Source organism: Loxodonta africana, chromosome 8 (genome assembly GCF_030014295.1).
Source record: "Loxodonta africana isolate mLoxAfr1 chromosome 8, mLoxAfr1.hap2, whole genome shotgun sequence".
NCBI lineage: Eukaryota > Metazoa > Chordata > Mammalia > Proboscidea > Elephantidae > Loxodonta > Loxodonta africana.
The window spans coordinates 30,441,201-30,513,289 of NC_087349.1; positions in this window are offsets into that span (position 1 = coordinate 30,441,201).

Genomic DNA, 72,089 nt, shown 5'->3' on the forward strand with positions numbered 1-72,089 from the left:
ATACATCATATTAAAAAATGTTCAAAGAGAAAGAGAATATCTTGACAGCAGTAAGAAAAAATCAACTCATCACATAAAAAGAAATCCAAAAAGTTTAACAGGTGACTTTTCATCAGATACAAAGCTATAAAGTAGTGCTAAAGTAAAATTTGTCAACCAAAAATCTTATATACAGAACAACTACAAAACTATTTTAATGTGTAATTTCAAACTCAAGTTTGAAAAGTTTGGAAGTGTAAACAAATAATTCATGGTAATTAAAAATGAGCAAGACCAGCATATTGAAAACTACAAAACATTACTCAGAGAAACTGGAAAATACTTAATAGAGAGGTATACTGTGTTCATGGGTCAGAAAACAACGATGTTAGATGTCAATCCTCCTTCCTCCACATGTTTTATAAATTCAATAAAATCTCATCTGAAATCTCAACAGGCAACTTACATACATTAACAAAATGATTCTAAAATTCATATGAAAATGCAAAAGGAACTAGAATAGCCAAAATAACAGTGAGAAAAAAAAATTGGGGACGAGCACTACCTGAAACCAAGATTTGTTAAAAAGGTACAATAATCAACACAGTGCGATGCTGACATAAAAAGAGACAAATAGATCAATGGAACAGAACAGAGATACATATTTGAGAAGGATTTAGGACAATTGAGTGGATAAAAAGTACTCTTTCAAAAAATGGTGCTGTGACAACTGTTTATACATGCACCCCACCCCCTGGGGATAAAAGACAAAAATAAAACTCCAATCTATACATCTCATCATATCCAAAAATTAACTAAAAACGGATCCTAGATCTAAATGTAAAATCTTAACTATAAAATTTGTGAAAGGAAACGTAGAAGAAAATCTTTGTGACAACATATTAGGCAAAGTTTCTTAGATGTGATATAAAAGTACGGTCCTTCAAAGAAAATTAGTGATGATTGGGCTTTACCAAATTAAAAACTTCTGCCTTCAGAAAGACATCATTAAGAAAATAAAATGGCAAGTCAAAAACAAAGAAAATGTTTGCAAATTATATATCTGATATTTTGTATTAAAACTATAATATAAAGAACCCTCAAATGGCTATACACAAATCAACAACCAAATGTAAAATGGCCAGAGAATTTGATGATCCCCAAAATATCATTAAAGAAAATATATGAAAGGTCAACAAATAAAAAATGCTCAATAAGTGGCATAAGGAAACTTTTGGGAGCGATGGATCTTATTACAGTCATCCTGAGGTATCTGCAAGGGATTGGATCTAGAACCACCCCCATACCAAAATCCATGGATGCTCAAGTCACTTATATAAAATGGTGTAGTATTTGCACATAACCTACATATATCCTTCTGTAAACTTTAAATTATCTCTAAAAGAAAGAGAGAGAGAGAGATTATCTCTAGATCACTTATAATATTAAATACAATGTAAATGCTATGTAAAATAGTTATTAGTGCTTACACTTAACACTTAATGCTCTCAGTCTTTGCCAGCTCAAACAAGGAGTGCTGGAGAGAGGATGAGGATCTGTGAAATGGCACTTCAGTGTAGTGCTCAGCACATAGCAAATTCAAGTTTTGCTTTTTGGAACTTTCTTTTTGTTTTTTTCCACCTGAGTATTTTTGTTATGCGGTTGGTTGAATCTGTGGTTGCAGAACCTGTGGATATGGAGAGCAGGCTGTGTTTTGTTTGCAGTGATGTTTCCCAGGTGTATACTTATGTCAAACTTATCAAAACATACATTTTAATATGGATAGTTACAGATCGATTATTCCTCAAAAATCTTATAAAGTCAAATACAAATATAAGGGAAACCATCAAAAGAATAGGTACAATATCATCTATATCTTCCAAACCAATAGAATGAGGAAAAGAAAATACAGAAACATTACCAATATACCAGAAAGCACAAAAGAAAAAATTAGTGAAGAAAAAGTATAGTCAACATAAAATTAAAAAGATTATTTAATTTTAAATGCATATCAATCTATCACTGTATCCAATCAATAGTACTGCTAAAACACATCTATGTATCTATGTTTTTGTGTATCTATCATCTTTCTGTCCATCTTTCTAACATCTATCTATCTATCTATCTATCTATCTATCTATCTATCTATCTATCTATCTATCTATCATCTCTCTATCTATCTACCTACCTACCTACCTACCTATCATCTGTCTATCTATCTATCTATCTATCTATCTATCTATCTATCTATCTATCTATCTATCATCTCTCTATCTATCTACCTACCTACCTACCTACCTATCATCTGTCTATCTATCTATCTATCTATCTATCTATCTATCTATCTATCTATCTATCATCTATCTATCATCTATCTATCTACCTACCTATCTACCTATCATCTATCTATCATCTGTCTATCTATCTACCTATCATCTATCTATCTATCTATCTATCTATCTATCTATCTATCTATCTATCTATCTATCTATCTATCTATCTATCTATCATCTATCTATCTATCTATCTATCTATCATCTACCTACCTATCTATCTATCTATCTATCATCTATCTATCTATCTATCTATCTATCTATCTATCTATCTATCTATCTATCTATCTATCTATCTATCTATCTACCTACCTACCTACCTACCTGCCTACTATCTATCTATCTCATCTACCTATAATGAGATTTTCCTTTTTTCTTTCCCCAGAAGATCACAGGTAATACAGACTCTGAGTTTATTCACCTTGGTAAATTTCTCTATTTCCAAATCCAGCTCTTAGAAGAAAAATAATCTTCTAACTGATGGGGATTTGTGAATTTCATTAAATTTGGAATAGGACATCTATTCTGTCTCACTCTAACTCTCAAAATAATTGTACTTTCTATATAAGAGATCATACAGTCAGCTTTTCAAGACATTTGGCCCTCAGCTAGCATTTATTATTTTCTAAATTACCAGAGATCTAATTTTAGGCTTTAAGCAGATGTCATGTCCTTAGGTTATAAAGTAAAAGTGACAAAACTAAAACCTGATTTTCTGGTTCTTCAACTTGTTAGTATTTAATAAAATATTTTATTGTGTTCCATACTGAAGTCAAAGTTTGATTTAGTGAAGAGATTTATAAAACTGTTTCAGATACATATCTAAACCCTATGAGGCAGGTCTGCTGTGTCATACGGGGTCACTATGAGTTGAAATAGACTCAATGGCACCCAACAACAGGAACAACAAATTAGTCTTTTCTATCATGATGACCTAGGTCAAATATGCCCAAACCTGCAAAAAATGGAAATATTTTTTATTACTTTTATAGCAGAATTTTATTTTCAAGATAGCTTGATACAGTCTCTGACTGCATCAAAATTTAAAGAAGAAATAATTTTACACTAGAAAGTATTAGTTAATAAGCCAACAAAAATTAAAATGTTCATTTTAACAAACAAAAAGTTAGCTTTTGTCAATGAAGAAACCTCACTTTTTAAATTCTTATTTAGACCGGTTCTACTTATGTTCTTTGTGAAAAATACCATTTCTATAAGGTTAAAAAGACCATTGTCTTAAAATATGTGTAGGTTAATAGCAAAAATATTGATACCTTTAATATTATTAAACTTAATTATACTACTCCAGTAATCATAGCACCATAAACAGATATTAAGGAGACATTTATTATATGGAACAACTCCGTATATGTAATAAACACATTATAATATACATTTACTACAGAGAAAGTCAGACCTGCTCTGTGCTTGTATTGCTTCTGAAGTCTCTAACAAAGAAAATTTTCTTCAGATTAGTAAGAATAAGGCAAACTTTAGGCTGAAGAAAACTTCTATTGAGCCAATTTAATTACATATTCAACAAATACTATTGCCATGTTCTTTTCTAGATATAAAGAATGTATCAATAGCACAATAATATGTTCTCTCATAGATCATATATTCCAAAGGGCATAGATTTAGAATTTTAACTAGGGTATTACGGGAATGATCAGACATTTGGTCTTAGATTTTTTACATCTATTAGTCATCAAATTGGACTTCTTGAGATATTTAGGTCTGGTGATTAGTGGCACATTCTACTCAAGCAGTATAAATTTTGGAGTCATCAGCATAGATGGCTGAGATTTGGAGCCATGAGACTGGTGAAATCACTGAGGGAATGAATGTAGAAAGACAGGATATGTCTGAGGACCAAGCTCCATGGGACCCCAAAGTAAAACATCAAGTGGTGGTGTTGTTAGCTGTCTGTTGTATTTTTCACTTGCTAAAATGTCTATACTACATTAGAGCTTTAAAAAACTCCAAGATAAAAATAACAAGAAAAAAAATTGTCTAATAGAGATGCATAAAAAAGATACATCTCACAGCCAATATTAAGCTACAAACGTCAAAACATGAGGAAGGATTTGATCTCACCTAAGCCCAAGAAATCCAAGAATCATAGTTGCTCGAAAACTTAATGAAGCAGTTATTATTGCTCTTTAAGAAAAAAGGAGGCTTGCTATCCAAGACTAGCACAAAGAATATGTCAACAGCTCTCCAGATTTATTTAGCCTTTGCCACACTATGCATATGATCACTGTTTCTCATTTTGAACTGTATAAAAACAAACAAACAAAAAAACCTGTTGCAGTCGAGTCAACTCCGATGCATAGTGACCCTATAGGACAGAGTAGAACTGCCCCATCAGGTTTCCAAGGAACACCTGGTGGATTTGAACTGCCGACCTTTCAGTTGGCAGCCATAGCTCTTAACCACTACCCCACCGGAGTTTCCTTGAACTGTACATTATATTAAAATTGAAGGCATTCATAAAAATCAAAGGGATTATTTCAGGAAAAAAATTATATCGAATGAGAAAAAAATTAGATTTAAAGCTGGTAAGCTTAGAGACATACAGACTCAGAAGACACTTAATGAGTTTCCACAAATATTCAAAAAGTGATTAGAATTTCACTTACATGTTTTCATTATTTTTCATAGAGAAAGGAAAACAAAACCAAAACCACAAATTAGTTAGACATTGTCTTAGTTACCTAGTGCTGCTATAAGAGAAATATCACATGTGGATGGCCTTAACAAAGAGAAAATTAATCTCCCATGTGTCTGTCAGTTTGTCGTACTGTGGGGACTTGTGTGTTGCTGTGATGTTGGAAGCTATGTCACTGGTATTCAGATACCAGCAGGGTCACCCATGGAGGACAGGTTTCAGCTGAGCTTCCAGACTAAGACAGACTAGGAAGAAGGACCTGGCAGTCTACTTCTGAAAGGATTAGCCAGTGAAAACCTTATGAATAGCAGCGGAACATTGTCTGATATAGTGCTGGAAGATGAGCCCCCCAGGTTGGAAGGCACTCAAAAGATGACTGGGGAAGAGCTGCCTCCTCAAAGTAGAGTTGACCTTAATGACGTGGATGGAGTAAAGCTTTCGGGACCTTCATTTGCTGACGTGGCACGACTCAAAATGAGAAGAGACAGCTGAAAACATCCATTAATAATTGGAACCCGGAATGTAAGAAGTATGAATCTAGGAAAATTGGAAATCAGCAAAAATGAAATGGAACACATAAACATCAATATCCTAGGCATTAGTAGCTGAAGTGGACTGGTATTGGCCATTCTGAATTAGACAATCATATAGTCTACTATACTGGGAATGACAACTTGAGGAGGAATGGTGTTGCATTTATCGTCAAAAAGAACATTTCAAGATCTATCCTGAAGTACAACGCTGTCAGTGATAGGATAATATCCATACACTTACAAGGAAGACCAGTTAATACGATTATTATTCAAATTTGTGTACCTACCAGTAGGGCCAAAGATGAAGAAATAGAAGATTTTCATCAGCTGCTGCAGTCTGAAATTGATTGAATATGCAATCAAGAGGCATTGATAATTACTGGTGATTTGAATGCAAAAGTTGGAAACAAAGAAGAAGGATCAGTAGTTGGAAAATAAGGCCTTGGTGATAGAAACAATGCTGGAGATCAAATGACAGAATTTGGCAAGACCAACGTCTTCTTCACTGCAAATACCTTCTTTCACCAACATAAACGGCAACTGTACACATGGACCTCACCAGATGGAATACACAGAAATCAAATTGACTACATCTGTGGAAAGAGACGATGGAAAAGCTCAATATCATCAATCAGAACAAGGCCAGGGGCCGACTGTGGAATAGATCATCAATTGCTCATACACAAGTTCAAGCTGAAACTGAAGAAAATCAGAGCAAGTCCACGAAAGCCAAAATATGACCTTGAGTATATTCCACCTGAATTTAGAGACCATCTGAAGAATAGATTTGACTCATTGAACACTAGTGACCGAAGAACAGATGAGTTGTGGAATGATATCAAGGACATCATCCATGAAGAAAGCAAGAGGTCATTGAAAAGACAGGAAACAAAGCAAACACCAAGACGGATGTCAGAGGAGACTCTGAAACTTGCTCTGGAACGTCGAGCATCTAAAGCAAAAGGAAGAATTGATGAAGTAAAAGAACTGAACAGAAGATTTCAAAGGGCAGCTCAAGAACACAAAGTAAAGTATTATAATGACATGTGCAAAGAGCTGGAGATGGAAAACCAAAAGGGAAGAACACGCTTGGCATTTCTCAAGCTGAAAGAATTGAAGAAAAAATTCAAGGCTTGAATTGCAATAGTGAAGGATGCTATAGGGAAAATATTGAAAGATGCAGGATGCATGAAAGGAAGATGGAAGGAATACACAGAGTCATTATACCAAAAAGAATTAGTCAATGTTCAACCATTTCAACAGGTGGCATATGATCAGGAACCGATGGTACTGAAGGAAGAAATCCAAGCTGCTCTGAAGGCACTGGGGAAAAACAAGGCTCCAGGAATTGATGGAATATCAATTGAGATGTTTCAACAAACAGATGCAGCACTGGGGGTGCTCACTTGTCTATGCCAAGAAATATGGAAGACAGCTTCCTGGCCAACTGACTGAAAGAGATCCATATTTATGCCTATTCCCAAGAAAGGTGATCCACCCAAATGTGGAAATTATAGAACAATATCATTAATATCACAAGCAAACAAAATTTTGCTGAAGGTCATTCAAAAACGGCTGCAGCAGTATATTGACAGGGAACTGCCAGAAATTCAGGCTGGTTTCAGAAGAGGACATGGAACCAGGGAGATCATTGCTGATGTCAGATGGATCCTGGCTGAAAGCAGAGAATACCAGAAGGATGTTTACCTGTGTTTTATTGACTATGCAAAGGCATTCAGCTGTGTGGATCATAACAAATTATTGATAACATTGCGAAGAATGGGAATTTCAGAACACTTAATTGTGCTCATGAGGAACCTTTACATAGATCAAGAGGCAGTTGTTCGGACAGAATAAGGGGACACTGGTTGAAAGTCAGGAAAGGTGTGCGTCAGGGTTGTATTCTTTCACCATACCTATTCAATCTGTATGCTGAGCAAATAATACAAGAAGCTGGACTATATGAAGAAGAACAGGGCATCAGGATTGGAGGAAGACTCGTTAACAACCTGTGTTATGCAGATGACACAACCTTGCTTGCTGAAAGTGAAGAGGACTTGAAGCACTTACTAATGAAGATCAAAGACCACAGCCTTCAGTATGGACTGCACCTCAACATAAAGAAAACAGAAATCCTCACAACTGGACCAATGAGCAACATCATGATACATGGAGAATAGATTGAAGTTGTCAAGGATTTCATTTGACTTGGATCCACAAGCAACAGCCATGGAAGCAGCAGTCAAGAAATCAAAAGATGCATTGCATTGGGTAAATCTGCTGCAAAGGACCTCATTAAAGTGCTGAACAGCAAAGATGTCACCTTGAAGACTAAGGTGCGCCTGACCCAAGCCATGGTATTTTCAATCACATCATACGCATGTGAAAGCCGGACAATGAATAAGGAAGACCAAAGAAGAACTGACGCCTTTGAATTGTGGTGGTGGCGAAGAATATTGAATATACCATGGACTGCCAAAAGAACGAACAAATCTGTCTTAGAAGAAGTACAGCCAGAATACTCCTTAGAGGCAAGAATGGCAAGACTGCATCTTACATACTTTGGACATGTTGTCAGGAGGGATCAGTCCCTGGAGAAGGACATCATGCTTGGCAGAGTACAAGGTCATCAGAAAAGAGGAAGACCCTCAAGGAGGTGGATTGACACAGTGGCTGCAACAATGAGCTCAAGCATAACAACAATTGTAAGGATGGCTCAGGACCAGGCAGTGTTTTGTTCTGCTGTGCATTGGGTCGCTATGAGTCAGAACAGACTTGACGGCACCTAACAACAACATCAACATAGTTTAGGAGGCTAGAAGTCCAAATTCACAGTGCCAGCTCTAGGGGAAGCCTTTCTCTTTTGCCAGTTCTGGGAGAAGGTCAGCACAGGGAATACAAGTCCAAAGGATGTGCTCTGCTCCTGGCACTGCTTTCTTGGTGGTATGAGCTCCCCGTGTCTCTCTGCTAGCTTCTCTCTTTTATATCCCAGAAGAGATTGATTTAAGACACAACCTAATCTTGTAGAGTCAGTCTTGCCTCATTAACATAACTGCCTATAATTTTGCCTCATTAACATCATAAAGGTAGGATTTACAACACATGGGAAAATCGCATCAGAAGACAAAATGGTGAACAATCACACAATACTAGAAATCATGGCCTAGGCAAGTTGACAGATATTTTGGGGGGACACAATTCAATCTATGACAGACATGAAGTACAATTTCTTCACTAAACAATTAACAAATGAAAGAAGCTAATTAAGAAGTTTATGAAATCATTATTCCTAATAATAAACTACACAATCCTTTATGTTAATATAAGCTAACATGTATATTACTTATTACGTGTTGCATTGTATTTTCATTTTGAAATTCTGAAGTACTCCATGTATCAAAAGGCAGCATTATTATTATCTCCATATAATTATTTTTGTATTGAACAAAGTGATGTCAGGAACTGAGCCCTAATTAAGATAAGAAGGAAGTGAGCATGTATGTAAGAATTTGTGTGTGAGTGTATATGTGAATGTGTGTGTGTGAGTGTGTCTTTATTTTCATAAGAGAAGAAAAATTATCTAGGCATCAGATTACAGTTTAAACACTAAAATAAAATGCTATCCATGAGGACAGAAAGGGAGAACAAATGTTTTAAGTGACAAGAAAGCTATTATGAAGATGGACAACTTTTCATATAGTCAAAATATTAAAAAAATTAAAATATAGTGCTGCTCTCAGCTATTTGAAATATATATAAACCCAGGATAATAGAGACATTGCAAACATTGTTAAAAATATTTTTCTGATCTTGACACACAGCAGGGTAGGTGTTGTCTAGTTCAAAAAACAGTGGTTAACACCCTCTCTGTGACTGATACCAATAAAAATGTTGTCTTATGAGGGTCCCCAACAGAATGAATCCTAATATAATCAAATCAAGATTTTTCTCTGAGGAAAAAAAAAAAAAAAACGCTAAGTCCTCAACCACAACACAGCAGCCAATGTTCTGGTTGAATATCAGACACTAGCATCTGGTCAAGTCATTTTAAAGTCACCTCAGGTTTTTAGTTTCACAGCAGTGCAGCAAAACAAAGGAAAAGACTGTACAACAAACACGTAGTCACTGCCTCTTAGTGATAGAAGAATCTCCATGTCAGTGAAGAAATCCCTTGTACAGCACCCATAAGAAATGGTCATTAAAAAAACAAACAAAAAAAACCCAAACCCATTGCTGTCCTGTCAATTCCGACTCACAGCAACTACATGACAGAGTAAAACTGCCCCATAGGGTTTCCAAGGAGCATCCGGTAGATTGGTCTTGCCTTAAATGAGCCCCATGGTAGAGAGTGTGCTGTGGACAGAGTCCCTTTATTTGAAAATCTATTACAGAAAGTTCTTTTTTATTTGGAGTGAAAACGTACCTGCCAATTGTCCTGGTTCTACATTCTGAAGCCACTCAACACAAAATACATGAGCTCTTTCTTCTCCATGAAAGAATTTCAGATATTTTATGATGAAATGATTTCTCAGGTTTATCTTTTCTTTCTCAGGCTGACCCTTCACAGCTTCCTTAAGTTGTCCCTCACATGGACCCTCCATATCCTGGGGAAATTTGTTGGAGAATATTAATTTGTCAATCTTCTCTTTAAGTGTGGCACCTACAATGGGATATAACGTACCATCTGTAGAATGACAATGACATGGTCAACTGCTTTAAATGCGACTGAATGTGTCTAGTTTTACAGTTTGCTTCTGTTCATCAGACACACCACAAACTTGTCTTGGAGCCTAACAAAAACCTCTTGTGGCCCAGATTTTAGCTCATTTTACAAGTGTCTGATTTACTTTTGAAAATCAAAATGCAAAATTTTATATCTAATCTATCTGCATATGCTTTCTGGTTTCCACTCATCATTACAACGCCTTATGTCCTTCATAGCCCAGGCATACCTAGCCTTCTTCACATGGGCACATATCATGCTCTCCTCTTCCCCAAGACCTTTGCTTTTATAATTTGTTCTCTTGGCCAACCCCACACCACCCTCACACACTCTTCTTAACTCCTTTCACCTAGCCAGATAACTTTTGCTTATTCTCCAGCTCTGATATTAAACATCCTCCTGCAGAGCCCTGATGAACACACAGTTGTTATTTATAAACTGAAGTACCCCTTGATAACACTCAGTATTCATGTTAAATAGCCAACATTTGATGTCTCATGTTAAGTAGAGCATTCCATGAGTGCAGGTGCCATGTTTGTGTTCTCCCCTCCCGCAACCCGTGTTTCTATTAGTGCTACTTGAAAGGACATGAAAATACTTAGACGCAACATCTTGGGTATAGAGGAGACAGGATAGGAACTTCAGAATCAGTCAGATCATTACTAACCTATGTAGTTTAGAATACGTATTACTTTTTTTACCTGTAAAGTAAAAATATTAATATACCCATATCGGAGATTTTTGTGACAATTAAGTAATATATGTTAATAGCTGTCACTACCTTCATCAGCTCATGGTCCTATATTAATATTCAGACAACCACTTACCTAAAAATTTATCCTGGAAATTTACAAAGCATCAGTATTAAGATTACTACCACATAATTTACAGAACCAGTCATTAAAAAAATGAAGAACAAAAAATAGCATTCTCCAGAATTCTAGCTCCTCTTTCACTGTTTTATCAGAGATTACAAAAGCAGATTCAAAACCACTTCACAAAGTTTTAGAATGCGAAAAAAAAAAAAAAAAAGTCTTAGTCTAAGCCAGGGCTTAGCCAGCTTTTTCTCTAAAGGACCAGATAGTAAATATTTTCCTCATTGCAAGCTGTACAGTCCCTGTCTCAACTTTTTTAACTCTGCCTGTATCACAAACAGATATAGGCAATGTATACACAGATGAGAGTGGCTGTGTTCCAATAAAACTTTATTTACAAAATTAGGTGACTGGCTGGATTTGGCCTGCAGGCAATAGCTTGTTGGCCTTTTGTCCAGGATTTTAAACACACCTAAAAGTGGTGATATGTCCTCATATCTTCTCTGCTTCTTTACTATGCAAATGCTTACGGTGTTTACTATGTAAACAGTGATCTATTAAAAAAAAAAAAAGAAATACAGAAGTTGTGCAGTTCTGCCTTTAAGCTAATAAATCAAGTTATATAGCTTCATCTTTTCTTTGTTCGCTGTATTACTCCCAAGGCTACAAACACAGTTTGATGCTTTTAGCATTTTTCATAATCCCTGATTTGTGCCTTAGACCTCCTGAGGCTAGTTTTAAAGACTCACAACCAACAATGCAGAATATTTTTCAACATTTATGTCTCTCTCTTCTGAAATTTGAACAGTTTCTTTAACAATTTAAGCTTATCAGGAAGCCTCAAGAATTTCTTTAGTTGACTCTCTTTTGCTTCCTAATTGGAACTGCTCTTGATTATAGAGTTGGAATTGTATTTTATAAATTATCATTATTCTTCAGCTGTATTCCTTCTTAGAACTTATGATCATAATACTTTACCTAAATCTTTAAAGGAATTAAAGAAAAGTTTCTTGAAATATAATTTACATATTGAAACTGAGCAAATTATAAATGATTGTCTCAATCTACTTTCACCAAATAAGGACATGCCTTATTTATCTTATTTATCTTCAGGTCAAAATGTAGAATGAGTCTAGCATCCTAAAAACCTTCTTCCAGTCAATACATTCCCCAAAATAAGCATTATCCTTACTTCTATTAGCATAGACTAGATTTACTTGTTTTTGTACTTTATAAATGGAGCTGTACATTATGGATAGCTTTCTTTGGTCAGCATTATGTCTGCAGGATTCATTCATGTCATTGGGTATAGCAGTAGTTCATTCATTCTTTTTTTTTTTTTTTTGGAAAATACAACACAAATTATTTATGATTTCTAAAGTTCATGTGCATTTATATTGTTTCCAGTTTGTTGTCATTTCAAATAGTGTTTATCTGAGCATTCTTTTGAATTTCTTTTGCTAAACAAATAAATGAATTTCTCTTGGAAATACACCAAGGAGAGACACTGCTGGGTAACAGTTTATGTGTAAATTCAGCTTTAATAGATACTGCCACAGCTTTCCAAAATGTCTGTATCAATTCACACAGGAGTCTTCAGCGTATGACAGTTCTAGCCACTCCACATAGTCATGCAAAAATTGGTGTTATTATTATTTTAATTTGGAAAGCATTCATGCGTTTTTAATCTAACTCTGATACGGCAATTTCTCTCTCTTTTTCTTTTCCTTTTGTTGTTCTTCTACTTACTGACTTCTTGACATTGCCTTCGATTCTTTTCCCTTCATCAGTGTTGTTTTCCACCTGGCTTCCTTCCTGAATGAATATTTGCGAAGATAGATTCATGTTCTTCAAGCCCTTTCATCCCCTGCTTTAGCAGGAAAACTGGTATTTGAAGAACACACAGTAGGTTACTTCAGTGGTGACTATGCCAGAAAAATTTTCTTCATTAGAATTCTTCTCTACCTTTCCCTAGCAGAAACATGAAACTCAACAAATTGACAAGTAAAAAAAATACCATTTCCAACTGTGTGACAGTGACAACTTTCTACCAGTTCAAGTGAAACAAGCAGAGCCTTGAATTACACTTCAGGCTATAAGCATTAAGTGCAACACACACTGAGATAACCACCCATTTGGCATTTAATTCATATACAGTCTAGTACTGTTGCTTAGCTTTACAGTCTGAAGTGTGATACCTCAAGGAGAGTAACCACTTCTTGTGTGTCTTTACATTTCTAACTCCCTAACACCAGGATAAGCTGCTCAGTGCTTGTTATGGATTACTTGATGAATTGTTTAGTAAATTTAAAGCCATATAGATCTTCAAATATAAAGTGTATTATGCTTTTCTGAAACATACACACGAAAAATGCTGAATTGGCAAATGTTCTGTATTATTTATATATGTTGTTGTTGTTAGGTGCCTTCGAGTTGGTTCCAACTCATTGGGACCCTCTGCACAACAGAACAAAACACTGCCCAGTCCTGTGCCATCCTCACAACTGTTGCTATGCTTGAGCCCATTGTTGCAGCCACTGTGCCAATCCATTTCATAGAGGGTCTTCCTCTTTTTTGCTGACCCCCTATTTTACCAAGCATGATATCCTTCTCCAGGGACTGGTCCCTCCTGAAAACATGTCCAAAGTATGTGAGACGAAGTCTTGCCGTTCTTGTTTGTAATGAGCATTCTGGTTGTACTTCTTCAAGACAGATTTGTTCGTTCTTTTAATAGTCCATGGTATATACAATATTCTTTGTCAACACCACAATTCAAAGACATCAATTCTTCTTTGGCCTTCCTTATTCACTGTCCAGCTTTCACATGCATATGAGGCAATTGAAAACACCATGGGTTGGGTCAGGCACACCTTAGCCCTCTAGGTGACATCTTTGCTTTTCAACACTTTAAAGAGGTCTTTTGCAGTAGATTTGCCCAATGCAATGCATCTTTTCATTTCTTGACCACTGCTTCCATGGGTGTTGATTGTGGATCCAAGTAAAATGAAATCCTTAACAACCTCAATCTTTTCTCTGTTTATCATGATGTTGCTTATTGGTTCAGTTGAGAAGATTTTTGTTTTCTTTATGCTGAGGTGTAATCCATACTGAAGGCTGTGGTCTTTGATCTGCATCAGTAAGTGTTTCAAGTCCTCTTCATAAGCAAGGTTGGGTCATCTGCATAATGCAGGTTGTTAATAAGAATTCCACTAATGCTGATGCCCTGTTTTCATGTAGTCCAGCTTCTCAGATTATTTGCTCAGCATACAGATTGAATAGGTATGGTGAAAGAATATAACCCTGACATGCACCTTTCCTGACTTTAAACCACACAGTATCCCCTTGTTCTGTTTGAACAACTGCCTCTTGATCCATGTACAGATTCCTCATGAGCACCATTAAGTGTTCTGGAATTCTCATTCTCCACAATGTTATCATAATTTGTGATCCACATGGTTGAATGCCTTTACATAGTCAAAAAAACACAGGTAAACATCTTTCTGGTATTCTCTGCTTTCAGCCAGGCTCCATCTGACATCAGAAATGGTATCCCTGGCTCACGTTATTCTTCATACAGTCCAGCTTCTCTGATTATTTGCTCAGCATACAGATTGAATCAGTATGGTGAAAGGATACAACCTTGACACACAACTTTCCTGATTTTAAACTATCCAGTGTTCCCTTGTTTTGATTGAACAACTGCCTCTTGGTCTATGTACAGATTATACAGAAGCACAATTAAATGTTTTCAAATTCCCATTCTTCACAATGTTGTCCATAATTTATTATGACCCACACAGTCATAATAAGTCACAGACTATTGCCTTTGCATAGTCAATGAAACACAGGTGAACATCTTTCTGGTATTCTCTGCTTTCAGTGAAGAGTCATCGAACATTAGCAATGATATCCATCATTCCAGTCCTCTTCTGACTCCAGCCTGAACATTTGGCATTTCCCCGTCGAAGTACTGCTGCAAACGTTTTTGAAATATCTTCAGAAAATTTAACTTGTGTGCGATATTAATGATATTGTTCAATAATTTCCACATTCTAATGGATCACCTTTCCTTGGAATCGGCACTAATGTGGATCTCTTCCATTTGGTTGGCTAGGTAGCAGTCTTCTAAATTTCTTGACATGGACTAGTGAGCACCTCAAGCACTGCATCTGCTTATTATCATCCCCCTTTTAAGTCACTTACCAAAGGAAACCGTGGTGGCATAGTGGTTAAGTGGGACCAAAGATCACTGAGGTGTCAAGTAGAAAACTCAGAGATCTGATGTCAAGGTCTATGATCTTGATTACCTTGTTATATTGTCTATTCTACTGTATTTGAAACCATCAAATACACAGCTAATGTGTTCATTTCAAAAAAGGAATCTTCTTTGCCTTGCTAAAATATTCTCAATGATATTGCTGTATACTGGCCCCACAACAGTAATCTTTTTAAATACAAGCTGAAACTCCTACCAGCAGTTCAGCCTTTTCATTTTTCTCTCGTAATTATCTCTGGCTCCAAAATCCTTCATCCTAAAGCGTGCGGTCATCCTAAAGTATCTAAATGAAAACCCACTGTCTGATTAGTGACAGCAGTTTGTTAACATCCCTGTCCTTTGTCTTCCCTCTCTCTCTGACTTGTTCCTTGAACTGAAAGAGGTTGAATGATCAGCAAGGCGTAGAAACATGAATGTACCAGGTCTGATTGAGCAATGAGATGGCAAGGAGGGGAGTGTTTACAGCAGGGTTCTCCCATGTCTTCTTCAACCTTGCACTCAAACTGTACATAAGAACTGTGCTCTGGCTGATAAAGTTATTTCCTACAAGGGAACAGGTTAGCAATTCTGATACCGCTATACATGCATACTGAAATGGAACAGTATAATAAATGGATGGCATAGGTGGGACCCAGATTTCTAACTGTCAGGGTGAAATATTACAGATAAGGACGGGGTGGGGCTAGAATGATACACATGGCAATGGATTAGAGTTGGATACATCAGTATGAACTTATGTTCAGGTTAATGTGGACACAGGTATTTACATATGGAAATAATTATAGATATGTGTATATACACTGGTTAGTTTAAACACATATACTATTTGCACTATAAAATAAGAGGGCCTAGAAGCCATGGAACCCCAATATTAATGAGCAAACCTAACACCCAGATCTTGGATTCTAAAACTACTCTCTCCAATAAAAGGAGCCAGGGTTCCATGGAAAAATGGCTGATTCTAGGACTCAGGTGGGAAATAGACAAGATCAAAGATGTGGTGAAGCCCATGTGAAATTGCTCACTATAGATTAGTAAGTAAGAACAAATAAGCCCCCGCTTACCCTGCTTACTGGGTCACCTGCCCCTTTCCAGGATTGTAAATTTCAAAAGAAGTTTTGATTTTGTAGGAAGCTGCTGTGGGGTTGCAAGAGAGACAGATGCCAGTCATACCTAGAAGCAGCCTGAAGCATCTTTTAATGACAAAAAGGAACTAAGTGCTGAATAAGAAAGGAAGGAAGGAAGGAAGGGAGGGAGGAAGGGAGGGAGGGAGGGAGGGAGGGAGGGAGGGAGGGAGGAAGGAAGGAAGGAAGGAAGGAAGGAAGGAAGGAAGGAAGGAAGGAAGGAAGGAAGGAAGGAAGGAAGGAAGGAAGGAAGGAAGGAAGGAAGAAGGAAAGAAACAATGAAAAGAAAAACAAAAAGCCCCTCATGATGGGATTGTATCAAAGGGACACAGGAACTAACTTAACTAGCTCCCGGAGGCCAGTCCAGGAATGATTTGAGCAACAAAATAAAAAAAAAGTAGCATTGAATTATAACTCAAAGTATGAGACAAATATCCATGAGTCCCTATTAATACAAACAAATGATTGAATAAGTAAATAAATAGGAGCCCTGGTGGTGCAGTAGTTAAGCACTTGGCTGCTAAATGAAAAGTTGGTTCAAACCCGTAAGCCACTCTGCAGGAGAGAGACCTGACAGTCTACTTCCGTGAAGATTACAGCCTTGGAAACTCTATGAGGCAGTTCTATTCTGTACTATAGGGTGGCTATGAGCAGGGATGGATTATCCAATACGCAAAGTAGGTATAGTACTTACTTGCTTATTGGTCATCTGCCCCTACCAGGGACAGAAAATTTGAAAAGAGGCTTTGATTCTCTAAGAAGGTGCTGTGGGGTTGAGAGACAGACAGATGGCTGCCGTGCCTAGAACCAGAATCTTTAATGTGGTGAAAAAATGTGAAATTGTTCACTACAGATGATCTGGTAAGCAGGGTAAGCACCACGCTTACCTTGCCTATTGGATAATCCACCCCTGGCTATGAGTCAGAACTGACTCAAAGGCAACAGGTTTTAAGTAAATAAATTTATTTAAGTAAAATAAATGAGGTTGACTAACCTGTACAAAAGAATTCCAAATAATTTATGTAGGTTCTCTGCTTTCAAGGAGGTGGAGCGTAATTCCCCACTCCTTAAATGTGAGCTGTACCTAGTGCCTTCTTTCCAAAGAGTACAATGTGGAAAGTGGAGGAAAAGGATAACTTTACCTGATGAACACTACCTCAGCCAGGTGGTCAAGGTTAATATCAACAGTGATAAGACATGTAGATAGCGTGTACCCTGGATATAATACAATGAGAATGACACTTTTCCTCTGTGGTCTTTCTCCCTAAAACCTATGTAATCATGAGAAAAACACCAGGCAAATCTCAACTGAGGGGAATTTTTTAAAATATCTGACCAGTAGTCCTTTAAAGGGTCAAGGACATCAAAAACAAAAATCAAAGAAATTCTTAAAGCCAAGTAAAGGCAATGGAGACATGAAGAATACATGTAATGAGGTTTCCTATATAGGATCCTAAAAAGGACTCTAGGTAAAAACTAAGGAAACCTGAATAAAATACGAACTTGTGTTAATAAAATGCATCTCTTTTGGTTCATGAATTGTGACAAATGTATCATACTAAGATGTCTATAATAGGGAAAATGAGTATTGGGCATATGAGAACTCTCTGTACTACGTTTGCAATTTTTCTTCACATCTAAAGCTATTCTAAAATAAAATGTTTATTAAAAAAAAATAGGATGAGAAGTAGATCTTAACCAAAAGTCTGAGATATGTGCAGGGAGGGAGATATAAAAAGTTCTCAGGACATAAGAGGTGCTTTAAGCAATTCTAGCTCCTCATACCAGTGACCTGCCAACTAATATTATGAGAGAAATATACTGGCCCTAATTCTTGGGAAGAAAGGAAATATGGAAGGAAAGAAGAAAGGAAGGAGGAAAAGAAAGAAGGAAGGAAAGAAGGGAGGGAGGGAAGGAAGGAAGGAAGGAACAAAGGGGAATGAGGTAGGGAGGGAGAGAAGAAAATAAATCATTTAGTTTCATCTCTGCTGATTAGAAACACAAGGTCCCAAGCCAGCCCACATATAACAGGAGCTCAACATACAACTGGGGTAAAGATAGGTGGGGACTGCTGTCCTTTCTCATGAGCAGCCTCAAACTTGGTTAGGAAAGAAAGCAAAAAAGGTTTAGAAATGAAATAGTCAAGCAAGTCAATATACAATATTAGTTACAATTCATTGAGCACCTACTATGTGCCAAGAAGCATTTTAACTGCTTTACATACCTAATCAAATGTGCAACAACTCAGTAAATTAGACATTATTGTCTTTGTTTTATGTGTAACTGGGACCCAGAAAGATCAAGCAACATGCTCAAGGACATGCCCACACAGGTGCTAAGTGGCAAACCTGATGTGTGAATGTAGGAAGCAGGTTGGGCCCTTGCCCTTGACCACCAGGGCATGCTGGCTACCCATATACAAAATTAACTACCAAACAAGTGACACAGAAAACATGTGCTACCAGAGTCACGATGTGTAAGTAATTTTTTCCTTATTATAGGGTAATGTGAGTATTCCTTGCTCAGTAAGCAGAAGAAGCACTTTTAATACGTATACAAAGGCTACTCAAGGGTCTATTTTGGCCTTGCTATTTTTTTTTTTTTTTTTTTATTATTGATGGGTAAATGGATGAGGTCTTGAACAGCCAGAAGCTGAAGGTCAATTTGGGTTAACTGTGAACCCCTGGATGCAATGGTTCTACCTTCCTTTACTTCCCAGTGTGAGCAAGGATAAAGTTAAATGATCTAGGACTAATGCTGGCATAAGTTTCCAGCAGCTACACAGCTATTTGCAAACTGCTTGTCAGGAGAGCTTTGATTTTCTCACCCTACTTCTCTCTTAATCTCAACCACTGACTATATCTTTATGTTGTCATGCTTCACAGTGAGAAAAACACAGCAAACTGGAACCAATTCATGGAGTTCTTCTCTGCACTCCAGATGGTTGATGTGTGCCAGGTTTGAGAAATCCAGTGACTTAATAGATACACACTGCTAGATAGCTTGATCTTTACCCTACAGAATGACCTTGGGAGATTCATCTAAAAAGTTGTACATAAATTGCATGTTGTTCTATCAGATTTTAGGAAGTTTTTGTTCTTGGATCCCCATTAAAAAAAAAAAACACTAAATTATGAAAACAATATTTACATAATAAGAAAATAAAATGTGGTGGGATGCTTGTACTTTATGGAGTATGGTCTTAGTGATATCACCCAGTTAAGTTTTAAGAAAATAGTTCTATTTGCAAAGATATATCCGAAGGCACTCCAGATATGAGGGTTATTTTGTTCTGTTTAAACACAACACTTTCAGATAAAGGTATCTAGAAATCAAACCATATAATAAATAATAAAAGATAGGCCTATTTGGTCTGCATAAGAGAACATGAATGGTCAAGTTACAGCCCTCTTTAAACATTTGAATATCACTTCCATTCACTTCAATCCACAGGCAAACTATCCTCTTCAAAGTTCACATTCTTTTGTGTTAGATCTTCATACTTCTGTCTCCATAGGAAACAGCTGCTAGTCTAGTCAGAGGCCTTTTCCTCTATGAAGGCTTTCTTAATAGTCAACCTCACACTTGAGACAAGACCCCCTTTTGTTCAGCTTCTATAAGAACTCTGGCCATACTGCCATCATAGCATTTGTCATATTGCCTAATGACTGATGATTTGACTTACTCAATTTTCAGGGATAGAGATTTTTTTTTATTCATTTCTACTCTTAGGATTTCATACAAACTTTAGTCATTAGATATGTGATGGATGAATGAATAAATGAATGAATAACCTATGGAAGAAGTAGACTTTCACTCTGTTCCTCTCGTGTGCCCTTCATCCTTCATCCATTCTCTGTGTAATTCACAGAGAAGAAGATTTCAGCTCAATACAAGAAATAAATGACTTCTAGGACTGTCAAACACGACGCAGCCATACATTTTGAGGTAATAAGCTGATGGTCTTCAGTGTGTGGTCATAAAATGGGTCTCAGAGGTGCTCTGGATGAGATCCTTGTATTTGGAGGAATTCGGACTAAATAGCCTCTAAAATACCTTCTAATTCATTTTTTATTTCCTTCTTAATGAACAGGACATTTTGATAAATGTCTGCAGCAGATTTGTCTAGATATTTTGAGAAAATATAGTCTATATTCAAATTATAGTCCATATTCAAGCAGTTCTTTTCAATATAAAAGGAGTACTCTCTAATGATCATGTAACTGCTAGCTTCTTTTTAAAAGATTACTGTAAACTACAGTGCATGAAATGACATTGATATGTTTTCTAAACTTTTAGGTTCAAGTTAATCAAAAATACTTTTCACGAAGCAATTTTTATTCAAACCCTTCACAGTTAAGAAGTCTGGCATTGCTTCTTAATTCTAATTCCACCTCTGTCCTCAATTGGTTCGTTCTTTGTTATGTCATTTTCTAAGGCTATGAAAGTTATTATCTGACTTGCCTGAGTAATTCTGTGAATAGTTGGCCTAAATTTTCTAAGTTTACTCAAGATATGCAATGATATGTAAAATGCAAAGTCGTCGGTATTATTACAATCCTGTTGGAATTCACATTAAAAATTCTTCTTTCCTTGCCTTGACCTTCGCTTTTAACCACATGTACTTTCAGAATAGGCTAGTAAGTTCTAAGTAAATTAACCAAAAGAAAAATTAAAAATCTACTACCAATTAAATTACTAACAATGAAAAATTAATGGTAATGACATTGTGACACCAAATAAAATGATAGGGCTACATGGAGTTTAATTAGTTACCAAACCACCATTAATTTTACTAAAAAAAAAAATGGACCTTGGTAACAATAAAATTACATACTGTTTCAGAATTCTAATAGAATAAATGTGATATGCTCAGAAAATAAACAGATATAAAATGCCTTTAGAGATATTAGTTTATACCATATGAAACCGCCAAGAGTCAACCATTTTCACCTTTAAAAAAAGGGCAATTTTAATTTCCTAAGTTTCAATATAAGTTACCATTTTATGAATTCACATAAAGAATGTGTCTCATTTTTTTTTTTTTTTTCAGAAAACGGTTTTTGTTTACATAAGTTTAGCTTTCTACCTAAATTCAGGATAAGTAAGATTTTAGGTATAAAGGTCTTTAAAGTATTCTGAAAATAGAGAAGATAATAGTGCAATGTCTGTTGCATAATGCCTATTAAATGAGCATTAATTTATAAAGAAAAAAAGGGAGAAGCTAGGACTTTAGTTTACTGGCATAGGCTTAGACTTATTGTATGTAAGATGCCACCACAGCTCTGCTGTTCCATTAACTAATGTTTACGAAGCACTCACCATGTAACAGGCAGGATTCTAAGTGCATTAGACTACTTAATCCTAAAAACAACTCTACTACCAATCGAATTACAGAAGAGGAAACTGAAACAAGAGCATAAGTAATTCGACCAAAGTAAAAAAATTAAGAACTGGAACCTGAGAAAGTCAATGGATTCAGCCTGCAGAGCAATCCCTTTCACCACTACGCTTCCTGTCTTGTGTAGAAAGCAATCAGTGGGAAAGCCCCATTATTATTGCCAGAATATACTTGAGTCTTCCTATAATTTTAGTTTTAGTTAAAATTATTAATGAATCAACAGACTTCTGGCTTTCCATTAGAATATAAGCAGCAGAAAGGAGCATCATTCCTACCTAATAACAAGAAGGTGATAATAATTAACAAAGTCATAACGTTTCTTGAACTCATTAGAGAGCTGAGGTCACAGGCTAGCCAACTAAACTGAAATGTAAAGCCAGACAGTGCCTTTGAGGAGAGACAGGATGACTGATTTATCTGTGGCAGAACGCTATGGAAAGCAGGTAAGAACAATTCAGTGGATCACTAAATCGAAAGGGTAGTCTGCTGTGAGTGTACAGAAGTCTTGGGAAGCAAAAATACAAAAGGAGTTTGCCTTCTTCTGGCAGGGACATGGCAGGGATCCCCACTTTGCACCCAGAAGAAAACGCAGTCAGTGTGGGGCTGGAGGAGTGGAGACGCTGAAGTATGAAAAGGCAGGAAGACCTCTAGATTTTCCTCCCAGTAGAACAAAAGCCTTGGACCACAGGGAAAAGAACAACAAACCCTGTTGTCCCAGGGCGAGAAGATCCACTGTGGCTCCTGGACAAGAAAATAATAAAAAATAAAACAAAAAATGCTCTACTCCTGAAGAAGCGGCAGGAAAGTGACCTGCTCTCAGACCATTAGAAGCCCTCCTTTACTGGTGGAGAGGAAAAGGAGGCTTGTTAGCACCAAGTTCTGCCAACGGCACTAGGCAGTGTTTAGCTGCATGTGAAACAGGGGCCAGGTCACTGAGAGCCTCATCCCAGACATCCAGGGACATTGGGCCTGTCTAAGACTGAGGTACCACCAGGACAATGGACAGGGGACAAGAAGCCCCTTGCCCCATTCCCAGGTACTTGAATGTCAATAAAATCATTTGTCCCACCAAATGGTAAGATAAACGTTCTGTATCATTAACCACCCAGAAGGAAGGGCCCATTCTAGGAAACGAAGAAAAACTTAATAGAGAAGATAATGGCAGGGATTTCATTTGAATAATAAAATGATGATGGCTAATATTTTTTTTCATCATCTGGAAATTGATTTAGGAATTACTTTTTATTATATATATTTGGAAGTACAAATGTCTCGTGCAATCATCAACTATCCTTTAAGGCAGAATAATCTGTCACTAGCAGTCTAAACGCAGAAACCAAGCGCGGCATGTTAATCCTAGTTATGTGAGATCTAACGGGAATCTTGATAAATGATCCAGTTTAATCAATGGCATCATTTAGAGATATAAATGTCCTGTTTTTAAACCTTTAGTACATAAACTAGCTGCAATGGCCATGGTCACCCAGAGTTCAAGGATCGATCAGCATTAAATACTAGCAGAATAATAAAATGAGTGATAAACCTACCAAATGAAATTTCTGCCAAAAAAAATGCAACAATTCAGGAGTCGGGGAAATAACTGCATAAGTTGCAAAAATTCCTATAAAATTGTTTTGAATTTCCAAAAATATTTGGAAGTATCAACTTAAAAAAAAAAAAAAAAAGAAACTGAGCTCCAGTCTTTTAGTTTACCAGTGATTGAAATACTGGTCCAAACATCTATACATTTTTAATACTAAGAAATTGAAAACTGATTTGTAAGATGTCATTTATGACTCTCACAGTGAGTGCCTGCAATGCCTTGCTTACTCTGCTTTTCAGAGTTATACCTTTTTCAGATTAACTACCTGGATCACGGCCTCCAAACTCCAAACTCATGCGGGAAAAGCTGAAGCACATTCGATTGACAGTTATGTGTAAAATGAAGCAGGAGATTACAATCAGCAAAAGCCCTGAAACCAGTAAAATATACCAGAGAAAAAAGAATATGAAATCAGTGATAAACACAGAAAGTCTATAAAAGTAGAACTCGTTATCGACGGTTACACTAATGCTGTGGGCATGGTTGTCTCACAGCCCTGGCCAGTAATTCATGTGCATGATATACAGAGACTAAGTCATCAACAGAATGTCCTATATACTATGTATCTATGCTTAAGAGAACAGGTAGGTAAATAATTCACTTCAGATAGATTTAATTGTGTTAGCAAAATGCACAAAAATATTTTGAAAATAAGGGACCAATTATATTTATGGGGGAAATTTACTTCTGTGTATCATCACAATTTACAATATCAGAAAAAAAAACTTCCATAAAATTTTATCATTTTGATTTTAAGCATTAGAAATGTGCACTTTAAGGAGCCTGGGTGGCGCAAGCAGTTTATGATGAGCTGATAACCTAAAGGTTGGCAGTTCGAATCCACTCAGCAACACTGCAGAACAAAGCTCTGGTTACCTGCTTCTGTAAAGATTACAGCCAAGAACGTCTACTTCTACTCTGTAACATATGGCGGTGCCATAAGTTGGGGACCAACTAGACAGCAAACAACAACAGCACGATTTCTGCTTTAGCAAGCTATCTTTTAGCAATTTATGCTGCTTAAATATAAAGACCTTTTCAAGAATCTTAAAGCCAACTAAAAATGCACTGTCATGTCAAGTCTCTTCCATCTATACCCTGTCATTGGTATGTTATAAAACTAATAGGAAAATATTTCCATTATATAAGCTATAAAAATTGAAGACTGATTCCATAAAACTCAACATAATATGCCCAGGAGATGAGTTTCCTGCACCTAAAATGTCAGGTATTTTCAAGAAAACAGGCCTTACTGTCATGGATTGAATTGTGTCCCCCCAAAATACCTGACACCTTAGCTGGACCATGATTCTCAGTATTGTCTGATTGTCCACCATTTTATGTGATTTTCCTGTATGTTGTAAATCCTATCACTATGATGTAATAAGATGGATTAGCCCCAGTTATATTTATGAGATCTACAAGATTACATAGTGTCTTAAACCAATCTCTTTTGAGATATAAAAGAGAGAAGCGAGCAGAGAGACATGGGGACCTTATACCACCAAGAAAGCAGTGCTGGGAGCAGAGAGTGTCCTTTGGACCTGAGGTTCCTGCACTGAGATGCTCCCAGAACAAGGGAAGACTGATGACAAGGACCTTCCTCCAGAGCCAACAGACAGAGAAAGCCTTCCCCTGGAGCCAGTGCCTGAATTCAGACTTCTAGCCTACTGGACTGTGAGAGAATAAACTTCTCTTTGTTAAAGCCATCTACTTGTGGTATTTCTGTTATAGCAGCACTAGATGACTGTGACACTTAGTATACTTCAACTAATAATTGCTTACTATACTCATGTGCACTAATTGTAATATAAGCATAGTTTGGCATGATCAAAGAATTCTTCATTGCAAACACCTTTTTCAACAACAAAAATGATGACTATACACGTGGACCTTGCCAGATGGAACACAGAAGAATCAAATCTACTGCATCTATGGAAAAGGTCTATATTATCAATCAGAACAAGACCAGGGCAACTGCAGAACAGACTATCAATTGCTCATATGCAAATTCAAATTGAAGCTGAAGAAAATTAGAACGAGTTCCCGAGAGCCAAAATATGACCCCGAATATATCCCACCTGAATTTAGAGACCATCTCAAAAATAGATTTGATGTATTAAACCCTAATAACCTAAGACCAGACAACTTATAGAATGACATCAAGGACATCTTACGTGAAGAAAGCAAGAAGTCATTAAAAAGACAGGAAAGAAAGAAAAGACCTAAGTGGATGTCAGAAAAGACTCTGAAACTTGGACTTGAATGTAGATTAGCTAAAGAATCGGTCAACGTTCAACCATTTCAGTAGGTAACATATGGTCAAGAACCCATGGTACTGAAGGAAGAAGTCCAAGCTGCACTGAAGGCATTGGTGGAAAACAAGGCTCCAGGAATTGATGGAATACCAGTTGAGATGTTCCAGCAAACAGATGCAGAGCTGGAAGTGCTCACTTGTCTCTGCCAAGAAACTGGGAGGACAGCTACCTAGCCAAGTGACTGGAAGGGATTTATATTTGTGCACATTGCAAAGGAAGGTGATCCAACACAATGCAGAAATTATCAAGCAATATCATTAATGCCATACGTATTTAAAATTTTGCTGAATATAATTCAAAAGTGGTTGCATAAGTACAACGACAGGGAACTGTCAGAAATTCAAGCTGGATTCAGGAGAGGACCAGGAAAGAGGGACATCATTGCTGATGTCAGAGGGATCTTAGCTAAAAGCAAAAATACCAGAAAGATGTTTACCTATGTTTTATTGACTATGCAAAGTCACTCTACTGTGTTGGTCCTAACAAATTATGCATAACATTGAGAAGAATGGGAATTTCAGAACACTTAATTCTGCTCACAAGTAACCTGTACGTGGACCAAGAGGCAGTTGTTCAGAAGGAGGTATTGTGTGATTTAAAGTCAGAAAATGTGTGTGTCAAGGTTGTATCGTTTCACCTTGCTTATTCAATCTGTATGCTGAATAAATAATAAGAGAAGCTGGACTGTATGAAGAAGAACAGGGCATTAGAATTGGAGCAAGACTCATTACAACCTGCGATAAGCAGAGGACGCAACCTTGCTTGCTGAAAGTGAAAAGGACTTGAAACACTTACTAATAAAGATCAAAGACTAAAGCCTTCAGTATGGATTACACCTCAACATAAAGAATACAAAAATCCTCACAACTGGGTCAATAAGCAACATCATGATAAACAGAGAAAATACTGAAGTTGTCAAGGATTTCATTTCACTTTGATCCTCAATCAATGCCCATGGAAGCAGCAGTCAAGAAATCAAATGACAAATTACTTTAGGCAAATCTGATGCAGAAGAACGCTTTAAAGTGTTAAAAAGCAAAGATATCACTTTAAGGATTAAGACACACTTGCCCCAAGTCATGGTGTTTTCAATCACCTCATATGCATTGAATAAGGAAGACTGAAGAAGAATCAATGCTTTTGAATCATGCATTGACGAAGAATACTGAATATACCACGGGCTGCCAGGAGAATGAGTAAATCTGTCTTGGAAAAAGTATAGCCAGAAGCAAGGATGGCAAGACTTCATCTCAAGTACTTTGGACATGTTATAAGGAGGGACCAGTTCCCGGGAAGGCCATCAACTTTGGTAAAGTAAAAACCAAAAAAAAGAAAACCCAGTGCTGTCGAGTCAATTCCGACTCATAGCTACCCTATATGACAGAGTAGAACTGCCCCATAGAGTTTGCAAGGACCAACTGGTGGATTCAAACTGCCAACCTTTTGGTTAGCAGCTGTAGTTCTTAACCATTATGCCACCAGGGTTTCCTGGTAAACTAAAGGGTCAGTAAAAAAGAGGAAGATTCTCAATGAAATGGATTGACACAGTGGCTGCAACAATGGGCTCAAGCATAACTAGTATTGTGAGTTGGAGTCAACTTGAAAGCAAGTTTTTTTGTTTTTTTTTTTTTTTGTCTTTTATTTCTTTCCCTATTTAAATTACTATGTGGTCTCTGTCTCCTGATTGGACCAAAATTGATATTTCCAAGAATTTATCTCTTGGAATTTATACAAAATAGAATATGGGTGGCTGAATGGATGAATAGACAGATGATAGATAAATAGATAGATGACAGAGGATAGATAGATGATGGATGATAGATAGACACATAGATGATAGATAGACAGATGATATAGATAGATAGATAGATGGTAGATGATAGACAGACAGATAGGTAGATAGATAGATAGACAGGTAGATAGGTAGATAGATTGATGATAGATAAATTATAGAGAGATAGATAATATATAGGTAGATAGATGTTGTTGTTTGTTGTTACGTATCCTGAAGTCCCTTCTGACCCATAGCAACCCTATGCACAACAGAAAAAAACAGTGCCCTGTCCAGGGCCATCCTCACAATCATTGCAATGTTTGAGCTCACTGTTGCAACCGCTGTGTCAATCCATCACATTGAGGGTCTTCCTCTTTTTTGCTGACCCTCTACTTTAGAAAGCATGATGTTCTTTTCTGGGGGCTGGTCCTTCCTGACAACATGTCCCAAATACATAAGATGAAGTCTCACCATCCCCCATACAAAGGAGCATTCTCATTGTACTTCATCCTAGATGATTTGTTCATTCTTCTGGCAGTACATGTTATATTCAATACTCTTCAGCAACACCATAATTCAAATACATTAATTCTTCTTTGGTCTTTTCTATTCGTTGTTAAGCTTTTGCATGCATACAAGGTGACTGAAAATACCATGGCTTGGGTCAGGCACACCTTCATCCTCAAAGTGACATATTTGCTTTTTAGCACTCTAAAGAGGATTTTGCAGCAGATTTGCCTGATGTAATGTGTCTTTTCATTTCTTGACTTCTGCTTCCACAGGTGTTGATTGTGGATCCAAATAAAATGAAATCCTTGACAACTTCAATGTTTTCTCCGTTTATCATGATGTTACTTATCAGTCCAGTTATAAGTATTTTTGTTTTCTTTAAATTGAGGTGTAATCCATACTTAGGGCTTTAGCCTTTGATCTTCTTCAGTAAGAGCTTCAAGTCCTCTTCACTTTCAACAAGCAAGGTTGTGTCATCTGCATATCCCTAACTGTTAATAAGTCTTCCTCCAATTCTGATGACACATTCTTCATCATTTAGTCTACCATCTTGGATTTTTTGCTCAGCATACAGATTGAATAATTATGGTGAAAGGATACAACCCTGAAGAACACCTTTCTTAACTTTAAAACAAGTAGCATCCCCTTGTTCTGTTTGAACAATTGCCTCTTGGTCTGAGTACAAGTTCCTTATAAGCACAATTTAAATGTTCTGGAATTCCCATTCTTTTCAATGATATCCTTAATTTGTCATGATCCACACAGTTGAATGCCTTTGCATAGTCAAAAAACACAGATAAACACATTTCTGGCATTCTCTGCTTTTAGTCAAGATCCATCTGACATCAGCAATGATATCCTTGGTTCCATATTCTCTTCTGAAGCCAGCTTGAATTCATGGCAGTTCCCTGTTGATGTACTGCTGCAGCCATTTTTGAATCATCTTCATCCAAATTTTACTTGCAAATAATATTAATGATATTGTTCAATAATTTCCACATTTTGTTGAATCACCTATCTTTGGAATGACACAAAAAGGATCTCTTCCAGTCGGTTGGCCAGGTAGCTTTCTTCCAAATTTCTTGGCATAGAGGAGTGAGTGCTTCCTACATTACATTCATTTATTGAAACTTTTCAATTGGTATTCTGTCAATTGCTGAAGCCTCATGACTTGCTAATGCCTTCAGAGCAACTTGAAATTCTTCCTTCAGTACCGTTGGTTCTTGATCATATGCTACCTCCTGAAATGGTTGAATGTCAGCTAATTCTCTTTGGTACAGTGACTCTGCATTTCTCTCCTCTTATTTTGATGCTTCCTGTTTTGTTCAATATTTGCCTATAGTATCCTTCAACATTGCAACTCAAGGCTTAATTTTTTTCTTCAGTTCTTTCAGCTTGAGAAATGCCAAGCATGTTTTTCCCTTTGGTTTTCTAACTGCAGGTATTTACATATTTCACTATAATACTTTACTTTGTCTTCTCCAATCACCCTTTGAAATCTTCTTTACAGCTATTTATCACCTTGATGATAGAAATGATGCCGGAGATCACATGATAGAATTTTGAAAGACCAACAACCTATTCATTGGAAATACATTTTTCAACAACAGTAACAGCAGTTTTACACATGGTCCTAACCAGATCGAATACAGAGGGATCAAATCGACTACATCTGTGGAAAGAGACGATGGAGAAGCTCAATATCATCAGTCACAACAAGGCTAGAGGCCAACTGCCCAACAGATCATCAGTTGCTCATATGCAAGTACAAGTTGAAGCTGAAGAAAATTTTTAAAAGTCCATGAGAGCCGAAGTACTACCTTGAATATATCCTACCTAAATTTGAAAACCATCTCAAGAATAGATTTAACGCATTGAACACTAACGACTGAAGACCAGATGAGCCATGAGATGACATCAAGGATATCATACATGAATAAAGCAAAAATCATTAGAATGGTAGGAAAGAAAGAAAGAAAAGACCAAAATGCATGTCAGAAGAGACAGATAGATAAACACATACGTTTTATTACTTTGTGTTATGTAAACAAATATAATATGTATATCTAAATCGTATACCTGCATACCTAATACACACAATTCACTACAAATCAGACAGAGGGAGTAGTCAGCAAATTTTTAAAAACCTGCCTAAAAAATGTAAGACCTGAAAATAGCCAGGATATTTCTTACTTATGATGTAAAAATTCCCAATATTCATCCTCGTGGACTGAGAGTTTTTTTTGTTTTCAGTGATACAAAGTAGCATGTGGTCCATATTTATGGGCAAGTCTATGAAGAGTATGAAAAATGTACAAAGGTGTACCTTCTCCTCTCTTCCTTGATAGCCAAGAAACGAATGTGCTACTAGACTGTCTCTTATACAATATGAAAATACAGATCTGAATTCAGTAGCAACTTCTGCAATGTACATATTTCTCTTAGTTATCTAAGAATTAAAAAATACATTACATTTTAATAGATTTAATCTGAACCGATTATTAAATATTATAAATTAGGAGATTTAGTCTTCTTGAAGGAAGCTTAATATAAGGATGACACCCCAAGGAGAAAACATTCCAATTAAAGGATTTATTTGGAAAGTAAAAAAAATGAATCCATATGATTAAAGTCTAATTGTAAGTACACAAAAAAACTCCATTACTATCAGTCACTCATATTAGCATAATCAATTTTGAAAAAGAAGAAAAGGCACATTACTTTTTTTTTTTTCAATTTTGTTTTCAACACACCAGTAGATTTTAATTCAAGCAAAACTAACCCTGATTAAGAATTAGAAAGTATCTTAAAATTTCCCAGAAGGGTTCAATTTTTTTAAACAAAAAATGAATTATAATATTGTAGGATATTAACTTTCAGGCTTATTATTAAATTAGAAAGAAGAAATTACATTATTTATGCCTAAAGATAATGAATCAAACCATCAGTCGTAAACATATTTAATGTTATATAAAACAAAATACATTTCCTACCTCCTCCAAGGTATGTACGGCTGTGACAGAAATCCCTTATAAAGTGATTTTTTTTTAAATCTCTGTGATACAAAAATATCCATGGAAAAATTACTGACCAAATTGTGGTCCACAGAAGGAAAATTTTAAATAGCATTAAATGTGTTTCTGCAGACATTTTCAGAGTTAAATAAGTAATTAAAATAAATGTAACTACTCAAGTAAGACTTTTACAAAGATTACTAAATGAATGTACTTATGTGTGTGATGAACCAACTATCCAGGAGAGAAATAAAAAATTTAGTAGACTCAAATATGTATAAGAATTGCAAATAACATCCATTGACTCTTGGCCAATAATCAAGGCACTATATAATTCTAAAATAAAAACATTAATGATGGTAGATCAAGAAGCAAAATTAACAGTTTGCAAAATGTTTTGTTGCTGATGACATTTCTGCAGTGCAGAGATAGATAGATGATAGGTAGATACATGATAGATAGGTACATAGGTAGATGACAGACACATAAAATATTTTATTTATGATTAGGTACACGCAAGGAAACTTTTACAAGCTATGTTTAATAAACATTCCAGTATGTTTATATCATTCAAACTAGGAATGATAGGAAAAGGTTAAATATAGATCCCGTCCCGATAGATGACTTAAAATTTCTTTAAATTTTATTACAATAAGATAAGCCTAGCAGTGTAGAGTGGTTAGTTGCGCTAAATTTACATTTGAGATAAGACTCAAATAGCTGAAGAGACCAATGACATATAGCTACCCGTTTTACTGATAAACAACAAAAAGATCTAATGAAGTCAGGTTAATAGAAATGATGCCCTACATAACTTTCCTACTCTGGGAAGTGCAGTCATGGAAAAAGGCTGTAGGTACATGGTCTATGTGATTTTCTAGGGCTGCTTCTCAAGAATTGTGATGGTATTAGTGTAGTTGGTACTTCCCTAACTCAGTTATAGAGACATTAAATTATAGGCAAGAAACTTTAAGAGTTTCATTTCTAATTAAGAGCTTTTGTTTCTATCTCTGTTCCAGTGTCTATAGTGATATCTTGATTTAGCTCCAAGCAAGCCTATTTAAACTTTTGCTTGTTTCTACCTATTACCAGTTGCCATGGAATTGATTCTGTCTCACGGCCAGATGTCAGAGTAGAACTGTGCTCCATAGATTTTTCAATGGCAGATTTTTTGGAAGTAGATTGCCAGGACTTTCTTGCAAGGCACCTCTGCATGAACTGGAACCTTTAGCCTTCTGTTTAGCAGCTGAGCATGTTAACCATCGGCACCACCCAGGGAGATCTTCACTTGTTTACAATAAGTAAGGCAGCTGACCAAATAATCAGTTTTGAAACTTTACTGAAAACATGAGGAATTTCCGGAAAATATTAGGTCACAAACTAATGGGCTGTCTGCAATCTCATTAGTTTCCACATCACATTCTACTGCTCTTTTAATTTATAACCTTTGAGAAGCAGATGCCAGAATGGGATTAGTTGTGCCAGAGTTTCATTAGGGTAAATGTTTGTGAGAAGAAATTGAAGTGGGAGCTGGCAGACTATGGTAGAGACGTCAGATCGCAATGCAGTTCTGGCCATTGCAAAGTAGAGAGGGAAGGAAGGAAGACTGAGTGGAAGAGTCTTAGATCACAGTGCAGTTCTAGGAAAGATGGGCAAGGCTGACCAGGAGTCATGGAGTCAAAACTGTTAAACCCTGCCTCTACCAGAAGCAGACCACCTCAGTTTCCCTGTTGCCCTCAGCCATTTGCTGGCAGAAGTGCATTGCTAGATTTCAGAGCATAGCAGCTCAGATCATCAGGCAATCGGACCCCTGCAGGAAGAGATCGGAACAGCACATTGCCATGGCTCCAGAGCCCACCCCTTGCATTGCACACGCAAGTATGGGGAGCAGCTCCTCCACTGATCTCATGGGCCTCTCTTCCTAAGGAAAGTCAGAAGACAGGGGTTGTGAGATTCACTATATCCCACTGCAGCTTATTTCGGGACTGCAGCTGTACTCTTCCTTTCCCTCCTCCACCATCCCTTCTGAATCCCTACCCCTCTCAGGTAGGTCTTCATGGCTTATCTGGTGGTTGAACAAAACCTTAATTCCTGGGGTTTTTGAGCATTTGGTTATCATTACTTCTCAGGCTGCAGTTGTTATATGTGTCTATTTACAGTTATATAAGGAGAAGGTAGTATCTGGAGAAACACCAACACCACCAAAAAAAAAGAAATCACAAGTATTCTTCACTATCCTTATTTTGCAAAAGAAGCCTTACTCTTTTGACCAGGGTCCATTTTTTCTGCCAGTATTGTGATTCCTCTTCTCACCTGTGGGTCTCAGAGTACAAGACGTCCACCATGCCCTGGCAGCATCCGTAACATGTAGTTCAGTGGAACCCTTGCAGTGTCTCCTGGCTGAACTGTAACCCTTTCTCAGGACCAGGACCGCCAACCCTTTAGAAACTAGAGTTGGAATATAGTATGAGAGAGACAGTCAGCTCGCCAAATATTCTGAGTGCTCCTTCACAGTTTTTCAGAACTTTAGCTGTCTGACGAGTCCACGTGACTATTTTGGAAAAATACAACATCATGTATCTCTTCCAGGCCGAAGCCAGTACAAGACTCTCCAACTGCAGTGATAGAGAAGGCGCTCTGTTCCAGAGAGTTCAAATATAAGGCCCAGGAGTCTCCTTCCTTAGTGCCTGGGGTGACCGGGAACCCAAGGCTCCTACTACATGCATTAGATAAATTTTTCAAGTGAGGAAAAACAGAGCTTTTGATGGGTTAAGTCACTGAGATTTTAGATTTAATTTGTTACATAACGATGACATAATCAATGAATAATGCATATATAAATATTTTTAAAACAGATTATTGCCAATAGCCAATATTTCAAAACACCGTTATATAACAATTACATATATATATATATATATATATATATAAAACTGAACACCAAAAATTCATCAAATGTCATTTTTCCTCAGAAATTATGCCTTCTATATGCATGACGTATGGTTATTCATATGAAACAGAAATAGGATGACTTTTCTTTGCATGTATAGTAGGTCTGGGTTCTCAAAACTGCAAGTTCCATACCCACATTGCGTGTTGATATTTTCCTCCTCTGTGGAAACACAGCTTAGAAAGAACAGCAAGCCATGTGTCATTATGTTTACATAATATTATGTTTACATAATCCAAACACAATAATGGCGGTCAACAGCAGAAATATTACCCAGAAAAGATATCTACACAAATGCACACACTTACATATACACTCATACATATTAGCGTGAAGAGTACACAGACTTACGTATATTCACACACACCATAAGCAGTCTATATTCTGTGAGATTGTAAATAAAGGATTTGAAGATCAACATATACTTTCTTAGTGAATGAAAACCTCAGTCACTAAAGCCAGACTGTCTTTGAGGAGTGATATCTATCTTCATAATTATCTAACAACTGCGAATGATTAAGAGGTGTCTAGATCTGTTATGAAATTCAGACTATACAGGTAAAAATCCAGATAAGATCTTCAAGATAGCATTTGCGCACTCTAAACGAAACTGTTAATGTCAAGCTTGTTCTATTATCAATCATCTACTCGACTATAAGTGCTTTCTTCCTTTTGTATTAGTTGTTTTATTAACTAACGGAAACTATATCTATACAATCTCTTTGTAGACAGTTTTTTTTTTTTTTAATGTTACCATGATTTACAATTGGAGAAGGCAGTTTATAATATTCTGTAACCAGTAGGTTAAGAATCTGTTACGTTTTAGGAGACGTAATCCATATATCAGAAGAATAATGGAGGACTGTAGAAACATAGGAGTAATATATATATCAACTCGCATGCTCTAAAGCAAAAACCCTCATCTGGTATAAATGTTTACCATATTTATTGTTAGTGGGGGTCCTCTCAATAAAAGTTGCTGAAATTAGTAAACTGATTTTTTAAAAATAAAATTATTTTATCTGTCAACTTGCATTATACGTCCATAGATGTTTTATCTTTATCTTGCTAAATTTTTGTCAGCAACAGCTGTTAACAATTTACTATTAAGTTTCTTTGATTCCAAGTCACTGTACAGAAAGTTAATTATATATTTTAAACATGTTCTTAGGCTATTTAGGAGAACTTATTTTAAGAAAGGAGCCCTGGTGGTTAAAAAAAAAAAAAAAAAAGGTGGTTAAGTGCCTGCTAACCAAAAGGTCAGCAGTTTGAATCCACCAGCCCCTATGTGGAAACTGTATGTGGCAGTTCTACTCTGTCCTACACTGTCACTATGAGTTGGGATCAACTTGATGGCAGTGGGTTTTATTTTAAGGAACTCTATAGTGAATACTTAAAAAAAAAAATCCCACTCTCATATTCTATTATGTATATATTTTTTGTAAATATAAAAATTTAGATACAAAAATTATCATCAAAATACCACCAACTGAATTGAACAATACAAAAAAATACATGGATGAAACTTGACTGTGTATTCCTAAGTGAAAGAAACCAGTCTGAATAGGCTACATACTGTATGATTCCTGTTATATGACATTCTGGGAAAGGTAAAACTAATGAGATGGTAAACAGTTCAGTGGTTGCCAGTGGTTCAGGGGAAGAGGGAAGAACTGAATAGGTGAATCATAGGATTATTTAGAGTGGGTCAAACTATTCTGTCTGATATTATAATGGTAGATACATGAGACTGACTTTGTCAAAACCCATAGAACTTTACAGCGCAAAGAGTGAATCTTAATGCATGCAAATTTAATTTAAAAAAAATTTAAGAGTTTGAAGGATCACAGGAAGGAATGCAGAATGTGACAAAATCTACTGCTATTACATACGTCTGCAACACCTTCATTGAGCAGGGTAGAGGAAAATTTGCTTATCAAAATAACTTTGGAAATGAGTGGAGCCTGTAAGACTAACGGCAAAAGAACTGCACATAAGCATCTTACTCTAGTTGATAAATTTGTTTCCCTCAGCAATATGGATTAATAATTCTGATGCCACTATATATGTGTACTGGAATTGACAAATTAAGTAAATGGATGGGGAACGGTGAAAGCCAGGTTTCTCACTATTGGAGTGGGAGGTTACAAATAAGCAAAGGCAGGATACAATAATGATCCAGGTGGTAATGGAGAAGAGTTAGACACATTGGTAGGACTCATGTTGAATACAGATAAAGATGGTTACTGTGATGGTTAGTTTTATGTGTCAGTTTGGTCAATCACTGATCTAGATGTTGCTGGAAAGGGGATTTTGTAGATGTGATTCACATTTACAATCCGTTGACTGTAAATAAAAGAGGTTACACTTAGTAATGTGTGTGGCCACTGTGTCAATCCACCTGGTTGAGGGTCTTCCTCTTTTCTGCTGACCCCGCACTCTGCCAAGCATGATGTCCTTCTCCAGGGACTGATCCCTCCTGACAACATGTCCAAAGTACGTAAGATGCTGTCTTGCCATCCTTGCTTCTAAGGAGCATTCTGGTTGTACTTCTTCCAAGACAGATTCATTCGTTCTTTTGGCAATCCATGGTATAGTCAACATTCTTCACCAAAACCACAATTCAAAGGCGTCATTTCTTCTTTGGTCTTCCTTATTCATTGTCCAGCTTTCACATGCATATGATGCGATTGAAAATACCACCACTTGGGTCAGGCGCACCTTAGTCTTCAAGGTGACATCTTTGCTCTTCAACACTTTAAAGAGATCCTTTGCAGTAGATTTACCCAAAGCAATGTGTCGTTTGATTTCTTGACTGCTGCTTCCATGGCTGTTGATTGTGGATCCAAGTAAAATGAAATCCTTGACAACATCAATCTTTTCTCCACTTATCATGATGTTGCTCGTTGGTCCAGTTGTGAGGATTTTTGTTTTCTTTATCTTGAGGTGCAATCCATACTGAAGGCTGTGGTCTTTGATTTTCATTAGTAAGCGCTTCAAGTCCTCTTCACTTTCAGCAAAGAAGGTTGTGTCATCTGCGTAACACAGGTTGTTAATGAGACACAGTGGCTGCAACAATGAGCTCAAGCATAACAACGATTTTAAGGATGGCTCGGGACCAGGCAGTGTTTCGATCTGTTGTGCATAGGGTTGCTATGAGTCAGAGCTGACTCAACAGCACCTAACAACAACAACAATGTGGGTGGGTCTCATCCAATCAGTTGAACAGCAAAAACTGAGGTTTCTCGAAGAGAAGGGATTCAGCTTCAAAACTGTAACATAGATTATCTGGGCAGAGTTCCGCCCTACTGACAGATTTTGTACTTGCTGGCTCCCACAAGTGCATGCAACAATTCCTTAAAATTATCTATCTATCTGTTATCTATCAATCCATCTATCTATCTTTCTATTTTTCTGTTGTTTCCTTTTCTCTGAAGAGCCCCAAGTAATGCATTTACATAGAAAAAAATTTATAGATATTCACATGTTGGTATACCTATATATATTCCCTCACTCTCTCAGTTAAGAGTACTTAGAATCAATGACACCTCTGTAGTAGTGAACTCACCAGGTCTCCAGATCTTGGTTTCTAATAAAGGGAGCTAGGGCTCCTTGAAGAAACTGATGATTCTAGGACTAAGCATGAATCACACAAGACAAGCCTAGAGACTTTTGTAGTACCAGAAAGTAAAACCCATTGCCATCAAGTCAATTCCAACTCATAGTGACCCTATAGGGCAGAGTAGAACTGCCCCTTAAGGTTTCCAAGGAACAGCTGGTGGATTTGAACACCTGTGTTTTGGTTAGCAGCCAAACCCTCAACCACTAAGCCACCAGTGCTCTACAGAAAGTAAGGAAGTACTAAAATAGCAACCAAAACACACACACACACAAAAAAACTTTCAGTGATGGAGGGATGGGGGTTTATTAAAGGGACGTGGGAGCCAACTGAAAAAAAAGAAAAACTCCCAGTGTTCAAAGCTAGAAGGAATAATTTAAGCTACTAAATAAGTAGTTTTAGGTTATAACCCAAATTATGAAATGGGAATTCATAAGATCTTTTGGGTACTCTTGTATTCTTGCTGAAGCCACAAAGGCTAAGAAACCATGGGAAACAATGTGGTAAACATGCCCATCTTTCACAGCCATGTTTGGCATATGCGAGCAATATTAGCATTTATCGGTCACCACAATGTGTATCTACAAGCCTCCTAATATTGGTAGATTAAAAGGTTCCATTTTAATATTTCTTATTATTCTAAAACATGGAAATCATAGAAATCACATAAACAAAGAAATACATCAAGATCATTCAAAATGATATATCCTATTAATTGTAAATTTGAAAATTATTTAACAAGCACTATTTTTACAAAATAACTAATTAGTAGAAATGTTAAGTCAATATTTTAATCAATAAAAATATACTCATATTTGAGTTTTTTTTTGCTATTCTGCAAGTCTATGGCACTTCAAACAAAAATTACTATATAATGCAATAAACCAAAAAAAATCAAACTCATTGCCATTGAGTCAATTCTGACTTATAATGACCCTATAGGACAGAGTAAAACTGCTCCTTAGGGTTTCCAAGGAATGGCTGGTGGATTCTAATGGCCAGCTTTTGGTTAGCAGCCTCGGCGCACTGTAGCTCTTAACGACTGTGCTTCCAGGGCTCCATAATATGCAATGAAAAATAGATTTAAATATTAGCTTAAAAAGCCAAACCAAAAATAAATAAATAAATAAAATAGGAATTTACATTAAATACAGAGATTGGCCACCTCTATATGCTAACTATAGAGAGAAATAAGCCTTTGTTCCTGACTTTAAAAAGCACTGAGTTAAGAGAAAAAAACAAGGCAGAAAATGAAGCTAGGAGAATCAAAGTGATATGATTTTCAGTGAGTTTCCTTTTGAAACCCTATCTTCCCTATAAATTGTGTCAATCTGAGGATAGTGTTGCTGAATTGTAGCAAATTGTCTTCGAGTATTGGCTAAATAACACAATAAAATACAATTGTTCATATGGCTTTTAAGGCAGGTAACTCTTACTGCTTTTGATATGCAGTGTTACAATAATTAAATATTTGCTTAAAGATTTCTGCAGAAATTATCCCACTTTGAAATGTGGCGTCTGGGGTCTTAAATGCTAACAAGCGGCCATCTAAGATGCATCAATTGGTCTCAACCCACCTGCCTCAAAGGAGAATGAAGACCACCAAGGTCACACGATAACTAAGAGCCCAAGAGACAGAAAGGGCCACATGAACCAGAGGCCTACATCATCCTGAGACCAGAAGAACTAGTTGGTGCCCGGCCACAATCGATGACTGCCCTGACAGGGAGCACAACAGAGAAACCCTGAGGCAGCAGGAGATCAGTGGGATGCAGACCCCAAATTCTCACAAAAAAAATAAATAAATAAAATAAAAGACCATACTTAATGGTCTGACTGAGACTAGAGGAATCCCGGCGGTCATGGTCCCCAAACCTTCTGTTGGCCCAGGACAAGAACCATTCCCGAAGACAACTCATCAGACATGAAAGGGACTGGACCGTGGGTAGGAGAGAGATGCTGATGAAGAGTGATCTATTTGTATCAGGTGGACACTTGAGACTGCGTTGGCATCTCCTGTCTGGAGGGGAGATGGGAGGATAGAGAGAGTTGGAAGCTGGCAAAATTGTCACGAAAGGAGAGACTGGAAGGGCTGACTCATTAGGGGGACAGCAAGTGGGAGCACGGAGTAAGGTGTATATAAACTTATATGTGACAGTTTGACTTGATTTGTAAACGTTCACTTGAAGCTCAATAAAAGTTAATTAAAAAAGAAAAGATTTCTGCAGAAATTAATTGAACTAAGATTCAGCTGGAAACCCTGGTGGTATAGCGGTTAAGAGCTATGGCTGCTAATCAAAAGGTCAGCAGTTCGAATCCACCAGGCGCTCCTTGGAAACTATGGGGCAGTTCTACTCTGTCCTATAAGGGTCGCTATAAGTCGGAATCCACTTGACGGCAGTCCACTCGGCGGCAGTGGGTTTGTTTTGTTGGGTTTTAAGATTCAACTGGTCAATGGTGTTACAGTGAAAAATACTCTATAAAGGACATTTGCGGTTTCAATTGAAAGTTGTAAAAGAATCCTGGAAATTTTCCCTACTGCTGTCTATGGAGAGGCACACGGGATCTACAGTAGGGCAGGTTTAAGAGCACATCTAGGGGGGCACTCAGCAAAGCAGCTAAATGGTTGGAACACAAATTTTATGATCCAAAAAACCTAGATTTCAAATTCTACTACTGACACTACCCTTAAAATAAGTCTCAGTTTCCTCATTTGAAAAGCAGGGACAGCAAGATCACCCTTCAAGTCTTTTCACACAGATTAAAATAGACAACAACGGCAGCACACAGTAGGCTCATCATCCATGTTAGTAATTGTCTTTAACAAAAGGACTGGTGGAAAAGAATCTCTGCAGAAAGAAATGCAGAACCTGGGGCCAGATTTCTAGAGTTCATAAGGGCAAATCTTTAGGAAGAAAAATTGTGCTTTTCAACCAATATGCTTATTGCCACATTTTAAAGGTATTTCAAGTGTGGGAGCAATTCTAAGATGAAAACCCATTACATTCTCATTGCTTTTTTTTTTTTTTTTAATGTGTAACACTGGAACTATTCTAACCTAGCAGATATACATACATATTTAAAGCACTAAATTCAAGGACTCAGATAATTACTCCAACTCAAATGATGCTTTTATCTGGAATATATTATATGCTCACGTGTTTCAGACGTGCCTCGTAATTTTGCTTTCCCTGGGAGCGAGCAATCAGCTTCTCACATGCCCCTTAGATTCTGCAGGTGATTGCTTTCTCCAAAGGGAAGTAATCTTTAAATTATTCAATCTAAACTGAGCTTTGAATAAACTTGAAGTTCTTTGAATTTTAGTCATTTTAAGATAGCACCTTCAGAAAAACATTGTGAAATATAACCCTGCAGAGTTGCAAAGGCAAATACCAAAGCCCGTTTGGCTATCATTTGGAGAGCTTTTCATGTACTGAAAAGTGTAAGAATGTCAGGTTTTTTTTTGAAGGTACAACTTTATTATGCAAAGTAATTTAACTACCTTTTTTAAATCACTTATAATAATTTGAAAATTGTTATAATCCCTAAATCAATGTGAGTAAACTTCTTCAAGCATACAGTCACTATGCAAAATATTCATTACCTGCCCCTCAATTCATCATACTGTGGTGGCTTTTGTATCGATATAATGCTGGAAGCTAAGCCACTGGTACTTTAAACACCATCAGGGTCACTCATGGTGGATAGGTTTCAGGGGATCTTCCAGACTAAGGTAGCTGGGAAAGATTAGGCAACTACTTCTGAAAATTAGACAATGAAAATTCTAGGGATCATAACAGAATATTGTCCAATATAGTGATGGAAGATATGCCCTCTAGGTTAGAAGACACAAAATATACTGTGGCCACAACAATGAACTCAAGCATACTAATGACTGTAAAGATGGTACAGGGCTGGGCAAGGTTATAAGAAAATGTAATAATTTATATACATATGTTAAAGTGATTGAGTGCTAACCCAAAAGTCAGCAGTTGGAAACAATTAGAGGCTTCAAGGCAGAAAGATGTGTCAGTTTGCTTCCATAGAAATTTACAGTTTTGGAAACTCTGTGGGGTCGCTATAAGCTGGAATCAACTCGATGGCAGCTGGCTCTGTCGTTTTCAAGGAAAAGAAATTAAAAGAACATAATATTCCGGTTCTTAGGACATTTCCTTTCTTTGGAATGTTAGCTTAATTTATTTCTCCCGTACAATGTAGAAAATGGTTTTAGGCACCTCGGTACATGAGGGGCAAACCCTGGTGGCATGGTGGTTAAGTGCTACGACTGCTAACCAAAGGGTCAGCAGTTCGAATCCGCCAGGTCCTCCTTGGAAACTCTTTGGGGCAGTTCTACTCTGTCCTATAGGGTCGCTATGAGTCGGAATCGACTCGACAGCACTGGGTTTTTTGGTTTTGATACATGAGTCATGACAATTGTCTATGCCTGTGAAATGGACCATTATTTTTTGTTTACCATTATTTTTACAATGACATCAGTTATAAAACTACAAAGTCTTCATGAAAGAAGCAGTCAGAGCTTTGGATAGCTAACAGAACACTGTGAACTTTTTTGAAAAATATTTGGAGCTATTGCAGTTCTTTTATTCAACGTCTATAATGAAAAGTTGGTGGTTCAAACCCACCCAGTGGATGGATCTGATTTCTCCTGGTGGTCTGCTCCCATAAAGATTACAGAAAGCCCAGAAAACCCTATGGGGCAGTTCTACTCTGTCATGTGGGGTCACTAACAACAACATAAAAAAATTTTAAAGCACAACCAATAGTATTCATTAGCTTCTTTTTTTGTAGTATACTGACTTCTTAACATAATTCCCTTAGCTAACTTGTTATGATTGAATTGTGTCTTCCAAAAAGATATGTTGAAGCCTTAACCTCTGTACCTCTAAATGTGACATTATTTGGAAATAGAGTTTTTTGTTATGTTAATGAGGTCATAACCAAATAGAGTGGGTCCTAAATCTAATCTCTTCTCAGTGGTATTTTATAAAATGGGAAGATAGACACCATATGACAATGGACACAGATGCACCTTCAAGCCCAGTAAGGCCAAAGATTGCCAACAGCTACTGGAAGCTGAAGGAGATAAAGAAGGGCCTTCTGCTAGAGTCAATATACTGAATTTAGACTCTGAGCCCCCAAACTGCGAGAAAGTAAATTTCTGTTCTTTAAAGCCACCCACTAATGGTATTTCTTGCAATGATTGTGCTAGGTAACTAACACATACCTCTTTTATTTTTCTAGCAAAAAATAAGTGAGATAAGGCTTAAATACACTCTACACACTCAGATTAAGTAGCAAGCTTGGTAAATTTCAGGAAAATATCTCAATGTTAAATGTTCCTGTTATATGAGCTAAGCACATTTATTGGTGCATTAATTTCTTTATAGGACAGCTAGTAGATCCTTTATATTGAATCTACTACAAGATGGGCCATGGACTGTGGAATCAATGTAGTGCATAAAGTCGAATAGCCACACTCCCTCTCCTACAGAAGTTTATTGTCTAGTAGGGGACACAGTCAATTTCAGTATATTTAATAACTGTTGTAAGGGGAACCAGATGCTATGGGTACCAAAATGCTATATAAGCCCAGAGAGGAGTAGCAAACATATAAATTAAAGTGTATTAATATTCAGAAAACAGGAACTCAGGATGCCATATTCTTTTAATTAACCGTCTAATAGAATTTTCATCTAAGTCATTTGAGAAGATGAATGATGAGCTTCAGGACAACTTAGTTAAATTATTCATGTTGTAGACAAGTAGAAAGTCACATAGGTAGGGATCACAACCTTGAGATGATATGTTATTCATTCAAGACATGTCTATAAAAGAAATCAGACCTATACTCTTGGTAAGACAGCTGTCACAGCACAGTGTGAATTAAGATATTAGTCCTGGTGGCGCGGTGGTTAAGAGCTCGGCTGCTAACCAAAAGTCAGCAGTTTGAATCTATCAGCTGCTGTTTGGAAACCCTATGAGGCAGTTCTACTCCATCCTATATGGTTGCTATGAGTCAGAATCAACTTGAATGCAACAATTTATATACATATGGAGAGAGAGAGAGAACAGAATCCTAAGAGACTCCTATAAGGTTCAGGGTGAATATGTCTTTTCTGTTTACAATGTACACAGGAGTTCAGCTATTGTGTTTTGGCATGATATGTTCATGTATATTTCCCATATCAAATATGAAGGAAAGATCTATAAAAGAGTCATGACATAACATTTTACAGGTATATATTGATAAACAAGGCTTGATAATATCAAGTATTGGTTAGAATATGAATATATGTTAGTGTCATGGATTGAAATGTGCCCCCCAAAAATATGAAAAATATGTATCAACTTGGTTAGGCTGTGATTCCCAGTATTGTGTGGTTGTCCCCCAGATTTTGTGATCGGATGTAATTTTCCTATGTGTCGTAAATCCTAATCTCTGTCTGTGTTTAATGAGGCAAGATAAGATTATGATAAAGAAGATTAGGTGGGATGCAACACCTTTAGTCAGGTCACAGCCCTGATCCAATGTTAGGGGAGCTTCCCTGGGGTGTGGCCTGCAACACCTTTTATCTTACAAGAGATACAAGGAAAGATAAGCAAGCAAAGAGAAAAAGAGACCTCATGCCACCAAGAAAAAGCACTGAGAGCAAAGGTGTCCTTTGGACCCAGGATCCCTATGCTGAGAAGCTCCTAGACCAGGAGAAGATTGATGACAAGGACTTTCTCCCCAAAACCAACAGAGAGAGAAAGCATTCCCTAAGAGCTGGCACCCTAAATTCAGACTTTTAGACTGTGAAAGAATAAATTTCTCTTCATTAAAGCCATCCAATTGTAGAATTTCTATTATAGTAGCACTAGATAACTAAGACAGCTTATCCCCAGCGCTGTCGAGTTGATACCGACTCATAGTGACCCTATAGGACAGAGTAGAACTGCCCCATAGAGTTTCCAAGGAGCATCTGGCGGATTTGAACTGCCGACCTTTTGGTTAGCAGCCATAGCACTTAACCACTACGCCACCAGGGTTTCCAGACAGCTTATAAAAAAAGTATCACAGAATATGTTAAAATTTAAAATATGCATATTTGGACCACGTATGTCTAGTTTTCAGTATCTATTATAACAACACTCACATTATACAAAGGTGACACAAAATATTTTTTCTGCAATTTGTTAGAAAACACAAAATAGGCATCACAAGTGGTTATGAATAGGGGACTAACTCCATACAGTATAGAATATGAGTTGCAGTAAAAAAGAATAAAGTAGACGTTTCTAATACTTACATGGGGAAATCTACAATATGTATTTTTGAGGAGAGAAAAGCAAGATACACAAAGAGAAACACATTAAAATATAGTCTTTTTCCCCCCTTATGGCTACATATGATGCATAGAAAATGGTCTTTAAGAATAATAACCAAAATAACAAAAGTTTTATCCTTGAGAAAACAAATAGTATATCATTTCATTGAATAAGTATGTGATTCTGTATCTAAAAGTGTACAGAAAGTTCTTAAACCTAAGTCTTCCCAGGAAATGGATAGACAATTGCTGCCCCCAATGGAAAATCCATAAATTCAGGCCAAAAGATAGAGTTTAAATACCTATTATGAGCAAAAAACTACATAGTAGGTTCTAAGAGGGATGAAAAAAGTGTAAATTAAATAGCTACTCTATTCATATCTCCTTCAGACTGCAGTTATTCTCCAAATGTCTTTAATGCATTGGTTCTTTATGAAGAATTTTTCCCTGCCTAGTTATCACCTTGCGTAAGAACAAAAAAGATCATTCCAGCCATGATATTTTGTTTCAAGTTCCTATCTATGGGCCCCAATTTATAGACTGAGTATCGTACAATTGTCTGAGAAAAAATCTGATTGACACAGTAAACCTGCCATGATTCAGGTGTCCATATTGGTCTAAGGAGATGTGGCCTCAGGAGAGGTGAGGTTGTATGAACCTAGACTGTCCCCTTCATTAAACACTACAATGGGGCAGTTCCCAGAGAAAATAGACTACCCAAGTACTCCAGACCATGACTCCTTCAATCTTCATCTGAATGAAATATTCATTAGAACATTTCGTCTTTCAAAAGGGTATGGGAAGATTACCATTCATGGGCTCATCTCTCACTTTCTTTCTAGATAGTAGAATTTCAATGGTAACCCACTAATCCCAAAAAAAGCTGAACCAGTTGCCATCATGTGGATTTTGACTCATGGCAACCTCGTATGTTGCAAAGTAGTACTGCACTCCATAGGGTTTTCCAGGCCGTGGCCTTTTGAAAGCATATTGCCAGGCCTTTCTTCTGAGGTACCTCTGGGTAGATTCTACTAGACAACCTTTCAGTTAGTAGTTGAGTGTTTAACCATTTGCACCACTCAGGGACTCCAAAGCTTCAAACAATTCCTTCACTGACTTATTCCCTTCAAATTTGGCAGCTACTATTAACTGCCTGGCATTACCGTCAAGTAATGATCAGTACTTTCTTGCTGATTTCATTCCAGTTACCTTGCCAGCTATCATTAGTTGCCTTAATTCTCAAATAAACCATATATAGTCACTGCATTTTCTAACGCATAGTGTTTAAGTACTCAAATAATTGAAAGCAGATGGATTTTGTAATAGCAAAGCTCTAGTAAATTTCAAAGTAAATTGGGTTACAAAAAACCAAGAATGCCGAGAGAATTCAGATCTGAAAGCAATTGTTTTGTAAAGCACCTTTACTTTGTAAAATTCAGTGCAGTGCATCACGCTACTGAATGATGCCAAACAACACGCAAAGTCCACCCAGAACAGAACACTAGTCTGACAAATATGTCGCTAAGTATAAACAACAGATTTTCCAATGATAACCATTTTCAGATGAGACTGAGTATAAAACCTGGAATATATTTAATTGTGTTTGCAATGTGCTTTGAAAATATGAGAAAGAAAAAAGTAAAGAACTTGGGGAAAATGATGGATGATGCTTATGGTGGTCCAAGTTTTAAGTAAAGGTATCCAAAATCTTGCATGTTGATATTGATGTTACAAATATTGATATTTTTACAGGACTGTTTTCTAAATTAAACAAAAATTATTTCTTTAACTGGATTAATAACTGGTTGTTTGCATAAATAATGTGTTAATTGCCAGTAATTTACCCTAAGTATATATTTAGGAAAAAAAAACTGAATATTATTTTTTTTTATTTTAAAACCATTTTGATCCAACCTTCACATATGTATAAATTTTGCATTCAAGACTCAAAGGATATCAATGTACAACAGTACTATAAAATGTTGAATATGTACATTTATGATGTCAGGATATAATTTTTATTATTCAAGTTTTTGTAATACCTTCTTCCCAAGCTATTTTACTTCTCAGCCTGTGTGAATTAATATAGCAAAAAATTAAGAACCACCATATTTATGACGGAGTCAGACAATCGTTAAACATGAAATTATTAGCATTAGTTTAGGGACTATTCATTTTGTATGAATTTTAAGGGTTTATGTTATATCAGGTACCATTATTTTATTTCCAGTGTTTTCATCGCACTTTCAAAACTATTCTTATTGTTATAGCTGTGTCCATACGGCCAACACACAGATAAAGACAAACATGCTTTTACCAAATCCTTCAAGTTGCACAGCTAGATCTTGATTAAAAAAAAAAAAAAATTAGCATTCAAAATTAGCATTTGGAATGATATAATAGAACAATACAGTAAGAAAGACAGAGAACATTCTCTAGAATAAGGTCTGACATGCCAAACAAAAAACATTTATAACCTCCAATAAAAATATTTATATAATATTTTTATTAAACAGTCTCCTCCCACCATGCTACTCACATCCACTTACTGTTAAGTACAGTTTCTCCACGTTTTTGACTTTGTTGGCTCCCTGGTCGCACTTTTTCACTGGTGTGAACCACTTTGTGCTCAAGGGTATCTCTAGGGACCAAGCACTTTTTCTGCCTCTGAAGGTTTATTGGGAAGCTGCTGCACCAATGACAGTATGTGTTGCCACAAGGCAGGAGCCTTTATGACTGAAACTGAAGAAACAGATGTGTGCTCCAAATTACTGTTTTTACCTGGTATTGTATGAGGTGTCTGAATTTGTGGTAGGAAGAACAGAAATTTTGAAAATTTTTATTTGTTATGCAGATATACCAGTAAACCCTGGTGGGAACTCTGTGGTATAATTAGTGGTGCTTCGTATGTGCCACTAAACAGGGTAGGTTTGTGGGAGAGACCAAGAAAAATAATGCATACTACCTACCAAAAATTCAAACACACAATGACTCAGCATGCTTAATGAGAACACACAGTATCAACAAAAAATTCAAAGCAGAAAATAATTGGGTCACGATTAAGTTAGATCTGTGCTCCTTACAGCACCACTCCTTGGAGAAGGGCACTGGGAGGACTTCCCTAAGCTGCTATGCTAGAGTCAAAGTACCCTACTCCTCATATCTGAACCCTCTGACAGGGTTCTTTCATAATACATCTGGGTTAAAGGGATGTATAATATATAATATAAATAAATTATGTAATACATATATATATTTCCCTTTAACTCAGATTATTATGATAGAAGGCAAAAAACCAGTTGCCACTGAGTTGACTGCAACTCATAGCCACCCCATGCGCGTCAGAGTACGACTGTGTTCCATAGGGTTTTCACTGGTTGGTTTTTCAGAAGAAGATCACCAGGACTATCTTCTGAGATACTTCTAGGTGGACTTCAACCAATGACCTTTAGGTTAGCAGCAGAGCACGTTAACTCTTTGTCCCACCCAGGGACTCCAATAGACAGCTAGTTGTTATTTTTTTCTTTGCCTAAAATATAGCATCAGCAGTGTTGCAGAAAAGAAAGCTGGGTAAATTTGACCAAATATGGTGTGTTATAATACTCGATTTAGAAAGCACAGTAATAGTGTCAAAGAAGAGCAGAAAGTAAACTTGTCTTGACCGTTTTAAATTCAGATCTCTTCCATTTTCTACAAGGATAATAGCAATCCTGTAATTCTTTTAAGTCATATAATTATCGAAATAAAACATCCCTAGAGGAGTCACTAATAAATACTCTTACCCTAAGAGAGAAACACAAGGAAACAATTTCAGGCAGTGAAATACATGTTTTAATAAGCACTATAAGCTGCTTTTAGAAACCTACCAAGGAGCTTATATAAACTTCTCAAAAAACTCTAACTACCAGAGATTGAATCCTTTTGTGTCCTGATATCAATCATCTTTCATATAATGAAGGAACCCTGGCTGCACAATGGCTAAGCACTCTGTTGCTAACCAAAATGTCGGCGATTCAAACCCATCAACTGCTCCTAGGAAAAAAAGACCTGGCCATCCGCTCCTGTGAAGATTAGTTAGTGTGAATATAATTATAGCCTAGGAAATCCTATGGGGCAGTTTTGCTCTGTCATATAGTGTTGCTACGAGTCAGAATCAACTCCATGGCACACAACAGCATTCATATAATGGCCTAAGTTTATTTTCTTTTATTCTCTTTCAACACACGGAGGAATTTTTCATTTTAAAAAGCTGCATCTTAATTTTTCCAGACCAAATTACTCTAGTTCATATATTATTTTGCTTGAGAAGACTAATTCTTAAATTAATATAGTTTTGTTGGGTGATTATTAATTTTGCCAATTGGTGGGAACTGTGAAAGATATAAAAATCGAATGTGACATAATATTTGACTTTGTGAAAATTATACTTTTGTGGTAAGTAATAGGTATGCATATGAAGTAATGTGAGATTAAAAAAAAAGGACATGAAAGAGCTGTAAATTTCAGTATAATCAACTTCCAAATATACAGTAAAGAAAGTACTCACTCCTGACATAACAACTTTTGGAGCCCTGGCGGCATAGTGGTTAAGTGTTACAGCTACCAATCAAAAGGTCAGCAATTCAAATCCACCAGCTGCTCCTTGGAAATCCTATGGGGCAGTTCTACAATGTTCTATACAGTCCATGTGAGTTGAAATCAACTTGAAGGCAACAGGTTTGGTTTTTGTTTTATGAGTAGCCAGGAAGATGAGAAAGCAACATGTTATTGGGAATTGTCAAGGCATGCATCTTGGAGCATTTAGAACTGGAAATAATCCTTTACTCACCTGTAGATTAAAAGGAACTTTGTCGGTGCAGTGGTTAAAGCACTCAGCTGCTAACTGAAAAGTCAGTGATTCGAACCCACAAGCTGCTCCTTGGAAGAAAGATGTGGCAGTCTGCTCCCATAAAAGATTTACAACCTTGGAAACCCTATGGGGTAGTCTACTCTATCCCATAGCAACACCATGAGTTGGAACTGATTCAATGGCAATGGGTAACCACTAGATTATGTTTAAATGAAAAGGCAAAAAAAGAGAACATTCACTGTGTGAAAAGAAAGCAGTGCTAAACTTGACTTTCTACAGAGAGGGGTGGGCATTTATTTGAACTTGGGAAACCAGTGTTTCTGGAATATTATTAAATAGTGGAAAGTATAATATGTAGTAGTATGGGAATAAACAGTTTGAGTTTAATCTCATAGAAAATGAGAGATAATAGCAGGTCCTTAGAGTGGCCATCTAAGATACTCCCCTGGTCTCACAACATCTGGAGCAAGAGAGAATGAAGAAAACCAGAGACGCAAGGGAAAGATTAGCTCCAAAGACTAATGGACCACAACTACCACAGCCTCCATCAGACTGAGTCCAGCACAACTCGATGGTGCCTGGCTACCACCACTGACTGCTCTGACAAGGATCACAATAAAGGGTCCCAGACAGAGTTGGAAAAATATGTAGAACAAAATTCGACTCAAAAAAAAAAAAAAAAAAGACCAGACTTACTGGTCTCACAAGACTGGAGAAACCCTGAGAGTATGGCCCCTGGATATCCTTTTAGTTCAGTAATGAAGTCACTCTTGAGGTTCACCCTTCAGCCAAAGATTAGACAGGCCCATAAAGCAAAACGAGATGAAGTGGGCACACCAGCCCAGGGGCAAGGATGAGACAGCAGGAGAGGACAGGAAAGCTGGTAATGGGTAAGCCAAGGTCAAGAAGGGGAGAGTGTTGACATGTTGTGCAGGGGGCAACGAACCTCACAAAACAAAGTGCATATTAATCATTTAGTGAGAAGCTAATTTTCTCTGTAAACCCTTTTCTAAAATACAATTAAAAAAAAACGGGCTCTTAAATGAGAAAGTCACTCTTCTATAGCAATGCTTGTGGCATTACTTCATAGATTTGATTTCAAATAATTTCCAAGTAATTAAAATTGAACTCTAGCTTTCATTAAGTTCTGGCTATGAAAAATACCCCCAAAAGGAAAATTAAGTTCTTCAATTATCATTTCAGAGATATCTATATCAAGTATGCTTAAGTAAAATGAAAAATGTGAGGCTCTATGCCAATTCATCTAATATATAATCTTGTAGAAAGGTAAAGTTCAAAAATTATATAACAAGGTACAAGGACAGGCAGCTTAGCCAAAACATTTTTATGAAGATATCTGAAGTGGTATTTTTACACAGTGTTCAATGGCTCCAATAGAACCACATTTCTAATGGATTAGTTCTCAAAGTGTAGCCCCAGGAACATTAACATCAGCGTCACTTGGGAAATAGTTAAAAATGCAAATACTTGGTTACACTATCTGATTTCAAGGCTTAACTTAGAGCTACAGTAGTCAAGAGGGTACAGTATTATAATAAAGATAGATATATAGATAAAAAAATACACAGTCCAAAAATAGATCCCCACACAGACATTTGATCAACCTTCAACAAAGATGTCAAGGTAGTTCAATGTGGAAAGGATATTCTTTACAAGAAGTGCTGCTGAAACAACTTGATATCCATATGAAAGTAAATGAACCTCAATCCTTACTCATATCAAATCAAACAAAAAAAAAAATTTAACTTAAAATGGATTATAGACCTTGTCATGGATCGAATTCTTCCCCCCCAAATATGTGTCAACTTGGTTAGACCATGATTCCAGTATTGTATGGTGGTCCTCCATTCTGTGATCTGATTAGCCACCATCTAATGATGTGCTGTAAATTGACTAGGGTGCGCCTGACCCAAGCCATGGTGTTTTCCATCATCTTATATACATGTGAAATCTGGGCAATGAATAAGGAAGACCAAAGAAGAACTGAAGCCTTTGAATGATGGTGTTGGCGAAGAAAATTGAATATACCATGGACTGCCAAAAGAATAAGTACAGGCAGAATGCTCCTTAGAAGCAAGGATGGTAAGATTTCAACTCACATATTTTGCACATGTTATCAGGAGGGATCAATCCCTGGAGAAGGCCATCGTGCTTGGTAAAGTAGAAGGTCAGTGAAAAAGAGGAAGACCCTCAATAAGAAGTACTGACACAGTGAATGCAACAATGGGCTCAAGTGTAAAACGATGATTATGAGGAAAGCACAGAACCAGGCAGTGCTTAGTTCTCTTATGCATAGGATTGGTGTGAGTTAGAACGGACTCGAAGGCACCCAGCAACAACAACAACACGCCTGTGGTTATGGCCCCATTTGGAGTGAGCTAGATTAGTTCTCAAAGTGTGGCCCCAAGAACAGCAACATCAACCTCCCTTGGGAAATTGTTAGAAATGCAAATTATCGGCCCCACTCCCAGACCTGCTGGGATGAGAAATGCAAGGAGTGAATTTCAGAAGCACTTAAGGTGATTCTACTGGAAGCAAAAGTTTGAAAACAACAGAAAATAACTTGTTATATATATTTTAATAAACATACTTAGTTGCCTATTAAGCAGGGCTTTACCTACCCACATCAGGGGCCTTAGGACTGGTGGCTCCACCCACTGCACCTAGCCGCCCACAGCACAGGTCCGATAATAAATGCTGCTTCCCAGTCCTTATAGTCAACAACACTGCATGCCCAAAGTTCAGCTACAAAATCCACCCACCTACATGATCTACAGAATAGAGACACACCTTCCACCCAAGCACTCAGAGACAGCCATCAGCCCCCTACCTTGTTCAGCACATAACCCCCTACTACAGCCAGATACCTGTGTCTGCTCCAAAATACATAAAACAAACTCTAACAGCATTGAAAACAGAAATAGACAGCTCGACAATATTAAAAGGAGACTTCAACAAACCACTTTCAATGAAGGACAGAACATCCAGAAAGAAGCTCAATAATGACACAGAAGATCAAAATGCCAAAATAAACCAACTTGATCTCACAGACACATACAGAACACTCCACCCAACAATCCTCCATATGTCTCTCAGTTTGTCATACTGTGGGGGCTTGCGTGTGGCTGTGATGCTGGAAACTATGCCACCGGTATTCAGGTATCAGTAGGGTCACCCAAGGAGGACAGGTTTCAGCTGAGCTTCCAGACTAAGACAGACTGGGAAGAAGGACCTGGCAGTCTACTTCTGAAAAGCATTAGAAAATGAAAACCTTAAGAATACCAGCCTTTCGGTTAGCAGCTGTTGCATTTAACCACTACACCGCCAGGGTTTCCTGGATGATGATAGCTCACTAAATTCTTACTAACAGTTCTCTTTCTTTTTCCTATGTTTATATTGCATATCTTAACAGGAATACCTAAGAAACACTAGGCTTACTATACAGTCTGCATTATATTAACATTTGTCACCTCTCTCAATTACCTTTTCTCCCCCAATGTTTTCACATTCTATATTCAACTCAGAGTTTTGCTACAATTAGCACATTTTCTTACAAGATTAAATGGTATGCTAGTGGGATGCTCAAATTTATGTAATATAAACATTAAATACTATTTTTGTATATTACTACAAAATAAAAAATCCCTTAAAAAAAAACCAAAAATGCCTTATGTTATTAAAAAGTTAACCCTAAGAACAGAGATGTATCATAAAATGGAAAGTACAATTGTGTTTTATTTCACAGTTAAACTGCTATGGGCATTGCCCTTCCTCCTGGCTATGTAGAAAATTCTAAGTTGTATTCAATAAAGATAACAGAACTCATAAGTGATTTTAGCAAGGTCTCAGGCTATAAGGTCAATATAAAAAAATCAGTTGTAATTCTGTGTACTAGCACTGAACAATTGATATAAAATCACCATTTTCAATAGAATTTAAAAAAAAAAACCCTGAAATATCTAGGAATGATTTCATAAAATATAAAAAAGTCCTATGTACTAAAAACTATAAAATATTGCTGAGAGAAATTTAAATTATCTAGATAAATATATATATATATATATAGTTCACAGAATGAGTCAAAATTTATAAATTTAATGCAATACGAGGCAACATCTTTAGAAATTGTTAAACTGATTCTAAAATGTATATGGACATGTTGCAGGGTGATGGACCACTTTTGTGTGGCCTTTCTAGTCATGGTCTTGTAACTCCCACCCAAGTGATTGTGTGATAGGGCTGTGTGATAGGGTAATTGTGGCCCACCAAAGGGATTGGTCAGTGTGATGGATTGAATTATGTCCCCCCCACACCCAAATTTTTGTATAGATTTGTCTGGGCCACGATTCCCGGTATTGTGGATTTTCCTATATGTTGTAAATCCTACCTCTATGATGTTAATGAGAGAGGATGGGCAGCAGTTGTGTTAGTGAGGCAGGACTCAAACTACAAGATTGGATTGTGTCTTGAGGTAATCTCTTGAGACATAAAAGAAAGAAGTGAGCAGAGAGACAGGGGACCTCATACCACCAAAAAAGCAGTGCTGGGAGCAGAGTGCATCCTCTGGACCCAGGGTCCCTGTGCAAAGAAACTCGCAGTCCAGGATAACATTGATGAGAAAGCTGACAGAGAAAGAAAGCCTTCCCCTGGAGTTGACGTATACTGGAATTTGGGCTTTTAGCGTACTTTACTGTGAGAAAATAAACTTCTCTTTGTTAAAGCCATCCATTTGTGGTATTTTTTAGTGCTAGATGACTAAGACAGTCATTTTTTCCATCCCACTGAGTTTGAAATGAGCCATGCCAGAGGTGGGAAAGAGAGGATCCTACCACCACCGAGGAAGAACAGTCAGGAGTAGAAAGCGTTTCCTTTGGACCCGAGATTCCTGTGCTGAGAAGCTCCTGGACCCAGGAGACGGAGACAGCTGTAACCTTGAAGACAGTGAGAAGAGGTGGCAGAGAAGTGGTGGCAGGAGAGACTGTGCTGTGGGCTTCCTGGACCATGAACTGAGGACACTAACTGCATTTGGGCAGAGGCAGAGGGCCTTGGAGAGACATGCCTGCAAGCACGGCTAGGAAGAGGCTGTCCTGATGGAATAACTGTATCCTGAGTATTCCTGAGCCTGAACTATAACCTGTAAAAAAAAAACTATAACCTGTTACTTCCCTAATAAACCCCATAACCGTGAGTATTGGCTGTGAGTTCTGCGTGGCAGAGAAGTAAAGAGTGTCATGGGAGGGACAGTTGGTGTCAGAGTTGGTAAAGATGGCAGAGAGAGGAGGCAAATCTGACCTCTGCCCCATAAGAATCAACCTTGGGCTGTTCATCTTGATTCTCATTCCCCTTTGTGAATAGAGAGGAGGTCAGACTCTGCTCACATACCATTGTTACACATCCAAAGGACCTAAAGTAGTCAAAATAATTTTTCAAAAGATAAAAACAAATTTAAGGACTTGCATTAACTTACTATAAAGCTATAGTCATCAAGACATGCAGTATTGCTTAAAGAATAGAAACAGGTTAGTGGAAAGGAATAGGCAAAGACTCACACTGGTATGATCAATTCATCTTCACCAAAAGGGCAAAGCCATTCAACAAGGAAGGATATTCTCTTTAATAAATAACACTGAAACAACTGGATATCTGTTTGGAAAAAAAAAAAAAAAAATGAGCCTTGATCTTTAACTCACACCATATTCAAATATTAACTCAGAATGCACAGCAGACTTAAAAGTAAAGGATAAAACAATACAAGTTCTGGAATCGAATTAAAAAAAAAAGTAGCAGAAAATCTTTGCGACCTTAGATTAGGCAAAGATTTTTTAGATAGGACACAAAAAGCACGAGCTATAATAAAACAAACAAAAAAGCAAAACAAAAAGGTCAGTTAGGCTTTATCAAAATTAACACTTTTCATCTTTAAAAAAAAATGCTATAGAAAAAAATGAAATTGTAAGCAATAGTTTAGGGGAAAATATTTGCGTAACATATATTAGATAAAGTACTTGTATCTAAAATATAAAAAAGAACCCTTCCAATTGAATTGTAGGAAAATAGACAACTCAATAAAAACTGGTCAAAATATTTGATCACACATCTCACCAAAAACATACATGGATAGACAATCAGCAAATGAAAAATGCCCAAAATCATTAGCCAAAAGACACTACTATATAAACTACTTGAATGGCTAAAATTTAGAAATCTGACAACAATTATTGGCAAAGATGTTCAGCAGCTAGGACTCTTACAACTTGTTTGTGGAAATGATATATGATATGGCCACTTCCACCATCCATCTGTCATTCTGTTGTACTTCCAATAGCAAGATACTAAACTATGTACACTCGGTTTCAATATTCAGTTCTCTGTATGTGCAAATTATTTACCTCTCGATAAATGATTTACTTCTCTTTAAAATGAGTATTAAAACCACTGCCCACCTGAGGTTGTTGTTGCTGTTAGGTGCCATCAGGTCAGTTCTGACTCACAGTGACCCTGTGTACAACAGAACAAAACACTGCCCCATCCTGTGCCATCCTCATAATCACTGTTATGCTTGAGCCCATTGTTGTGGCCACCAGGTCAATTCATCTCATTGAGGGTCTTCCTCTTTTTCACTAATCCTCTAGTTTACCAAGTATGATGTCCTTCTCCAGGGACTGGTCCCTCCTGATAATATGTCCAAAGTATGTGAGATGAAGTCTCCCCATCCTCGGTTCTAATGAACATTCTGACTGTTCTTCCAAGACAGGTTTGTTTGTCCTTTTGGCAGTCCATGGTATATACAATACTCTTCGATGACACCATAATTCAAAGGCATCAATTCCTCTTCTCTGTTCATATTCATTGTTCAGCTTTTGCATACATACGAGGCGATTGAAAACACCATGGCTTAGGTCAGGCACATGTTAGTCCTCAAAGTAACATTTTTACCCACCTGATAAAATATTGAAAGGAGAAAATGCAGCAATATATATAAAATAAGAAATAATTATCATGCTCTAGCTATCTGAAAAACACAAACTGCTATAAAATTTTATAAGAGCACAAACTACCTGCATTTCCCCCCTAAATAATTTAGAAGTGGCGATTTAGAACTGAAATTCTGGTTATGGATTTTCTGTACCTGTTTATTCAAGTAAGTCTCCAAAAATCACTTTCACTTGACATTTTAGTGCTCTTTTACATTTCTTTTACATTTTTATATGAAGCTGAAAATAAAAATTAAATCTCTCTAAACAAACACATATGTTCAGTAGCCTTCAAATTCATAAAGATCTTCTTCAAAATTAACCGATTTGAGATTTTGTTGTCCATAGCACACAATGACTCAGGAAGTGGAACTTGGCTACCTTATTCAGAAATTAAGAAAGGTACTCCTCAAAATAATATTTATAAACATGTTCTTTAAGCCAGGGAAGTAATAACTACAAAGTGTAGTGTAATAAGCAAATATCAAAATCCAAGAGAAGTTTTAAGATTATTTGCTGGAGAATTTAAATCAAATTTTGCAATAAAGCTGGATGTTGTTGTGTGCCACTCAATTCTGACTCACAGTGACCGTGTAGGGCAGAATAGAACTGCTCTACAGTGTTTTCTAGGCTGTGATCTTCACAGCAAGGAACCCTGGTGGTGCAGTGGTTAAGTGCTCAGCTGCTAAGTTAAAGTTTGGTGGCCAGCGCTCCTTGGGAGAAAGACGTGGGAGTCTGTTTCTGTAAAGATTTACAGCCTTGGAAACTCTATGGGACAGTTCTACTATGTCCTCTAAGGGTCACTATCAGTCAGAATCTACTAAATGGCAATGGGTTTTGGTTTAATCTTTACAGGAGAAGATCCCCACACCTTTTTTCCCTCAGTGCCTTGAACCACTGACCTTTGGGTTAGCAGCTGAGCACTTAACCATTGCACTATCAGGGCTTCTTACTAAATAGATGTAATTCAATTAAACAAACATGTATCAAGGCTCTATTGTGTGCAAAACCCCACAATATCATAAGGAGTAGAGGGCAGGACCAGCCCCAAATGAGTTGGTTATCTATAGGGTAACTCGGGTCACCTTGTAGGGAATAGAACATGGCGATCACTTTAGGAGAAAACAAACCCAGTGAGGATGATTCCCAGGAACACTGATTGAGGGTAAGGTTACTTTCATGAAGAAATGTGAAATTTGAAATGTGCCCTTCAGGGTTTCAATTAGAGATAAAACGATAAGACAAAATAGAGAGGAAATCAAAACTTGTCACCATTGAGTTGATTCTGAGCCTAGAGAGACTGGGGTCAAAATCAGCGAAGACAAGATGTTAGAGCCATTGGACAAGGTTGGAGAAAGGGGTATAGGTTTGGATTTTGACTACTATACAGTGAAAGATATACTAGGAAAAAGGCTGGGAGCACATTACAGAAGGTCTTTGAAGCCAAGCAGACGAGTTACTACCTAATAAATTCAATAGAAAATATTAACTGGATTTTTTAGAACAACCTAGGTAACTTTATCCACCATCCCTCTGTTTGCCCTAGTGTGGTGGCTTGCTTGTTGCTACTATACTGGAAGCTATGCCAATGGTATTTCAAATACCAGCAGGGTCACCCATGGCGGACAGGTTTTAGCAGAGCTTCCACGCTAAGACAGACTAGGAAGAAAGGTCTGCTGGTGTACTTCTGAAAATTAACCAATGAAAATCCTATGGATCACAACAGAATATTGCTGATTATAGTGCTGGAAGATGAACCCCGTAGTTTGGAAGGTATTCAAAATACACAGTGGCTACCACAAGGGACTTGAGCATATCAGTGATTGTGAAGATGGCATAGGACAGGGCAGCTGTTCATTCTGCTGTACATGGGGTCACCATGAGTAGTAGGAGCCAACTTGACAATAACAATAGTAAGAAAAGCAAAGTAATAATATAAATATTTTAATACAGAGGTTAAGAAACACAAAGAGATTAAAAATATTTTGATCACTATGGAGTCTTCCTCTCCAAAATTTTGTTTTGAAGTTCTGTATAAGGAAAACACTTTATTTTTTATGCCATTCTAGGTAGTAGGTATTTCAGTACTAAGTCATTACAACTATAATAGTTTGATTCTCTTGACTTTCTTTGGTAAGAAGCATAAAAGTAGCAGCAACATGCTGCTTTTCAAAACTCTGGTAGAGTTTGTATGACATAAAAAAGCTGTCTAATCAGTCTCCCTTTTCAAAGATTAATTGCCTGTCAATCAGTTAAATTGTCTTTCTGAAAGCACATTTATTGAGATAACCATTTAAATTATAGGTGTATTTATGGAAATACTTAATAGTAAAAATCTTGAATAAATTTAATGTTGTATCCATTATTTTGAAAAGAAAAAAATCTATTTCTACTTTTTTTCAAATTAATTAATGTACTTCATTTTTAGAGCAGTTTTGGGTTTATAGACAAACTGAACAGATAGTACGAAGTTCCCATAGTCTCCGTCTCCTCTGCAAATAGTTTCCCTTGTTGTCAATATCTTTTATTAGTGTCATATGTTTTCCACAATTGATGAACCATAGTAACTAAAGTCTGTAGTTTATATTAAGGTTTACTCTTTGCGTACACTTTTCTGGGTTGTAATGAATGCACGCTATCATGTATACACCGTTATGCACAGAATGATTTCATCACCCCCAAAACCCTCTGTGTATTCATTACTTCTTCATCCCTCCTGCCATCCCCCTGTCCTGAACCCCTGGAAATCACTGGCCTTTTTTTTGTTTCTGTAGTTTTGCCTTTTCCACACATCATAATACTGAAACCATACAATAGGTAGATTTTTCAGACTGAATTCTTTCACTTAGCAATATGCATTATGGTTCCTCCATGTGGTTTGATAGCTTATTTCTTTTTATCACTGAAAAACATTCTATTGTATGGTTGGACCAGTTTGTTTATCCATTACCTATTGAGGGACATCTTGGTTGCTTCTAGTGTTTGGAAATTATGAATAAAGCTGGTGTAATCATGTGTGTGCAAGTTTTGGTGCAGACATGTTTTCAACTCAACAAGATAAATACCCAGAAGGCTGATTGCTGGATTGTATGGTGTAGAGGGCTGAATTGTGTTTTCTAAAAATTTATGTTGAAGTCATAACCTCTGGTAACTGTTACTGTGACTGTATTTGGAAATGGGGTCTTTGAAAATTCAATTAGTTAAGATGAAGTTATACTGAATTAGTATGGGCCCTAATGACTGGTGTTCTTAAAAGCAGAGGGAGATTTTAAAGCACACAGGCACACAGGAGGGAATGGCCGTGTGAAGACAAAGCAGAAATTGGAGTGACTGATGCAGCTACAAGCTAAGAAATTCCAAGGATTGCTATAAACCACCAGTAGCTAGGAAGAGGCAAGGGAAGATTCTTCCCTAGTGCCTTCAGAGGGAGTATGGTCCTACCGGCACCTGGATTTTAGGCTTCTGGCCTCCAGAACTGTGACAGAATAAATTTCTCTTGTTTTATGTCATCAAGTTTGTTGTAATTTCTTACGAGAGCCCTATGAAACTAATGCAGAATTTGCAACCAGGAAGTGGGGTGCTGTTATAACAAATATACAAAATGTGGAAGTGGTCTTGAAATTGGGCAATAGGTAAAGGTTAGTAGTTTTTGAAAAAGGCTAGATTGTTGCGAAGAGATTGTTGGTGGAAATATAGAGGATAAGGTGCTTCTAGTGAGGTCTCAGACCTTCAAAGTATTTCTCCAATAGTATAGCTTTTTATTCTTAATTCCCCCAGTTTCCTACTCTCGTCCATAGCTCCAGTGCTCCTACATTATTTCCTTGAAGATCTGACCTTACTATGTTTTTCTTTCCCACACCCTCATTCCCTAAGGTGAGACAGGAAGGTTGGAATGGGCTGGAGGGAAAAGGAAGCCCCTTTCTAGTTGAGATTGTTTCAGAAGTAAGTTCTGGCATTGCCATATTTCCTAGAGAATAAGACTTTGTTATGGCGGGGCCCTTGGTTTTTCTTCCCAACTAACACCATCATATGGAAACTACATGTACATAGGGTCACCAGGAGTCTGGGGACAACTCTAGAGCAGGTAACAACAACAAAGTAGTACAATTAGCCCTTGATTTATTCAGTCTTCAGCATCACAAAACCAAAAAACAAATTAATATGAGCCACCCACCTACCTAACATAAGCATTTGAGCTACCCAAGGTCAAAGATTTTTTTTTTTCTTCATATTAACAACAACAACAAAAAAAAAAAAACCATTGCCATCTAGTCAGTTCTGACTCATAGTAACCCTACAGAACAGAGTAGAACTGCCCCATAGGGTTTCTAAGGAGTGCCTGGTAGATTCAAACTGCCTACCTTTTGGTTAGCAGCCTTAACACTTAACCACTATGCCAAATTATGCCAGGGTTTCCAAATTAACAATACCTAGTGTAATTTTTTTTTTTTTTTTTTTAGTGTAATACCTCTGGTCGCACATTGGTTAAGCACTTGGCTGCTAATCAAAAGGCTGGAGGTTAGAACCCACTAGTGGCTCCATGGGAGAAATATGTGGCAGTCTGTTTCAGTAAAGATTTACAGCCTTGGAAACCCTATGGGGCAGTTCTACTCTGCCCTATAAGGTCACTGTGAGTCAGAATTGACTCAAAGGCAACAGGTTTAGCATAATGCCCGGCACAGAACTTATGCTTAACAGATATTTCTCTGAGCTATCTTAATAAATAAGCATCCAGTTTCCTTCATGATGTTTTGGCAAATAAATACATGCATACAGTCACATAATAATTCTATAGAATGAAATATAAATAAAACACAAAAGCTAAAATAGATATTAAAAAAATGTGTTAAATACTGAATCATTGAAAGGGCCCATTTCATACCTTACTTGATGTGAAAGTTCAAAATTTCTCTACATGGAAATAAGTACCTACTAAAGCTACCAAAATGACAGACCAGTGGGTGAAATTAATATTTCCAAGGACTTTCGTGTTATCACAAATTTGAATTCTGTTGAATTTGATATACTCTGGCATGGTTGCACTTTGAAATTATTTATTAAACATTGCAACCTCTGGCATTTTGATCCGTAAATACTTCTTTCTCTATAAGGTTAGATCCTTTCTAAAGTGTAATTGTAAAATGAAACGAGTCATTCAGTAAAAGGATATACCAGTGAGGTAAAACACTTCATACTTTTCATACTGAACTAGAGAAATAACTAACAAACTCAATGTGAAAGACAAATAATTGGAGAGTATATAATGGACCAATATAATGTTTAATTCACTCACAATTATATAATACATTGCTAAAGCAAACTTTGGCTAACAGATTTGTTATCTAGACTATAAAACAAAGTGTTACAGTGCCATCTCCTGGAAAGTATAATGATCTAAAAAAGAAGGTGTAATTGCATACGAGCCCCTATTTAGTAAGTCATTCATATTCGTCAAAACAATATGGGAAAAGTATAAGCCAATATATTTCTCCTCTGAGGGTGATAATGATTATTTTTAATATAAGGTAAGTAAATATTAGATTAAATATTCCACCCGTATGGCATTATGACTTCTTTACCCTTTAGAACCTTATATCAGCTTGTAGCATTCGTTGCTTTACTATTAAGACTATGCATTGAGTTTACAGAGCACATAAAGTTAATCATCTCAATCATGAGATTAACTTCCTGACTAAAACAACCTCACACTTTGTGGGGTTCTTTATTTAACCTTTGACAGTTATAATTATTAAAATATGGTTGGGCACAAAAGGTATTAGAATCAGATACTCAGTGTCTCCCAGTTAATTGAGAATATTTTTCTATACATCCAGATAATTCTCAAACAGGAAATTTCTCTTTAAAAAGTATTTTTGTAAAATTTTTATTAGAAAAGTCATTTTTAGGCAATACACATGCTTGTTTCAATATTTAGCCCATTTCTTCTTAATTTGTATTTAAATAGCATATTATTCAGAAGTACCTTTTATTTTTTACTCTCTTTTAATGTTTTAGGTGATTTTTGCTACTCATGTTGAATTTCTGAATATTTCCCTCATTTAAAAAAAGATTACCGCAACTAGAGACTCCATAAAACTTTGTGGCAAAAATTTATTATTTAGGTTTTACTGTCATTTATCTTTTGATATTTGTGCTTCATTCATTATATTTTTATTATATTGTTCTTTGATATTATATGGACTATGTTATTACAAAGTGCTATTTTAAACTTATGAAAAATTATATTATTGATAATATTTATTGACTACTTATTATGATTTAATAGTTGACACTGTGGAAAGATACAAAGACACCATATGAATCATACCTGTTTGCAAGGTAAATTATCCACCAAACAGCCACAAAATATCAAAAGAGCACTGTAATTAGTTATTCAATTTTCACATGTTTCTGTGTTAAAAAGCTATGGCAATGATTGGTGAAAAAGAAGAAACGGGACTTAATATTTTTTAATTGAAATATTTAAAAAATATCAAGTTTTTTTTCTGGTATAATTTATATGCAATGTACTGCATCCAGTAGACAATTAAATGAGTTTTGATAGCACTGTACACCTTGGAACAGCCAGCAGAATCAAGGTAAAAGCTTCATTACCCTCCAAATATTCTATCATTCCCTCCATCACCTGGCTTCAGTAACTGCCATTCATCTTAGATTACTTTTTTTTTTTACACAAATGTAATCACGTAGTGTGTGCTCCTTCATTTTTAGCTTCTTTCATTCAAAATAATCAATGATTTTGAGATTCATCCATGTACTTGTGTTTACCACGAGTTTGTTACTTTTGTTGTATTTATTTATTAATTCTTGAACTGCTATTGGATATTTGCATTGATTTCAGTTTTGAAGGATTGTAATTAAGCCGTATGAACAGGCATATGTGTGTATTATTGAGGATATATGTTTTCTTTTTCTTTTGAATAAATAACCAGGAATAGAATGGCTGAATCATAAAGTATGTTTACGTATAATGTAACCACAGTCTCTTTCTTCTACATAAACTCTACTAAAAGCCATGTGAAAATAGAGACCTTTTCTCATTCTTCTTATCTTGCATCAATTGTAATGTCCTTTCCATTGAAAGTGTTTAATAGGCATGTTTAATAAAGGAATACATCGTATTTTAATATAGTAGCATTTTTAGAAGACACACTTTGGCCCCGATTCATGACATGAGAGACTTGTCATTCTACCTTCTACTATATCCAGAAGCTTTTAGTAATGTTTTTAAAGGACAATTCAGTATTGGTTTTAAAGGACATGTGAATGCTAGAGAGAAGTCAGGTTATTTTTTCCAGTGAAGAAAAATGAGATCATAAGATGTCACTGGATCAATGGAATACTAAAAGCCAACAGAATCACAGTTGCTAAAATAAATAAAACAGATACTTGGAAAAATATTTTAGAGGGTTATTTTCAAATGACTAGCATACAGCCTATTTTATTATAAGTCAGATAAACATGAAATTAAAAGGAATGCTCTTCCCTGATGGAAATCGTCATTGAAACTTCAATATTGGTTTCCTTACTGCCTGTTTTGAAGGTCAGGATTGTGTGCTGACCCACAAGAGACAGAAGCAAAAGGATAAGAACACATCCACCAAGTATGAACTTAAATGTGACTTCGTGAATGTAAAACGCCTTCAAAAACAGTCAATGTACTCATTAAAGTTCTCTTGGGAACAATTAAGCCAGAATTTCTCAGCAATATTTATAGATACAATCCTTGCATTGGACATGCCATATGATACTTGCCGGGGGGGGTGAGGGAGAGAGGAGTAGAAACAGACATGCTTATGAAATGGTACTCATGTATACTGCTGATAAGAGTATAAATTAGCACGATCTTTCTGGAAGAAAATTGGGCGATATATACATAAAGTCTTGGAAGAGATACAGCCAGAGTACTTGGAAGCAAAGATGGCAAGACTTCGTCTCATATATTTTGGACATGTTATCAGAAGGGACGAGTCTCTGAAAAAAGGACATCATGCTTGGTAAACTAGAGGGTCAGACAAAACAAAGGAAGAATCTCAAGGAGATGGATTGACACAATTGCTGCAACAGTGGGCTCAAACATAACGATTGTGAGGACGGCTCAGGACTGGGCAGTATTTCGTTCTGTTGTATATAGGGTCACTGTGAGTCAGACAGACTTGACGGCACCCACCAACAAAAACCAACAACAGAAGCATTAAATTGTGTATACCTAAAAATTACATTTCTATTAACTTACCTAATTAATTAATCAAAAATGTGTGAAATAAAAAATATGTTTCTGGATATTCAGTTCAGTACTTAGTATCTTCCTTTTTCACTTAGCATTATAGCATAAACATTCTACTATATCTCTATAAAATATTTTTCATAAATATCTTTTTTGAGATCTATGTAATATTATGTTAATGAGTCTTCCTCCAATCCTGATGCCCCGTGCTTCTTCATATAGTCCAGCTTCTCGGATTATTTGCTCAGCATACAGATTGAATTGGTATGGTGAAAGGATACAACGTTGACACACACCTTTCCTGACTAAACCAATCAGTATCTCCTCCTTCTCCCTGAACAACTGCCTCTTGATCTATGTAAAGGTTCCTCATGAGCACAATTAAGTGTCCCGGAATTTCCATTCTTCACAATGCTGTCCATAATTTGTTATGATGCACACAGTCAAATGTCGATAAAACACAGGTAAACATCCTTCTGGTATTCTCTGCTTTCAGCCAGGATCCATCTGACATCAGCACTGGTATCCCTGGTTGCACGTCCTCTTCTGAAACCAGCCTGAATTTCTGGCAGTTCCCTGTCGATATACTGCTGCAGCCATTTTTGAACGATCTTCAGCAAAATTTTGCTTGCATGTGACATTAATGATATTGTTCTATAATTTCCACATTCAGTTGGATCACCTTTGAAGGAAGACTCATTAACAACCTGCATTATGCAGATGACACAACCTTGCTTGCTAAAAGTGAAAAGGATGTGAAGCACTTACTTATGAAAATCAAAGACCACAGCCTTCAGTATGGATTGCACCTCAACATAAAGAAAACAAAAATCCTCACAACTGGACCAACGAACAACACCATGATAAATGGAGAAAATATTGAAGTTGTCAGGGATTTCATTTCACTCGTATCCACAATTAACAGCCATGAGAGCAACAGTCAAGAAATCAAATGATACATTGCATTGGGTAAATTTGCTGCAACGGACCTCTTTAAGGTGTTGAAAAGCAAAGACTTCACCTTGAAGGCTAAGGTGCACTTGACCCAAGCCATGGTATTTTTAATCACTTCATATGCATTTGAAAGCTGGACAATGAATAAGAAAGACCGAAAAAGAATTGATGCCTTTGAATTGTGATGCTGGTGAGGAATATTGAAGATACCATGGACTGCCAAAAGAATGAACAAATCTGTTTTGGAAGAAGTACAACCAGAATGCTCCTTTGAAGCAAGGATGGTGAGACTGTGTCTTACAGACTTTGGACATGTTGGTCAGGAGGGATCAGTTCCTGGAGAAGGACATCATGCTTAGCAAAGTACAGGGTCAGCGGAAAAGAGGAAGACCCTCAACAAGGTGGATTGACACAGTGGCTGCAACAATGAGCTCAAGCATAACAACGATTGTAAGGATGGCACAGGAACAGGCAGTGTTTCCTTCTGTTGTGCATTGGGTCGCTATGAGTCGGAACCAACTCCACGGCAGCTAACAACAACAACATGTAATATTATTTCATATTGGAATACCGTAATCTATTTAGTCATTATTTAAGTGTTGAACATCTAAGCTATTTACACATTTTCATCCTTATAAATAATGTTGCAATGAATGGGCTTCCTCTGTACAGTTCCTTAGGGTAGAATTCAAGAAGAGGATTACTGGATAAAAGAGTAGGAGCACTTGAGCTATTGATACATATTTCCAAATTTCTTTCAAATAAACTTTAAGTGTTTTAAGTTAAACTCTATTTTTAAAATATTTTAATTAAGTAGATAAAATGTTTCACTATTGCTGCTATGAATTTTTATTATTTCATTATATTTATGGTTAACATTTTCATATACTTACTACTAATACGTATTTCCATTTGTGTAATTTGTCTTTCATTGTCTTTACTGTCTGTATTGGTTCTTATCAATTTCCCCATATTTATTTGTGTGAATTTTATATATTAAGACTATACATGTTTAAAGCACAGGGCTTTACAATTTTATCTAGTCACACCTATATATCTTTTTTTCTTGAGATAAAAACAAAGGATTATATGTTTACAAAATACTTCATTATCCACAGGCTAAAATAATCATCTACATTCTTCTTAATTTGTTACACTTATGCTTAACTTACCTGGAATTTGCTTGAAATGTACCTTTTTATAGTAGACACAGTTTCCAATAATTTCCCCAATGTTATTTATTAAAAAAAAAAAAAAAACTTGCTTATTGGACTCATTTTACATTAAATTCCTATACACATTCTATCAAAGATTAACTTCCTATATATGCCAGAGTCCATTTCAGAACTATTTCATTCTATTATTGTGTTTGTCCTTACATAAGTCCAATAAAGCATTATATATATATATATATATATATATATATATATATATATATATATATATATATATATAGCTCATCTAATGGGGCAATTTCCCTATTACTGCTCCTCTTTTTCAAAATTTGCATATCATTTATGCCTCTATTTCTTTGGAAAGAGTATTAACCTAAAACACCACAGAATTCCCAGGTGCTATGTTTTTAGGCATAAAACTATAATTCTTCCCCAGAGACCAGTCTTCAAATTAACAAGCCATCTGGGCATGGTATGAGGAGACAGTCTACAGACACTGTAATGAATGGTGCTCTGAGGCTCTAGCAAGGGTTATGGAGTCATTATTTTTATTTTTTACTGGATAAAGATGAATGAGCACAGAGGAACCCCCTCTTGCAATAAGAAAATATGGGATTAAAAAGAAAGTTTCTATTAAACCCAAATGTTGAAGATCAAGAAAGACACAATATATACAATAAGAGTTGTGAATGGCCTTTGGTAGAATCCTTGAAGAGCTGATCTTGCTGGTAGTCTGCAATGGCTGAAATTTTCATAAACTGAGGCACGTGAAGGGCTTGGGTTGAGACTAATAACCTTAGGCATTTACTAAGCAAAATTCTGCTTCCTGGGATAGGGACTGACTTCCTTGGAGAAGGTGAAGGGGAGAGAGATAAACTCCCTGGACTCACTTAAGCACAAAAATGGCTCACTTCCCAAGGTTAAAGGCATCCTACTCTCAAACTTAGGAGTTGAGAGCTGGGTTGGACATCAATCACATTTTATTTTGTCTTTTAGAACATTTCTGCTGAGATGAACTACAAAAATAAACACAAATGGGATTTATGATAGTTTTCAGGAGGTGCCTGGGGCCAGCTTTCAGGATCAATGAATTAGTTTCTGACTTTAATGTTTAGAATGACTCCTTTATATACCTTTGAGTAAATAGTTCGTGTAATGTGATTCATTTGGAACGTACAATAAGTTGAATTTTCTTCATCAAAACAAAGTATTATTAGAATCAAGTTAAAGTTATTGGTTCTTCTCCACAAAGGTGTTATAAATCCTGAGATAGTACTGAATTGTATAGGTCACAGAGGACTTCCTTCAGGAAATATCATATATCTATTTCTCCACTGGGGCCTAATTTTGAGAAATAATCCTTTCGGTGTCAAGAAGCAATGATAGAGGCTTCACATCTAGGAAAGTGATAGTAAATGGCAGTGGGTTAGAAGACCTCAAATGAGAAAAAAAAGAAAAAGAACAAATGCCACAATCCATTTATCCATTTTTATTTGACAAAAGATTCCTAACTTCAAACAGCTTATCTTAAATAAAAAAGGCCACAAATAAAAGCAGTTTAAAAAAAGATTAAATTGAAGTTATATATGTATATATGTATTGGGTAACGATGAATGGGCACAGAAGATTCCCCTCACAATAAGAAAACACGAGATTAAAGAGAAAATTTCTATTATAGCCAAATGCTGGAGACCGAGAAAGATACAATATAGGCAGTAAGAGTTGTTAATATATACATACAGATGTATGTATATATACTTATACAGTCACTATTATTTGGAATCAGCTCAACGGCAATGTGTTTTTTATATATGTACTGGGCCCTGGTGGCACGGTGGTTAAGAGCTCAGGCTGCTAACCATGAGTCAGAAATGACTCAACAGCAACTAACAACTAACCGAAAGGTTTAAACCACCAAGTGTCACTGTGGAATTAAAGAAAAACTCATGCCATAGAGTCAATTCCAATTTATAGTGACCCAATAGAGCAGGGTAGAACAGTCTTACAGGGTTCCCAAGGCTGTAATCTTTACAGAGGCAGACACTCACATCTTTCTCCCATGGAGCAGCTGGTGGGTTCCAACGCTCGACCTTTTGGTTTGCAGCTGAGCACTTTAACCACTGTGCCACTAGGAAGCCTAGCTTCTCTAAACATTACAACCAAGAAAACCCAATGTAGCAGTTTTATTCTGTAACACATGGCATTGCCGTGGGCTGGAATCAAGTAGGCAGCAACAGAGCTTTCAATATAAAAAAAAAAATTTTTTTCTTTTTTCAATATAGGGGAAGGGAAATACCAAACTTCAACCCCGTCTAGCCTTCCTGTCTCACTTAAGGGTTAGGTAAAGGTGAAGCTGAGAGCACTTGTGAATTTCACAGCTCAGGGACACAAGCCCAATAAAAGGCTAAGACTTCAACATTGAATTATGTATCATTTACCTTCCCTGCACACCTTCCCACCACATTCATAGGAGACTTGCATAATAGTAGGAGACAACAGCTGAAAGAACTGCAAGCCTAAGACCCTAATTAAGGAGCCTCTTTTTTAGGGAAACTCTCTATGGGTCGGAATCGACTCGACGGCAGTGGGTTCTTTTAGGGAAACTCAAATACAAAAGGGGAGATGAAAACAAAGATACTAGAGGAAATTTTAGCCACTGATACCACAATGACAGCAAACAGCGAACACAGGTTAACTCCCACCCATACTAACATAAAATCGCACCTTTAAGGCCTATTTATCTCAGTAGCTTTTACACAATACATCATGTCTGACCTTTCAAAATATATATATATATATATATATTTTTTTTACAAACCCTGGAAATCTGAAAAGACACAGTTAGCATGAGAACCAGAGTCAGATATAGCACCAATTTTGGAATTACCAAATCAGAAATTTAAAATTTTTACAATAGAGTAAATAGGCAACTACCTACTGGTAGACTTAGCTTCACCAAAATGTCTTCCCTTGACTTCCAAAATCTCACTGAACTTTTATTCATTCCACTGTTGTGTTTATATTTCTCTTTCTAAGCAAATGTACTCTTGAGTGTGTACAATAAGAGCTATGGAAACCCATAAGTATATTTAGGAATATCCCATGATAAAAAATACAATTGATTTTATTTCTAGATACAAGAAACGCATTGGAAAAAAATTTTTTCAAAATACTGTTTGTAAAAACATAAAATACTAAGCATGTACAAGACCTATACTTGAACGAAGAAGATTTTATTTTCATGATGAGCACAACAATATATTTGATACCACAATCTCTTCTTACAACATGACTTTGACACTTCTTATACCAAGAGATGGCATCTCTGTTTCCTCTCCACAAGTAGGGGTTTGTAACTAACAGAGTATGATAAAAGTTATGCTATGTGGATCTCAAGGTCAGGTCATAAAAAGGTTTCAGTTTTAGCCTAAATCTCTCTTGAAAGCCAGCCACAAATTTATGAGCAATCCCAGGACACATGGAGAGAACATACACCTGTGTTCTGGCTGGCAGTCACAGATAAGGTCCTAACTCATAAAAAAAACTCATAGCCTATATCAATTGTAAATGTGTGAGTGAGACTTCAAATAATTCTAGTACCAGCCATTGAGATATCATAATTCACAGAGTAGAGGTGAGCTCGCTCTCTTAGCCTTGTTCAAATTGTAGATGCATGAACAAAATAAATATTGTAAATCTCTAAATTTTGGGATGGTTTGTTATGCAGCATTATATAGCCTGAACAACTGAAAACTATAAAACATTGCTAAGAGAAATTAAAGATGATATAAATAATTGGAGAGATATACCATATTCATGGAATACAAAATTCAATATGGCTTATATGTCAATTCTTCCCCAAATTTATCTATTGATTTATGCAGTCCCAATCAGAATTTCAGCAAAAATTTTAAAGCAATTCAGACTCTTTTTATGATTTATGTGAAATTAAAAATTACTTAGAAAGCCAAAATAAATTTGCAAATGAAGAATATAGTTGGATGATTTAGACTATCTGGTTTCCAGATTAATTTAAAGAGAGCTACAGTAGTAAAGAGGGTATAACATTATAATAAAGATTAGATAGATAGACAGACAGATAGACAGATGATGGACAGATAGATGATGGCAGGTAGATAGGTAGGTAGATGGTAGGTAGGTAGATAGACAGAGAGACAGACAGATAAATGGACAATACAGAGTCCAAAAACAGATCCCCACACAGACATTCAATCAATTTTTGATGAAGATGTCAAGGAAGCTCAACGTGGAAAGGATATTCTTTTCAAAATGTGCCGAAGCAAGTGGACATGTGTATGCAAAAAAATGAACCTCAATCCCTTACTCATATTAAACAAACAAAAAGTTAACTTGAAATGGATTATAGACCTTGTCATAGATTTAATTGTGCCCTTCCACCCCCAAAATACCAAAATATGGCCATGATTCCTAGTATTGTATGGTTGTCTTCCATTCTGTGATCTTGTGATCCGATTATCCTCCATTTTGTGATGTACTGTAAATCCTAGCTTTTATGCCTGTGGTTATGGTCCCGTTTGGGAATAAGCTGTCCATTACGTTAACGAAGCACAATTAGGTCATGTTAATGAGTATTTGGGTGGGATCCAACACGCTTACTCAGGTCACAGCCCTGATTCAATGTAAGGGGAATTTCCCTGAGGTGTGGCCTGTATCACCTCTTATCTTACAAGGAGATAAAAGGAGAGAGAAGCAAGCAGAGAGAAAGAGACCTCAAACCACCAAGAAAGAAGAACCAGAAGTAGAGCATATTCTTTGGATCCAGAGTCTCTGCGCTGAGAATAAGTACACAAAAATGACTGGAGAGGGTCTCATGTGACATTCAGGGTAGAATTTACTATTTAACCCTAACCAACTG